Source organism: Daucus carota, chromosome 1 (assembly GCF_001625215.2).
Source record: "Daucus carota subsp. sativus chromosome 1, DH1 v3.0, whole genome shotgun sequence".
Lineage (NCBI taxonomy): Eukaryota > Viridiplantae > Streptophyta > Magnoliopsida > Apiales > Apiaceae > Daucus > Daucus carota.
In genome coordinates this window covers 1,527,988-1,599,134 of record NC_030381.2, presented here as the reverse complement: position 1 = coordinate 1,599,134, position 71,147 = coordinate 1,527,988, and the positions used below count along the sequence as shown (strand labels likewise).

The 71,147-nt window shown below is 33.3% G+C and overlaps 8 protein-coding genes across 42 annotated transcripts in view; 5 read left to right on the top strand and 3 right to left on the bottom strand.

Annotated features, from left to right (window-relative positions):
• Positions 1–4,222, bottom strand: part of LOC108193572 (uncharacterized) — a 6,587-nt gene extending 2,365 nt beyond the window's left edge. For 2 of the 19 annotated variants that reach the window (XR_010290130.1, XM_064089526.1), the window contains exons 1-4: positions 4,094–4,222; positions 3,430–3,560; positions 1,691–1,748; positions 505–701 (exon numbers count right to left, since the gene is read on the bottom strand). Coding sequence is in view for 3 of the 19 variants with exons in the window: in XM_064089566.1 (XP_063945636.1) it covers positions 1,716–1,748; positions 3,430–3,560; positions 3,883–3,947; positions 4,022–4,065 (273 nt within the window). In the remaining 16 variants the exon portion in view is untranslated. The other 17 variants (XR_010290123.1, XR_010290120.1, XR_010290118.1 and 14 more) reach the window with 17 other exon arrangements.
• A 10,720-nt stretch (positions 4,223–14,942) lies between these two features.
• Positions 14,943–24,510, top strand: LOC108193565 (uncharacterized). Of its 16 annotated transcripts, none has more exons than XM_064089500.1 (15): positions 14,943–15,171; positions 15,584–17,088; positions 17,837–18,658; positions 18,831–19,519; positions 20,249–20,441; positions 20,524–20,566; positions 20,797–20,893; positions 21,038–21,099; positions 21,892–21,940; positions 22,103–22,250; positions 22,402–22,480; positions 22,586–23,391; positions 23,493–23,745; positions 23,873–23,986; positions 24,170–24,510. In XM_064089500.1, exons 2-3 carry the CDS (start codon positions 15,587–15,589, stop codon positions 17,892–17,894), a joined length of 1,560 nt encoding a protein of 519 aa, XP_063945570.1. In that variant the 5' UTR covers positions 14,943–15,171; positions 15,584–15,586; the 3' UTR covers positions 17,895–18,658; positions 18,831–19,519; positions 20,249–20,441; positions 20,524–20,566; positions 20,797–20,893; positions 21,038–21,099; positions 21,892–21,940; positions 22,103–22,250; positions 22,402–22,480; positions 22,586–23,391; positions 23,493–23,745; positions 23,873–23,986; positions 24,170–24,510. The 16 variants fall into 16 exon arrangements, with proteins under 16 accessions (XP_063945570.1, XP_063945566.1, XP_063945572.1 ...); XM_064089496.1 differs by having other exon boundaries at positions 20,781–20,893; XM_064089502.1 differs by lacking the exon at positions 20,524–20,566.
• Positions 24,511–38,132: 13,622 nt separating this feature from the next.
• Positions 38,133–44,446, bottom strand: LOC108208280 (phenylacetaldehyde synthase). 2 transcript variants are annotated; one of them, XM_017378801.2, is made up of 13 exons: positions 44,298–44,446; positions 44,018–44,138; positions 43,211–43,283; positions 42,856–43,086; positions 42,328–42,491; positions 41,880–42,020; positions 41,498–41,557; positions 40,637–40,801; positions 40,103–40,159; positions 39,297–39,361; positions 38,755–38,878; positions 38,542–38,682; positions 38,133–38,461 (listed from the first exon to the last, which is right to left on the bottom strand). In XM_017378801.2, coding segments are annotated over exons 1-13 (1,494 nt in total). In that variant the 5' UTR covers positions 44,300–44,446; the 3' UTR covers positions 38,133–38,311. The 2 variants fall into 2 exon arrangements, with proteins under 2 accessions (XP_017234290.1, XP_063945531.1); XM_064089461.1 differs by lacking the exon at positions 44,298–44,446 and having other exon boundaries at positions 44,018–44,146.
• A 2,298-nt stretch (positions 44,447–46,744) lies between these two features.
• LOC108192556 (ABC transporter C family member 5) lies at positions 46,745–54,568 on the top strand. The gene is made up of 11 exons (XM_017372806.2): positions 46,745–49,266; positions 49,365–49,685; positions 49,767–49,853; positions 50,513–51,208; positions 51,379–51,543; positions 51,710–52,004; positions 52,388–52,602; positions 52,871–53,176; positions 53,423–53,486; positions 53,649–53,888; positions 54,073–54,568. Exons 1-11 carry the CDS (start codon positions 47,077–47,079, stop codon positions 54,183–54,185), a joined length of 4,692 nt encoding a protein of 1,563 aa, XP_017228295.2. The 5' UTR covers positions 46,745–47,076; the 3' UTR covers positions 54,186–54,568.
• Positions 54,569–58,016: 3,448 nt separating this feature from the next.
• Positions 58,017–60,732, top strand: LOC108204267 (xyloglucan galactosyltransferase MUR3). The gene is made up of 2 exons (XM_017373620.2): positions 58,017–58,182; positions 58,468–60,732. The coding sequence occupies exon 2, from the start codon at positions 58,540–58,542 to the stop codon at positions 60,532–60,534; it is 1,995 nt and encodes a 664-aa protein (XP_017229109.1). The 5' UTR covers positions 58,017–58,182; positions 58,468–58,539; the 3' UTR covers positions 60,535–60,732.
• Positions 60,733–60,880: 148 nt separating this feature from the next.
• LOC108204266 (subtilisin-like protease SBT1.2) lies at positions 60,881–64,731 on the top strand. Its single transcript, XM_017373618.2, has one exon. The coding sequence runs from the start codon at positions 62,226–62,228 to the stop codon at positions 64,536–64,538; it is 2,313 nt and encodes a 770-aa protein (XP_017229107.1). The 5' UTR covers positions 60,881–62,225; the 3' UTR covers positions 64,539–64,731.
• Positions 64,732–64,785: 54 nt separating this feature from the next.
• On the bottom strand, positions 64,786–66,423 carry LOC108204268 (photosystem II reaction center PSB28 protein, chloroplastic). Its single transcript, XM_017373621.2, has 2 exons — positions 66,217–66,423; positions 64,786–65,389 (listed from the first exon to the last, which is right to left on the bottom strand). Exons 1-2 carry the CDS (start codon positions 66,287–66,289, stop codon positions 64,923–64,925), a joined length of 540 nt encoding a protein of 179 aa, XP_017229110.1. The 5' UTR covers positions 66,290–66,423; the 3' UTR covers positions 64,786–64,922.
• A 998-nt stretch (positions 66,424–67,421) lies between these two features.
• LOC108193652 (mitochondrial import receptor subunit TOM9-2) lies at positions 67,422–68,022 on the top strand. The gene has a single exon (XM_017360405.2). The coding sequence runs from the start codon at positions 67,470–67,472 to the stop codon at positions 67,740–67,742; it is 273 nt and encodes a 90-aa protein (XP_017215894.1). The 5' UTR covers positions 67,422–67,469; the 3' UTR covers positions 67,743–68,022.
• Positions 68,023–71,147: the final 3,125 nt, after the last annotated feature.

The window sequence follows — 71,147 nt, the reverse complement described above, 5'->3', positions numbered from 1 at the left end:
TCATAAGAGTTTAGTGTTGATGTTCAGTACTCTTTTATACTTAACAGAATTCATAAGCGTTTAGTGTTTGATAATAGGACATAACCTCAATTAGCGAGACAAATGGGTTCAGGTTTGTTATCTCTTATATCTACCATTTTCGAGTTTGTAAGATGAATATATATAATGATGACACTTATGTCATTTTTTCCGGTTCTTCAGTACAGTTTAGCACATTCCTAAGAAAGCTTTAAACTTTACTTCTTCAAAGATTTGATGTTCTTTAATAATTAAGTATACACTATACACACGAGATCAAGATGCACTACAAAGGATACATGATGTCCACCATGACATGCCATACCCAGATCAGTTTCAAATTGCAGTAACGCATCACAGATAACAATAAACAGTTTACATGAACAATTTCACCTACTTGACAGCCATACCCAGATCAGTTTCAAATCAAAAACCTAAAAGATAATAACTAAATACTATGAACATCACGGTCAACACAAGACTAACCTTAGTTTGTGAAAGAGCAGGAGTACTTGCTGGCAAACTGGCAAACAGTCGTTAGCTTTTAGCTTTTGTCATCGTCTCCATACAGTTTGGCATGGTATAAAATGGGAAGATCAACAGATTATGATTGAGCATAGATTGCATGTTTGGATTGGAACCACTTTGCCTCGTTTTGTCAGCCTGTGCAGTCCCAACCATCACTGAAAAATTCAAAACGACCAATAATAGATAAAATGAATGATTAAGAACACATGCAATTTCAACTAATAAATAGGAAGATAACAGAATTTTTCCAAACACAAAAAGTCAAAAAAAAAACAATTGATAAAACATATCAGAAAAAACTTAATTGAAGTGGGGAGAGGAAGGCTGACGCAAACCACTGGTTGGATGTATTATTCCATCTCAAAACCTGAAATTTTTGCCAGGGTGCTATAGAGTGTGACTTTCAGTGATAACTGTACTTGCATTTACTTTGGCCAGGGTTGTCTAGCACATATCTCGTTGTTTTATTGAAACTGGTTAAAGTCTCTTGGTCTGGGTTGTCTAGCACATCATTTTCTATTTCTGAACTTGCTTAAACTCTCTTGTAATTTAATCTGACAAATTTGGCAAGAGACGGTATTTTGCTCCAAACACACAAAAAGAACAACTATCGGGGTCTATTTACAGCATAAATTTATATGAGATTAGACTGAATACCGGTCAGATTATTTTATATAATTCTATACAAGTAATCAACTCTTTTGAGCAAAGAATTTCAAGGACAAAAGCTTTAATCTTTTCTTCTTGAAAGCTCAAATCTTCTGGTTGAAAGCTTTATAAGGAACACAAAGAATTTCAACAGCATAAAGGGCATACACAGAATGATTTTCAACTGAAATTTTACAAATATAATTACAAGTAAAAAACCAAAAGTAAAGTTAAACTACAATCTGTGAAAAGGAAAGAATACTGTACTTGCTAGCAAATTGAGCATGAATATCAGATTTAGCCCAAGTTACTGTGTCCATTAAATCAGCTTTATGTAGCAATTAAAATCTTTGCTCATCTTCATATGCGATCATATAAATACATAATTTTAACTATACATACCACTAGACGAAGAACACCCGAATCATTTTTTTTAGTATAAAACCCTGAGAAAGCAGAAAGTTAACCTTGGTTTTTGAAAAGGAAGAGTGCTTACTAGCAGATTGGGCGCAAATCTCCTCTCAGAAATCCTGGAATTCTTTCAGTGAACTCTCCTGTGACAGCATAAAAAATATGATTAGACACACACGCAAACACAGAAGTGTATGTGTGTGTGTGTGTGTGTGTGGTGTGTGTGTGTATGAGGACTGAGAATAAGATCAAACACAAACATGTAATCATATACATGACAACAGACATGATAGTAATAAAATGAGGACTAAAAAGGATATAAACAAATTCGACTACAAGACTAGCATGGCCAAGAAAAAAACCACAAAACCAACATAATAATTTAACATCTATGCATGAGAAGAGTACCTGCTAACTAATTTAATATTTCGGTTCATTCTTTGTACTTAGATTCAGTTTTAGCCTGTGTTTCTAGTACTTGTATATAATTTGACATGAAATTTAGTCCTGAAAAGACTTTGATTTTTTTCCTTTTCTACATATTAAAAGCTTTGACATGATTCGATCATAAATTAAAGTATGGCTTGAATCTCTTCTTGTTAAAAGCTTTGACCTTTTTCTACTTTCTAATAATGTTTTCATATATCGTTGCAGACCTAGTTAATCCAAGAAACAAATTAAGGAACAGAGTCCAGCCTAACAAAAATTTGAATCTTTTTTTTTTTCTTTTGAATGCTATGATATTTTGTATCGAAAGATTAATTGTTCATCCATTAGAAGCTAGATGTACATAACATATACATACAAACAAGTTTTCAGTAAAAAAATTACTGCATAATCCAGCACAGCACATACAATCCAACAAAAAAACAGAGTACTAGAATGCAGTAATCATATAGAAAATGGAACAAAAGACTCACTGACCACTTGACATCCAGACGACATAAAACAGAGTGATGAATCGAAGCAATTATAAAGGACACAAAGATATTGTAAGAAACATAACCGCTTCTCCAAATTTAAATTTTATCATAAAATAAAAGATTATAATTCATGTGTCTGAAGTCTGAACACATGCATATCTATCGAGTATTTGAGTTACCTCACATGTTTCTAGTTCTTAAATACAATTCAGCATGATTTAATACGAACACAACTTGATCGTTTTCCTTTTCCTGGAAGCTCTGACTTTGTTTCCCTTTTCTGGGGAGCTTGATCTTTTTCTTCTTCCTAAAAGATTCGACGTTTTTCTATGAAAATTCCGTTTTCTTTCTTTTACAGTTACATATATGAGTCAACCAATTAATAAAGATAACAACTTCAACTAAAGGCTTAATATTAAACAGTAAATTGAACAAACATATCTAGGAGGAGAGTTGAACACAAAAGTCAAAAAAACTTAATCTTAAATTTATTTTAAATGCTATGATCCTTTCTTTTCTCTAGAAAGCTCCAAAATTTTTCTTCTTCTTAAAAGCTTAAAACTTTTTCTTCTTATAAGCTTTGATTTTTTTGCCCTTCTTCTAAAAAGCTCTGATCTTTTTCTTCCCTTACAAAGCTTTAATTTTCTTTCTGTTACACTTACATATATGATTCAGCGAAATATCAGAGAATGAAAACTTCAACTAAAGAATTCTGAAATCGTAAATCCAAGAAATAAAACAAGGAACATAATCAAACAACATCAAACACAGAAAAAACGTCCATCATAAAGATGTTCAACTGCAAGACATGCATAACCAAGACAAACCAATAACAAAAGATTGCTTTTATTTTTCTTGAAAGCTTTGACCTTTTGCGTTTTCTTATAAACTTTGAACTTACTCTTAAAAGATCCGATATTTTTCTTCTTCTCGGAAGCTTTGATCTTTTTGTTGTTCTTATAAACTTTGATCTATCTCCAAAAAGCTTTAATCTTTCTCCACAAAGCCTTGACTTGCTTGAAACTTCAACTACTGCCGGAAAAGTGAACCAAATCAAGGAACAGTCAAACAGCAGCAAACCTAGAAAACTTGAAAAAGAAAACTTTCAATCTGGAATGCTATGGTCTTTTTATTACAGGAAATTGATTTTATTATTTACAGTTAGATATACATGTTGATATATACATACAGAGACGCACACGAAAAACAACAAACAAGAAAAAACACAATCGCAAGAAACATAACTGCTTCTCCAAATTCAATGGAAAAGAGATATAGATACACAGATTAAGGCCAAGACACAATTCAAAGAACCAAAACAACATAAGAATTAACACAACAACATAAGAATTACCATCGATCTGCATCAGAGCAAGATCAGTTGATCCATCTTCACAATTAAAAACAATCACATCAAATCTGAATTTAAAACAAACATAAGACACACCATCATAACAATTAACATCGATCTACAACAAGACAAGAACTCTTACAGCACAATTAACATCGGTTTGAACAAGAAATACACATAGCCCATGTCAATAAATATGGATTTGAGTACTTACAATATAATTGAGCGAGATTGGATTCATGGACGGAGACTTGAGATTGTAATTGATACAGCGTGAGGAGCTGCTTAAAAGTCTAGGGTCAAGGGAAACGACTTGGCCTCTTGCCCACCTCTTACTATTATGGTAAAAAAAAAAAAAACAATTACGGATCATCTGTCTAAGCTTAAATAAATGTTCCGATTAAAATTCATGAATATAATAATCTATTATATCATAATTCCTGAACGATGCCCAGTCACAAAGTCCACGTAATTCGTTAAATGACACGTCATAAAGCCACGTATTTTTTAATGCCACATCAGCAGTGCCATCTAATCAACTGATTAATAAATGTTAAGTTTCAAACAGTCCCACAAATCATGCATGAATTCTTACTTTTGATTTTATTTGTCTTAATTATCAAATCAGCGTTGATTGTCAGCTCTGATTATCAGTTTAATTCTCTATTAAAGACATCTTTAATATGACATCTTTTTGAAAATCACCACATCTTTTTGAAAACCACCATATTAATATGTCAGCGTTGACATCACCAGCACCATCTAATCAACTGATTTATATAAGTCAAGTTTTAGACAGTCCCATAAATTATGCAAGCATTCTTGCTTTTAATTTTAATTGTCTTAAATAAAAATCATTCCTTCCTAATTTTTAGCATATTTTTTTAAATGTAGTTATTGACTTCCTCTATCTCTAATTTATGAAGAAAAGACTTTTTAAGTACTCTCCAAGATATGAAACTAATCATCATTAATTATTTCTAAATTCGAAATCAAATCAATTCTTATCATTTATTTTAAAATTTCAAATTCATCTTACCATTTATGGGAAGACTTCCTAAGCACTCTGAAGATTTTATTGTACGATGTTGGATGAAAAATTAAAAATTTAAATATATAATTATCTCTTAAATTGCTGATCGCCTTTTCTTAAAATATTTAAAATTAAAATTTATGTAAAAAAATTTCAAACAATAATTTTCTTATCTTTATACATTTAATTTATTCACAACTACATGTATATTTTGTATATTTAAAAATAAACGTAATTCGTAAAATGACACGTCATAAAACCACATATTTTAATTATGTCACATAAGCAGCGCCATCTAATCAACTGATTTATATAAGTCAAGTTTTAGAAAGTCCCACAAATTATGCATGCATTCTTACTTTTCATTTTAATTGTCTTAAATAAAAATCATTTCCTTCCTAATTTTTAGCATATTTTTTAAATGTAGTTATTGACTTCCTCTATCTCTAATTTATGAATGAAAAGACTTCTCAAATACTCTCCAAGATATGAAACTAATCATCATTAATTATTTCTAAATTCAAAATCAAATCAATTCTTATTATTTATTTTAAAAATTCAAATTCATCTTACCATTTATGGGAAGACTTCTTAAGCGCTCTCAAGACTTTATTGTACGATGTTGCATGAAAAATTAAAAATTTAAAAATATAATTATCTCTCAAATTGCTGATTGCCTTTTCTTAAAATATTTAAAATTAAAATGTATTTAAAAAATTTCAAACAATATTTTTCTTATCTTTATACATTTAATTTATTCACAACTACATGTATATTTTGTATATTAACCTATTTTTAATTGTAATTGTTAGCTTATTATCTATTTCGAATTAAACATGGAAAGACTTCCTAAGCACTTACAAGATTTTTTGTATGATACTGCATTAAAAATTCAATATGTTGGAATAGTGATTACTACCTCTTAAACTGCTAATCGTCTTTTCTTAAAATATTTAAAAATAAAGTAGTGTTAAAATATTTTCATAAGATTATACAAAAAAGAATAAGGTATTGATGCACCATTAAATATGTTATACTTTAAAAAATTATGATACGACTATTGTGTTGTTAAATTCATTTATGTGTTATTGTTTTCTTCATTATTTTATTTTTTTTCAATTTTAATAAAGTAATTCTTATATATAAAAAATTTGAGATACGTCATTATATATGTTTTACTCTCTAATTTTTTATTTTACAATAAATATAAAATTAGTTCAAATTTATATATCAGAGCAGTAACATAGCGTCGTAATGGTAAGGTGTGTGAAGCAGCATTTAGTTGATATTTAAGCATGCTCAATCAGCTGCATAATCGGTGTTTTTTAAATATTTAATTGGTTTGAATTTTTTTAATTTTGTTTGAAGAATAATATCTTTTTTGGATCAGAAATTGTAAGCAATTTAGAAGGCATATGTAGGTCTGCTTGATTATATGCATGATTGGTGCTTCAGAATGGGAAGCGAGTGAATTTCATTTGTTTCTTTCCATTACCATCTAAAAATTTGAATTCAAAGTAAGTATTGCAAAATTGAAATCATATTGGTTGTCTCTCTTCAATTTGATATTCAAATTTCCTTGATTATAGTTTTCGTTGAACAATAGTATGACAAGATTCAAAACAATGATTTTATTTATGGTAATTTGTTTGATTGATTTCATATCTATTTATATGTATATGTCTATATATCTATATATTTGGTAGAGAGTGGGTATATATATAACCGTTATCAAGACTACATGTTTATATCTTTGATTGTTTGTATTCATCTTTCTTTTCCTTTTCCTTTTTCTTTTTTGACTTTATAGTTTGAGATTTTCATTCTTTTTTCTATATCTGTAAGCAATTCTTTTAAAATTTCAAACATGTTTTTAATTTACAAGATATATGGATGTGAATGTTAATGGAATCTCTTTTTACAATTTGTAGCTATCAAAGGCCGAGGAAACTACATTACAATGAAGAAAGCATGGCTGAGACAAGTTGTGGGACTCAAATAACCTAAAGGCATCGTATTTCCTACTACATTCAACTGATTTTTGGTGTTATCATATGTTTTACTGGCGTGATTATCATATTTATCATTTAATTGACACTAATTATTAATTTTTGTGTATGTGTATATAAAATACTTAAATGACCATTTGTCTGGCCGCTCAGTTCCTCTGATTAGCAACACACCAATCTGGCTATACAGATTCATCTGATACAAATTTTAGCGTTGTCAATAAAAGGAGAATGATATATTGTTGTCTCACTTGGTAAATTGAATCTCAGCCTTTTCTGTGCAAGTTTGTGAAAAATTTTATTAATACTTATTTAGATTGATTATATAACAAATGAAATCATTTATTGGAATTTAATATCAATCATTAGAATTTACATATGTATGTATAACTTATGTGTATGTATGATACAATTGCTTAGATAGTTGTCAGTTGTCTACAAGCATCTAGAAAGGAATTACGAAAGTTTGGGTGCTCTTTTAACAATCTCAAAGTCCTTTGAAACAACTAATTATTGATTTGAGCAGCAGATATTCAAAGGAGTTGACGCGGAGACTATTTGGTGTGTGAAACTTTGGTAAAGCTCATCAGCCAGATTCTCAATACAAAGGAAGTAGTAAAGGGATCTGAAATGGTCAGACGGGAGTGAGAAATGTAGACGATGAGGCTAGCAATGCAGTTAACATTGAGGAAGTATCACGTGAGATGGGGAAGTCTAACAAAATGATGTCAATGTAATTGTCTCCCTATTTACATTGGTGTAGTCTTTGTTTAATATCTTGAGAATATATAATTTCGCAAGTTAGTACTTTTAGTCACTCAAGTTCATTGAGAAGTAGTTGTTTTAGTCATAAATTTTATATTGCAAGTTCTCATTTGGCTCATGCATTGTCTCGGGAGTAAGTTATAGTTTTGATCACATGATCTATTTAAATTAACCATTGACGGGTTTTTAGATTTTTTATCTATTGTTTTTGAAAGAGATAATAAAATTTTCATAATTTGTATTTTATAATATTTTTATAAAAACTTATAAGAACATAAAGGACTTGAGTACAAATACAATGACAATAATGAAAAGAATATGTGTTTCCATGTAAATTTAAGTATAACGTATCCCTTAGATTTAGGAAACATTTTAAGTATAGTGTATCCGTTGCAAATTTCAAATTTCAATGCAGATGGAAATATCATTATAATCCGTGATTTTAATTTATTGATTTAATCTCTTATTCATTGAGGTAACATATATAAGCAACAATGATGTAATTAGTTTACTTCTCTGTTAAAGACGTCTTTATTTTATTTAACTCTTAATCAAATGAAGTGTATAAACGAAATCTAGATATATTTATAATAAAAGACATATATATTATATATTTTCTTAGAAAGATTATATTTAAGTCAAGTGAAGTGAATCAATTATATATCTATGTTGACTATCCCTTAATTTATGCATACATTATGGCATTTATATTTAATTGACATACTCTGGTGTTATTTAATTGTCATCTCTGAATGCTTGATGAAATACAAACCCTGTATTCTGACTAATACATGGAACAACAGACCTAAAATCGATCTTAAGGATCTGAATTGCTAGCTTCTTTATGTATTATTTATTTATTTATTTGTGATAAAATAAAGTGTATAAAAATAATATATATTTAAAATAATTCATTTTTAAAATATTTAAATTTAGTTAAATAATTCATTAATATTCCCAAAACGATATAATTCATTCGTATGTCAAAATATTATAATTTAGTTAAATAACTCATTTTAAAATATTATAAGTTAGTTAAATTTTTTAATTAAATATTTTCTAGAAAATCGATGTCTTAATGCATTACTCTGCCAAAATATATCACATAAATTACAATACATTATTATGCCAAAAAATTGTAACAAAAAATATCTATTATAAATACATTTTAGACATTAATAATTATGTAAAATAAATTCTATCGGTTACAAAATTTGAATTTCAATACTCATCAAACATCTTAATACAAAATCTCATTCTCAATTTTACTCGCTAAATTAAATCGGTTACTAACATTAACTACATAATTCAAAAACTCTTATTCATTTACTTTCTTTTTTGTTAAAATATTGTCTTTATATTTGTTGCAAATCTCTAATCTCACTGTAAATCATAATATCATAAAAAAAATTCGCATCTGCTATTATGCTTCCTTAATTTATTCGATTTTTAAGTTGGATGGAATAATTAACAAGTATGATTAATCAATTTCTTTTGGTAATATTAAAATATATAGTTACTCATTCAATGCTAAACAACTAAAATGTATCATGTAAATTTAGGTATAGCGTATCCCCTAGATTTAGGAAACATTCAGATTCAGTTAAGTACATGACAGTCGTTGCAAATTTTAAATTTCAATACGGTTTAAAATATCAGTATGTAAATTATAATCCATGATTTTAATTTATTAATTTGATCTCTTATCATTTAGGTAACATATATAAGTAGCAACAATATAATTAGTATACTTCTCTATTAAAGACGTCTTTATTTTATTTAATTGTTAATCAAATGAAGTGTAGAAACGAAATCTATTTATATTTTTTATAAAAGACGTATATATTATATTTTTTTTAGAAAGATTGTATTTATGTCAAGTGAAGTGAATCAATTATATATGTAGGTTGACTATCTCTGAATTTCTGTATACATTATAGCATTTGTATTTAATTGACATAACTAATTGGTGTTATTTGATTGTTATCTCTGAATGCTCGATGAAATACAAATCATGTATTCTGACTAATACATGGAACATCAGACCTAAATTTTATGGATGATACTCGATCTGAAGGATCTGAATTGCTAGCTTGCTAACGTATTTTTTTTTTATCAATTTATTAATTTGTGATAAAATAAAGTGTATAAAAATAATATATATATATATATATCTTTCAGAATATTTAAATTTAGTTAAATAATTCATTACTATTCCCAAAACGATACAATTCATTGGTATGCCAAAATATCATAGTTTAGTTAAATAATTCATTATAAAAATATTATCATATAGTTAAAATTTTTAGTTAAATATTTTATAAAAAATCAATGTCTTAATTCAGTACAATGCCAAAAAATATTACGTAATTTAAATACATTACTATGCCAAAAAACTGTAACAGAAAAAATATCTATTTTAAATGCATTTTAGTCATTGATAATTCTGAAAAATAAATTCTATCTATTATAGATTTTGAATTTGAATACTCATCAAATATTATAATACAAAATCTCATTCACTATTTTACTCGCTAAATTAAATCTGCTACTAACATAAACTACATAATCAAAAACTCTTATATATTTAGTTTCTTTTTTATTGAAATGTTGTTTTTGTATATATTGCAGATCTCTATTCTCACAAAAAAAAACTGCACATCTGCTATTATAAAATACCTACGTCAATTCCAACTCTAAAATTGCATATGCTACAGTAACAACATATATACAAAGATTTTTGTCGCTACGTTTAATAAATATATAAATTTACAGTTATACTTTTTTAGTATAATAATGTATTGTAATGGGAGGTAAAATGATAAATAGATATACTATAAAATATTAATTGAGAAATATTTCATACTTTAACTTATTACATGCATGTATAGGTATGTAGGGAGTCAATCATTGTTGACTTGAGTGGAGAACTCGCAGAATATTTGATTCATATTTATCAAGACGATTTAGAAACGGCGGTGATCTTGGTTCTAGCAAGTATGAAGGTTCAAATGTGTGAAGGTTGGATCATAATTTGCATTCGTCACAATCATATACACATCTAAATATATTTAATTCTGAAACATGTTTGGTGACAATCTATACAACTACAAGAAATATCAGTTTTATCAACACAGCGATATCAAAAGTTGATGTTAATTTAAATTTGAGTGCGGTATATAGCATGAGACATAGTTATTTATTTAATTTGCTCATTTATTCACACAGAATCGTATAATTATATATTTCATATCAAAATAATATGAGAATAATTTATAAATTTTTTATATTGTTCCAGGCTTGATCGTGATGGATATGTATAGCTTCCAGATCTCGGATTATAACATCTCCAAGAATGCTGAATAATCGTACTACAATATTTAGATTTTTGTGAAATAATAATATAATAAGTATTTGAAATTATGCTCAAATTCTTTATAGATTATGAGGTTATCATCCGGACTATGTTTATTTTGGATTATATATATATTTTTTAATTTTATTCTTCATTTGGGATTATTTGATAGTTTAATTTTCTATTCTTAATCACAAAAATTATTTTACTACGCCACAAAAAACCAACTACAATATCAAGACACCCGTGCGCGGAGCGCGGGCAAGAAAAGCTAGTATAATATAATTGTAAAAATATTTTCTGTTTTCGCCAATGTGTATTTGCTATTATAAATTTATAATTTCTGCTAAGTTTACTTAATATTAAAATAAATTGCGGTTAGATAATTTTGTTAGTGATAATTTAAAAAATATTTTAAATTATTATTATTTGATGTGACTTTGAACTTGATAATATAATTTAGTGTTATTTGCATAAATATAGCTAATTGACATCATTTTTAAATAATAAAACTATGTCCATAAATTTAAGAACTATCATAATAGCTTCCTCTCTCATCTTTTGAATTAGTAATTTTGAAATATGATAAATAATCTCTTTGGACATAAATTTTTACTAGAATTTGATCAAATACATATTTTTACTTGATTTTTCCGTCAGCTAGACCTTAATTAATGAAATGAGCTAGTTCGTTTGAACAAAATCGTACTTGGCTTTTTCTTTAACCAAGTTCTACTTACATTTTTTTATTTTCTTGATATTTCTTTAAGTTATTATATATATATATTTATTAAAGATTTTAGCAACACATTGGTATACCTTACATATTAAAAATTATTTGAAAATAAAATGATTAGATCCCATCCAACTGAAAAAGAGTAACTCATATTCACGTTGAAAAATACATTAAATTTTAGTGCTACGTATAATTATGGCTCTAAATAATAATGTAAATTTTTTATATCTCATAAAATTTTTGTTTTTTTATGATTTAGTAGTAACATGTTAATAATTTAGTGGTTTATTTTTAAAATTAAATATAGAACATTTACACAAAAGTGAAATTCCAAAAATTTAAAAAGAAAAGTTAAAGGAAAAATAGAATTAAAAACTTGTGTATAAGCACATATAAACTATTTAAAATAAAATTTGAAAATGTTGTTTGTTTTTGTGAACGTTTGTATTAGTTACGGACTAGTTATGTTTGTCAGTAAAAGCTTTACCTGAACCAGAATAGTAAGATTCGGAGTTTAGAGGGGAAGTGGTCCCCATTTGCCAGTCCAATGAGGTCACCGCTGGAAGCTAGTCAGAATGCTGGGACCGACACACGTGTGGCTACCTAAGCCGTGATAGATGCACCTTTTTATTTATTCCTACATATTTTTAAGAGGTAATTGCATATCGCACCCCCTAAGTATCGTTCAAAAACGATAGAGTACCGATACTTTAAGAAACTCAACTCGCACCCCTTATCTTTACTTCTCAAAACCGAGATGCACCCCCTACCGTTAACTTCCGTTAACTCAGTGCACTCCGTTAAGTCAGTATATATATAATTGCAATTCGGACCCCCTAACTTACGTTCAAAAACGATATGGTATCCATATTTTTGAAAACTCGAATCGCACCACCTATTTTTACATCTCAGGAACGATACGCACCCCCTCCGTTAAATTCCGCTACCTTCGTTAAAATTCTCCCCCGTCTCAATTCACATGTCCCTTTTGCTTTTTGAGGAGTTAAATTGACTAATTTTTTACTAACTATTTGAAAATATGTATTTATTATTTTAGAAAATAGAAAGTTACATATTAAAATAGACTAGATTTAATTTTTGATGATATTTTTTTGATCAATTTTTCCAAACAAAATAATTAAAATTTATATATTTTAATCAATAGATAAATTTATGTAATATTTATAATAAATATCACATGATATTTATTTTTTATATTTAAAATAGTGTATATTAAATACCTAATACACATGTCACTAAAAATTTAAAATCATTCAATATGTAAAATCATTTTGACTTGGGGATAACTTAATTAAACAAAAATTTTAAAAAAAATATCATCAAAAAGTAAATCTAGTCTATTTGTTTTCGCAAATAATAGAGGGTCCGAATTTCACAAATAATAGAGATAATTGCAATTCGGACCCCCTACTATTTACCTCTATTAAAATAGGCTAGATTTACTTTTTGATTAAACGACAAGAGGCTTATATAAAAAGCACATTATACCTAACTTACGTTCAAAAACGATATTATACCTGTACTTTTGGAAACCCAAATCTCACCACCTATCTTTACAACGATACGCACCTCCTCCGTTGAATTCCGTTACCTTGCGTTAAAATACATATTTTCAAATAGTTGGTAAAAAATTAGTCAATTTAACTCCTCAAAAAGCAAAAGGGACATGTAAATTGAGACGGGGGAGAATTTTAACGGAAGGTAGCGGAATTTAACGGAGGGGTTGCGTATCGTTCCTGAGATGTAAAAATAGGTGGTGCGATTCGAGTTTTCAAAAATATGGATACAATATCGTTTTTGAACGTAAGTTAGGGGGTCCGAATTGCAATTATATATATACTGACTTAACGGAGTGCACTGAGTTAACGGAAGTTAACGGCAGGGGGTGCATATCGGTTTTGAGAAGTAAAGATAAGGGATGCGAGTTGAGTTTCTTAAAGTATCAGTACTCTATCGTTTTTGAACGATACTTAGGGGGTGCGATATGCAATTACCTCTATTTTTAATATCTTTCTTGCTAATTAATTCCTACATATTTCGATTTTATATCTTAGATCAAATTATTTGTGTTTCATTGTCCAATTAATAGTGCGATAAATATGCATAAACAAAATTAGGAATAATATATTAGTGAACGTATAGAATCTAGAAGGACGGAAGGAGTACATATTATTTTTAAAATGTGAACATTAAATATTAAAATAGATTAAATATACTTTCAAATGATATAATTTTATTTTATTTTTAATTATATGATACATACTCCCTCTGTCCCATTTAATTGTATACGTTTCTTTTCAACTGCTCGACACGCATTTCAATGCTCTTATAAAATATAGTTCCGTAACTTATTTTTGAGATTTTCTTTTTCTGAATAAAAATATAACATCCAAACTTTAATTCAGAAAAAGAAAATTTTAAAAATAAATTACACAACTACACTTTACAGGAGCATTAAAGTCCGTGCCGCGTCCCCGTCCCCCAATGTATACAACTCAGGGGGACGGAGGGAGTATAAATTTCAGTTATAGTATAGTCGATTTTCGATCATATAGTATAATCAATTTGGTTGGTTAGAGCACATCAGACTAATATTAGTACCGGTTACAAGGGCACTCATTTTTGCAAAACTTTACAACCGATACTGGCTAATTGATATAATTTCAAACACTTTTTAAAGTGACACGCGTTTAATTGATAGAATACTGGGACACGCGTGTGGCAGTCAAAATCGTGATAGATGCCCCTCTTTATTTTATTCCTACATATTTCGATTTTATTTTAGATCAAATTATTTGTAAGTTTTCTTTGTCCAATTAATTTCGGATTAAATACGCAAAAACAAAATTAGAAATAAATTAGCTCAAAATAACATTAAGTTGTTTATAATAAATATTACATAGATTATTATGCAGAACACTTATATTGATGATTATATTTGATTCAACTAAAATTTGTTATTTAATCATTAAAGTGTAGTAATAATTTATTAATATTATCATATGTAACATAATTATCATAAAATCAAAATAATTATTATATAAAAATTTGTTAATTTTTTGAAATCATCGATATAAATAAATGTTTCTGACTTATAAATTCAGAATCGAATATTATAATCTGTCGGCAAAACACCACGTAAGACTAATGGATTACTAGTCAGATTAGTGTTCGGATTTTTATCTTTTCGTCGTACATATGTTTTGATAGAGTCGAGGAAATTTGTTTTCAGAGATAAGAGAGAGATCAGGAAGAGAAAGAGATTTTTTGGTGGCTAGTACGGTAGTACCTCCTTCATCGATCGTTGAACTTAAGGTGTTAGTGTGGATACCTGCAGAGATTTAAATCGTAAGAACGGATTTTCTACTAAAAGGTAAATCATCTCTCTCAGTAAATTCTCTTATGTTTTTCCACGGATCTCAAACAAGATTCTGTTTAGATATTTTATGTTTTTTGGATTAATCGGACTTCTTTATTATTTGTGCAAAGCTTTTGTATGGTTGGTGATTGTTTAAGTTATGTTTGCAATTTATATACTCCTAATTTAGATGTTGTTATTGGAGCTCTCCTTGGTGATTGTGACTCTGAATCTAACAAAGACTAATAGTCATGTTGTCTAAAAACAAGGCAGTGGAGATGATAACATTCTTGATATTATTGCGGGGAAATTATCTTTCAGTTCAGAATTAATATTGTTATATTCTTGATACCTCTTTTTAGTCTTTACTCACACTTTACTTGCGACTTAAAAAAACTGATTTTTTTTTTATATATGTATGTGACAGGATATGGATCAAGGTTGTAGCTTTATTGCGCAAAGCTTTCTTTTGCTTGGTGATTGTTTACCTAGTGACGTTGTACAAAAAGAAGATTATGGTGACGATTATGATTATTGGAGTAATCTTCCCCCTGATATTCTTGAGGTTATAGTGGGGAAGTTTAGTTATCTCCGTGACTATTACAGATTCATTGCTGTCTGCAGATCATGGAGGGATTCACTTAGTAACTTCAAGAAGCCATGTCTGCCTCTCACCGAATATCCGTTCCTTCTTCTTGCGGAAGATGTTGCTCCAGGAGCTATGCTTGAATATGACCCTAGTCAAGATTATAGTGAAGTAGAAGATAATAATGATGAGGACAATGATAGTGGTGATGATGAAGGCGACAATGATGTTAGTGGTGGTGATGATGAAGAAGAAGATAGCAGTGATGATGAGGATGGTAGTGACAATGGTGATGAGAATCACGAAGAAGACAATAGTGGTGATGATGAAGACAATGACAAGATAGATTATACGAAGGCATTTAAATATGATCATAATAAAATTTCAGTCGGTAGTCGTCGTGGTTTCTACAGTCTTTTGACGGGAAAAACATACTATATTGATTTGCCGGAAGCTGCTGGAAGACTAATAGTGGGGACCAATAAAGGGTGGCTAGTAACTCTAGGCAGGGATCTGCAAATGAACCTTTTGCATCCTCTCTTAAACTACCAAATCTTGCTTCCACCCATGCTTACCTTTCCTCTGCAAATGCCCTACGATGAAGACTACGGGCCTGAAAATTACTCCGACATGTTTATTTCAAAAGTTGTTGTATATTCCAGTGTACTCAACGTAAATTCAGCTTTCGGATTATATCCTCGCCATGCTTGCCCTTCACCATATGTAATGGCTATATATGGGGACTATTATAAATTAGGGTTTGCTAGATTGGGAGACAAAGTTTGGACAGATGTGTGCGTTCCAGCGTTCAACTTCAGTGATATTGTTTACCACAAAGGAAATGTTTATGCAGTAAACTGCCATGGGAATATATTTGTGTGTGGTTGTGATGGTGATGAAGAGGGACGACACATCAGGGGAAGAGAAATTGCATGGCTTGAAAGTAAAGATTGGGAAAAGAAGTACTTAGTTGAACCAACATCAGGATCTGGTCTTCTGCTACTTGTGCGCTACCGTAAGGAATTGCGGCTCAAGTACCGCACTACTCATTTCTCCGTGTGGAGGTTGGATTTGAAATATTCTGATTCTCTTAAAGATATTACATGTTCTTTGAAACAAGAGAAAGAATTGGGAAAGGAGTCAATATTTGTTGGCAATGCTTCATCCACGGCTGTATCATCGTCAGAAATCATGAAGCCAAACTGTATCTATTTTACGGACGACAACAAGGAACCCTACTACCATGAAGGAGGCGGGCATGATATGGGGATTTTCAGCATGGAACATCACACAATTGAACCTCATTTTCAAGGAAAATCATACCATCCTGTCTCCCCTCCTCTTTGGTACATCTGACAGACACTTGTTTAGTAAATCTGCAATTTGCGTAGTGAGGCGGAATACTATATCGTCTTTCATTCTATATAATAGTTGTTATTTTAATTAATTAATTTATTTATTTTCATTTGTCACACTAAATAGTTTCTTGGGAAGGATATGGCTGTTCTTCATACATTAAGTTTTAATATTGTAGTTTCACAAATTCTCTTGATTGTTGTTCTTAACTTATGCTAAAAAGACTCAGCTTCAGCCCTGACATCAAATTCGATACAAATTATAAATGCACATAACTGATTCTTTATAGTGCCTTATAACATCAGAAGCAAAATGTTGAATTTTATATAAACTTTAATTATATTAATGGGACTGTAAACTAGATTATTACTGCAGACGGGAGAAAGTGATCTGTGTTTTAGTTGACAAGACTTGGATGTCTGTTTTCATGAATCTTGTTGATTCTGAATTCATTGAACATGATAACCAGATTAAAAAAATCACTGAACATACTGAAAAAAGTTTGTTGATATGATATATTCTTCGCTGATGGATCTATTTTGCTGCTGTGACTTGTCATGCTTCTGTTTGCAGCTATAGATGGTACTGCTTATTATACATAGTGCTTGTGGGGATGATGTTGCAACTGTGGTGTAAAGCAGTTATTTTGAGCTAGATATAAATATTAACCGATTCAATTTTTCTATTTTTGCTGTTCATATTGGGTTACCATATTAGGGGTATTTATGTCCTTTGCAGGTTGTGCCTATCAGAACCTTTAACAGTCAGTGTTCATCAGACCTCCAAGGGCAGGTAGCTGCAGCCACAAAAGCTGAATTTAATGAGATCGGTGAAATCGTGAACAAATATATACACATCTGCAATAGATGTTCATCTGGTCAGGCAAATTGGTGCTCTAGTTGAAATGATGTGTTGATACTGAGATGATTGCCAAGTGGCAAGTACAAGGATGAATTTGCCGAGTTGCTGACATTCAGGGGTGTATTTAATGGGGATTTTTTTTTCATTTATGAATTCCGAGGGTATTCAATTTGAATTTTGTAGAATTGTGTGGCGCCTGCGAAGAAGCTTCACGCGCTTATTGTGGCAGAGGCTGTTGTGGGTATAGTTGGTAAGGAATGTTCTTTTGGTCCAATGAATTTGCCTGGTGTGGAAGAGGCTGTTGTGCCGGGGGATAGGTGTGTGTTGCTTGTTTTGGAGTCGTCTAGGATTGAGATTGCTGTTCTTCTTAATGACTTGGCTTATTTGAAGTTTGAAGCTTCAGAGAGTTCTTTGGCTGACAATAATGTTGTTTCGAAGGAAAGGAATCTTTGTGTCGTGTTTTCATTGGTGGAAATTATTGTCAAAATGATTGCAGGTGTTGCTGAAGATGAAGGTAATGTTATTAACGAAAGTACTTTCATTAAAATTATAAATGGGCTTAATGAGACGACTGGGGTCATCCTTGAGTATATACAAGATGCGAAGGTTTATGGACAAAGAAAACGAGATGATCTCCTTGCTTCAGTGCGGGTTATTGGGAGTTATCTTGCAGAAACCCCTGATGCATGCAAGGATAAGGTAACATCACTTTTGGATTTTATGCTTTCGATTTTATGCTTCAGTGCGGGTTATTGGGAGTTATCTTGAATCTTGATGATGCTTTTGGATCAATCTTTTATCGCTTTGAATTGAATGTCTAGTTTATTACCTTTTTCATACACTTTAATTGACATTTTTTTGTGCATGGCAGGCCACTACAATTGTGAATAGCCAGTAGGGGTCCTGGTCCCTGGCCTACATATGTCAGGGACCTGTTAACCAACACATAACTTTTTGGCCGTTGGATGAATATCCAGCGGCTAGGATTGTAACAAAAGTTTAATAAGTTCAGCGCTTTTTAATCGCTGGACATGCCTAGAGTTTCGGAAAATGTAAGGGACTCAAGAATGCCTAATTCATCTAAGGCAGGCATTTCTTTTAGGAGTCAGCCATGTTGTAATTTTAGAACTCGGGGTTGTGGTTATGGGACTAGTTGTCGTTATTCTCATGAGTTTCGCGGAATAGACCAAGGTGAACTGGTGGTAAAGGAGATAGGACTTGGCTACAATAATGTGTGCAAGTGGTATTCCAGTGGGAAACCTGCCCGTATGGCAATAGGTCGTTTTCCTCATGAAGATGCTAAGAATGGTGTGGACGAGTTTAGGAAGAGTCATGCCATTAGCATTGCTGGTTATAATCGCTCGAGTTTGAAGCAAGACAATAGATTTGGGGGATCAAGTTTTGGGGCTAAACAGGATAATAGGCCTGTGGATGTAAGCTTGAGGGCAAACCAAGCACATCAACGACAAATGTCTTGGAAGACGAGGCTGTGCAACAAGTGGGAAACAGTAAATGAGTGTCTATATGGCTCAAAATGATTCTTTGCTCATGGATTGGAAGGTACTCATGCACCTGTAATTACTAGTCTTGCGTTTATGTTTTAGACTGTGTAGTCTGGCCAGCTGATTTTTTTTAATAATTATGATACAATGGGTCTACTTGGGAAAGTAATGTATCGAACACTAGTTTATATGCTAGCACTTTTTGTTTGTTTCTCATTGAGAGTTGGTAGTCCTGTGGTGGGATTGCTTGGGGACACTGTTGCACTCTCTTTTCTGTAAAAAAAACGTAGATTATTTAAACAACATACTCTCAGATGCTATTAATATGAAATGGTTAGAGGCTTATGTACTATGCTATCTTGGGTAGTCTCCAGGTTAATAAATGTCAGCATTCAGCTTCATATATGTTTCTATGGACTGTAGCAATTTGTATAAAAAATGTCAGACTTATGGTTTGATTAAGATACTTCTCCTGGTCTAAAATCCTTTAGAATGCTGCTTGAAGTTGGCATATCTCTATATAATCTTCATCTGGGGTCAATTATATGATTTTGCTCTTCAGAAAACATCTTTTTTTATTGGATGTTAGATCTGGAGATTAGAAATAGGGAAATAAGCTACTTGAAATGTTTTCTTCTTCCTGAATCGGAAGCATATGTGAAATGTACATAGCTTACACAACGTAAACAATACCAGGCATTCACTAGGTACGAAAATTGAAGTAGCTATATTGGCTCAATAAACTTAGCATGTAATTAGGTGCCTCACATCAGTTATTTGATGGCAGAACTTCTTCCTGGACCAAGTGCAAGAAATAGGAATCTATCTTTAAGATCTGTTGCTGGTCTTGCTAAGGATGAAAAGAACGGGGTTGCTTAAGTGGAAGGTAAGGAAAAATGCTCCATCAGGTGGAAGACAGTAAATAAGCTCGTGGGCATCTATGCTGATTGGATTGAGGACGTGCCTTCTCAGCCTGATATGTGATTACCTATCATTTTTTCGCTTTTTGGTGTCTCCTATGCCCTCTACAACTACCCTGATGAAACATTGGCTTATTTTCAGCTTGCTCATGGATATTACTATCTGGGCATTAATATTAGATATGGTAGATGTTAATAGAAAATCTCTCTACTTTATAAATCCTACTACCTTTTTTCCTACGAAATGTGTACTTTGTCCCTCTACAAATTTTGTATTTACGTTTATACGGCCATTGGCCACGTGGCTTCCTCCTTACCACTTATCCTCTCTTAATTTCAAACTCATGTTGCGTGTACTCTCTCCTCTCCCGTAAACACTCAAATTCAAACTCGCTGCAGTGTGCTCTTTTTCTAGGGTTTCAAGCGCGGCATCACCGCTGGAAAATCAACTCTCCGATTCAATCTTTCTCTCTCGCCGGACTCCGATTCAATCTTTCTCTCTCTCTGGACCTGTAATCTCTCTACCCTCTCCCCGTTTCTTAATTCGATTTACTTTAATCACGTCTATTTAGGGTTTTATAAATGCTTATTGTCAGATTTAATACTCTTTTGATCCTATCTGTGCTTCTTTTTCTGTTGCGTGCCCCATTTTCTAGGGTTTCAAGGCGCCGCTCCGAAATCAATTCTCCGATTAAATCTATCTCTCTCGCCGAAGATGGTAATCACTCTACCCCTCTCCGTTTCTTAATTTGATTTACTTAATTATATTTAAATTTTAATGCAAATTTGTTACTATTTTGCTCGAATATATGTATTTTTTTTGTTTTTTTTCTTTTCAGTTTCATAGCATGACATAGATATTTGATATGGCGAATTTGTTTTTGAGATGATGTTTGTGTTTTATTTGTGCCACCCAACAGTTATCCTGTGTGTGTTTTTCATGATTTAACTGTCTCTAGGATTTTTCTCTGTGTGTGTGTTAGCTTTAAAAAGTTGGAAACTTTAATACCTGAATTGGTGTGTATATTTTTGTTTCTTTATATTTTTCTTTATATTGTTCTTAGATTGTATCATTGTTGTTAGACTAATTTATTCTTAGTTTGGTTCCAGCTAATGTTTGCAGATTTGTGTAATATGCAGTTTAATATAAATATATGCATACCATATGTTTGTTTATATTCTTGAGAGAGTTTTGAATTGTTTTTTTTGAATTTGGTATAATAGAAAATATGCCTTATGTTATTCTGTGTAAAAGAGAATAAAGATTATTTAATATAGATCTTACAAGTGATTTTCTTTTTGTAGATTAACTGTTCGAGAAAATTCTATTAGAATTTTGGAGTTACTGTTCTTTGAGAAGTTTGTTTTTAAATTTTTTGTTGTAAATTCAGTTGTGGTTTTTAGATTATATGTTTCGGATTGAAGTAATAAGTAGGTCTGTCAATATAGATTTATTTAATAGATTAGTTATGATTGTTATTTTATATTACACTGCACTGGTGCTTTCCAGGTTGTAGTAATGGAGCCACAATAAGTGATAAGTGGAGGGATTCATCAAGGCAAGTTTTTTGATATATTGTAATGCATCTCATTATTAGTGTGATGATTGCAAGCCTTTCCTAAACTTTCAATTGAAATATTAGCTTATAGCCAGCAAACAGTGCTGCTCCATTATTTTATCTGAAGTGTCTAATTTTTTATTTTTGGTTATGGACTTGCAGACATATAATTCATGACAATATCTTTGTAAATGGTGCTCTACGCCCTTTGGTTTCAATATCCATTCTAATTTGCATGTGACATGATCGCCATGTGATCGCGTTCAAGGAAAATTCAAGGTCTTTTGCAAATTTGCACCTTTAAATCAAGGTAGTCCAAAAAAAAATTCTTCCTATATCATTCTGATTAGGTTGTCTATTTAAAACTATTTAAATGTAGAAAGTGATTATGTCTAAAAACAGACCTCTGATAGTGGAATTAAGCTGTATTCTTATGCAAAATTGTGATGGTTTGTTGTTAGGTGGCCTATTTAGAACGAAGCGCAGCCGCAGATCCTCTCTCAGTCCTATACAGCCCGATGGATGCTTCATCGAACCGAAGTAAGATGCTAATTTTAATATTAATATCGGAATTCCTTACTAAAGTTCAATCATCTTTGTTTTACTGTTAGTCACCATTGGATTTTAATCCCTTTTATGTTTCAGGCCCTCTTTTCAATATCTCCCCCAAGTCTTATGATGGTTGATTAGGTGGTTAGTTAACATTTTATCAAATTTTTTTAAACAGGATGTTATTTGTCCCCATTCTAATAATGTTATAAGTACCTATTTTGAAACTGATATGTGATTGTTTGCTGTTAGATACCGTGTTCCAAAGGAATCACCAATCTTTTCTCAGTCCTAATCGTCCTCACACTGATTCATCAAATAACAGTATAAAGCTCCATCCTTCACATCTTCCACATGTGGTTCTGATTAAGGTTGATAGGATTCTGGTGGCTTCGATTGTGAGTCAAGTTAGTTTTTCTGATAAGTTGTCTGCCGGTTGTGCAGCCTATATCAGCTTCAGAATTAGCTATGAAGGATTTGAAGTTGGGGGCTAAAGTTGTTATTTCACCTGTATCAGTGATGGATTTTAACAATACTGAAGAACTTGAACAATATGTGTTTGCGATATTTGTCTGGATGACAATCTATAGTTTAAAGTGTTTACAGTATGATAACTATATAATTTAAACCGAAAGCTACTGATGTTGCAATCTCTTGAAGGTTCTCCTTTATGGCTAATGTTATGCCAAAATTAATCATCTACGTTACACTTTAGTCCTGCAAGAAGATAGCACTTAATGTATGTCCTAAATGTAATTGGAAGTCGTCTAGAGTTCCTTAAAAAGCTCTACGTGCTGGCTACAGGTTCTCTACCATTGAAGCAGGTGACAGGAACTCTGCGGAAACAATTGCTATGTGCTCACATCAATTCCTTTTGCAGTTCTCGGATACAAAGCCCCAAGGTATGGTTTACTATATTGCGGCATTATTGTCACATGTTGTACACACTCTGTATATTGGTTGGATACTTGGATGCGATTTTCATCACTCCCTTATTTGATAGGATGTAGAAAAGATCTGAACTGTAAGCTTTATGCTCATTCATTGATTGGAGTAGGAGTTGCTTCAAGTTTGTACTTCAAGAGGCAGATTTCTTTTCACATTTGAGATGGGCTGACTATGCAATATTTTGTTTACATTGGAGATCTATTCTTACCATTCAAGTGTATTGTCTCAGTAGATTTTCATCGATCAAGATAATTTGTTAAGACTTATAGAACATCATAATGCTAGGCACTACTGTTAAACCAACACGGGTAATTCTCTGTCCTGGCTATAGTTATGGTTTTATGGTTCTGCAGTCAGATGTTCCTTCTAAAGATTGAATTGTTTGAAATATATAGAACTTGAGAAGATGTCATAAACAAGTTATTTTTGATCCAGTGTCTATCAAGGGCTCTCCGGGATGAAAACCCAAAGCTTTTAATGGTAGCATCGGCTTTGATTTTACCTATCCAGCCTCTAAAGGTGTCAGCTGTTCACACGGGAACGATGGAGGTATATTTCTTTAGCTGTTCCTTGACAGACTATCATACTTTTTTCTTAATTTGTTATGCATCAGTTTTTCTCAAATTTCTGTACTTCTAACAGATGATCTGCAAAAGAGGGTGTAAATGTGTAATTATTTGATATTCCATTATGAGTAGTTTGTAGACTGTTGCTTTTGTTTATTTATTTCAGCTTGCATTTGCGAAAAGAGCCCTTAAAGATTCCAAAACTCAAGATGGCATACAATGTACATAAGATGTCATCACTACTAGGCTGCGCAGATGATGCCTTCCCTCAGACTCCCTTCATGCTGCCTGGCACCTGCAACAAGCTTTTAGAGTAGTAGTTGAATTAATGTGTTGCAAGGGTTAATCCTTACTGGGAGACTTTGTTATTGTTGTGCTTGAAGAGAAAGATAGCCGGTAGAGGAAATAACACTTAAATATTTAACATAATAAAATAACATTTAAACATGTGAAATTCATGTTTTATTAATATATTGTTAATCAGTTTTTGTTAAAAAAATTTAAAAACTAATCAATTGTCCAAATTTTAATAAAAATAGCTTCTATTATAATTATTAAAAAAAAAAATTTCACTAATATAATCAAATAAAACATATTATTATACCCCCAATTTAGCAGGGTTTAGACCATAAGTCCCCTCGGGCTTATTGGTACATGAACAATAATCATGTAATAATTTAAAACAAATATAAATTTAAATCTCTAATATCAAAACTCCGATTTGATTATATTTTTTCTCAAATATATCAATAATTTAGTGAGAATGATCATTTTAAGAAAATGTGAGGGGACGTTGAAGGACATCTTTCATGAAATTAATTATTTTATTAAATATTCAAGTTAGTGTTCTAAAATTTCTTGATTTATTAAAAAATTCTTAAATTAATTCCCGATTATCTTAAAAATATTCATATGAATCTTGAATCGATAGAGTCAACTAATTAGTTTCGATTTTTACATTTATGTTTAAAACACATTATCTTCAAAAAAAATGTTTAAAACACATAAATATGATATTTTTTGTAGAAATATGCCAATATCTGGATTCTACTAAATTATTTGTGTCCATATTGCGAATCAACGAAAGAAAAAAAAAAGAAGAAAACATATATTGAACTTTGGACTAATTTCTTTTTGTTGAAAAAATTTATAAAAATCATATTTCTCTTAAGTCATAAAATTTTGACACTAACAATACAACATGAGACTGCATTCTTAAAAAAATGACATTTGAGAAGAGATTCATACTCACTCACGGTCGCTTCTTCTGCCTGAAGTGAACTATATTAGAATATTTGATTTCTCTGAGGTCATTTCTTATTACAAAGATATTGAAATAACGAGACCCATTGAACTCGAGAAGTAGCCTCCTTTCAAATTGAAATCGTAAATATTGAAAAAAGCCCATAAACAGTTCCTGTGTCTTCGTTAAAAACAACGGGTATTTCATACCCGTTACAAAATTTTAAAAGGAAAGATGGTTGAATCTTTGACCCATATTTCCTCAAAATCTCCGTAGGAATTTTCTGAAAAAAAAATTACAAATCAAGACTTATTAAATTTATCAGATGCAAAAAACGTACTCACCATCTTATCTTCTTAGTATCATCAGCAGTAAGAAAATTCATGAATTTCTCAACAATCACAGCTTTGCATTCCATGACTGCATACAACAACTGAAATAATTGTGAAATTTTACTTGCATGCAAACAAGAAATTGGTAGAGAAAGACATAGAGATAGACCAGAGAAATAGGAGTTCTGCTTAAAATTAGGTGAGGGTTAAAGCATTAAGTGATGGACAATCAATAAGTAAACATAGGATGTAATGATGAACAGTAGTTCTGTGTAGAATTGAACTGCAAAAGAGAAATTAAATTTCTGTAACAAAATACGCATAACTTATCAAAAATAAAAAAAAGGAATAGTAGTTTGCAAATGAAAAAACAATTTCATAAAAAATAACAAACAATATTTTACAAAATATGAAAATTAGTCTATTTAGTAACATTTATATAAAAATTAATTTCAAATAAACGCTTTATGATGATTTCTCATTTAATATACACAAAAATATTTTTTCTACAATTTCTTCAAATAACATTAAATTTATATAAATATTTTTTATTAGAAACATTTTGCTTGCCCTTGCGAAGCGGGCACACATACTAGTGTATGTAAATCCTCTAATTGATGATGAACAACTCATATTCGGATGAATGTTCTAATGGAAGAAAATGTTTTAGAGCCACTTACGGGAATCCAGAATAGAGATATATTTACAGTTGTATATATTAACTAAAAGCACCAATTAATCTAGAAGAAATTGCTGTTTGAAAATCTGAATGTTGCCGAAGCAACAATTATGTCAACAAAAGTCATGGCGGGTCATTTCTGACAGAAGACAAATTAATCTACTTGATAGCAAAAGAAAAAAAAGAGAGCTAGAAATGAAAATTTGCCCAGAAACAAACTAGCAATACCTCATTGTGAAGTTTGTCCTGATTTAATGCCTGTCAACAAAGTTGTGCTGGTGGAAAGAACACCGATCCGCAGAGGACTTCCAGCTTCAAGTGGCCTCAGATTTGCTTCCTTGAGCTCCCTGGCAAGACATTCATCCATATGAAGCACTGGAACAGAACATCCCTTCGAAACCTCATCATGCCAGAAATGTGATATATGAATATGACAAGGTATCGCAATGCAGCAAGCTTCAGAATGTTCAAGGAAAACCCTATTCAAATTTTCCACAATGGGCATGTGATCTAACTTCAAATCTTCTGTCCTAGAAAAAGAACTTCTTTGGTGATGCAAACAACTCCTTGTTCAACATGGGTCTGAACACAAAACAAAAGGAAGGCCAGCTCCCGCATCATCTGAACTCAATGTCACGAGTTTCCTCACAAAACTGAGAGTAGAGTCAACGGATACACCTCCAATAATTCCCACCCCTTTTTGCTGTTTTAGCAAGAAACCACCTCCAATTGATAAAGCATATATATAAACCAGAACTCCTTTGTAGAGTTGGGTAAACTCTCGTTCTGGTCGGTTTCCAAAACTAAAGACAAAGGCAGTGCAACTCGAACAGGAATTATTATATTTCAAGACAAACTACTATGTTTTCTGAAATTGGATAAAACATGTGACGGATAGTTTAATGCACGGAAAGGCATTTCCCAGCACTTTTAAGTAATGTACATGTTCCAGAAACTAAAGAACAACAAGATGCTGCTTTTCTCTCACCCTTGTGAGTTGTGTAGCCTTTTGAAACAATTATATGTGTTAAATAAGTAGTGAATCCTAAAACAATTATCGAATTCTACTTTTTAGGACAAGGACAAGGACAAGAGGAAGAATGGATGATGATCAAATCTGAGTTCATCTCAACTCTGGTGCAATGATGTTTATACCACATGAGTACTTGTTAGGCGAACTCACTTAAGAGCAACTCCAACATGAGTTTTCAAGAGGTTGTCAACATGTGACATGACACTCTTGCCTATTGAAGCTTCATGATTGCTAAGAGGTTGGCTCTTAAGTTTGTCAAAAGTTCACAACTTCCTCATATAATAAAAAATAAACTATTATCTAAAAACTATATTTCAGCTTATCCATTTATGTAATTGAAATAAGTATACAATGTATATTTTGTAAGGGATGCCATTAACAATTTTTATAGTTGCCAACTATTGCCATGTATTTTTTGAAAAAGATGGTCAAAACCCACCCTTATTGGAGACTCTAATAGGTTACCATGCAATAACAGATTCTTCGAGAAAAGTCACTTGTTAAAATAATACTCCATCCGTCCCACAATACAGGTCTGTTTTGAAAAAATTACGCATATTAAGAAAGTGTTAATTATATATTATTTTCTCACTTGTACCCTTAATAAATACATGAATGTAAACTCATATCCAACCCTCATTAATTGTTATACAACCTTCAAAAAGAGTAATGGAAACTAAAAGTGGACAAGTATTATGGGAAAAAAATTCTTCCAAAAGAGACGACTATTTTTTCATTGGAAATGGATATTCCGAATATGTACTTTTCATGTAACATGCACAATTTGGAAGCCTTTGTCAATCAGAAGTTGAATATTTATTACTACAATCTATCACAAAGTTAACAAAAAGAAGGAAACAGACTACTATAACCATCATTTTGCTAGTTCATAGTACATGTAATATGTTTTGAGCCGCTATTTTAAAAGTAATTAATTGTAAATTTTTTGTAACCCACTCAGTATTCTCTACCGCCATGTAAATGAATTTGATTAGAAATGTTTGGACCGAAGGTCCGGGTCACTGGCATATATAAACAAAAGTTTAATACATTTGCGTTTTTTAATCATTAGACGCAATTATTTAATCTCGTCCAGCAGTTAAAAAAAACTGAACAATACTCGTCCAACGCTTTTTAATCAAGCGTTAGACATATGATATAATTTTGACTGTTGGATATCCAATATGCATCATATTAATTTGGAAAGATTATTAAGGAGTATAGTAGACATCCTCAAAAATTAAACAATTTACCGATGTATTTGATTAAAGGGTATGCCAATATGACTGTCTATGTGCTTGCTAGGGCGTTATATTGTTATCTTGATCGTGTTTTCGATAAGTCTATTCCAATTGAGATAAAAAAAATTATATGATGGGTGATTTGATTTTTTTAATAACATTTTCTACTTTTCATCAAAAATATTTTTATAATGTTTTACTTGTTTTTCTAAAAATCTGTTTTTAGATTATCAAACAATTGTTAACTTATTTTTCAACAAATTTATTAAATAAATTTTGACATTTTTTTATCAAAGTTATTTTATGCAACAATAATATCTTTTTTTGTCTAACAAAAAATGATAAAAAAATAAAAATATTAATTTGTGTTTTTAACAGGATAATGTTGCTTCCTCTATCGGTTTGATTTTCTGACATAAACTCTAAATCTGTTAACATTATCATTACAATCATTATTTTTAAAATTATTATATTAATCATATATTTTTATTCAGAAAAAGATTCTGAAAATTATAACTTCAACCACACAGTCAAATGAATTAGAAGTACGTATCATTTTAAGATATAAACTTTTACTAGTTAAACTATATAAATATCATGATTTTTTTTTAATAATTTTATAAAATAATAAGATACGTTAAATTATTTGGTAGTTATAGATCAGTTAGTAAGCCTAACCATAATAAAACAACAAGATTAATATCTCAAATATTACAAAAGGAGAATGGAATAGTGATTGGAAAAAGATTTTACTGCTATTCTCACAAAAAAGGGGTTAACACTCGAGCAGCATCCAAGAGGAGAAATGCTCATGTCTGCCCAGATTGCATTAGTGTTTGACCCAGAATATTTGATTTGCAAAATCATTTGTTAATATTATAAATTATATAAGTACATATAATAAGTCAACATGAGTATAATTTGTAGTTGTACAAATTTTTGGTTTAGTCATGTTTTTTTTGGTTTAATACTCTTTTTATACAAGTCTACAACATATAAGTATATTACTCTTATTTTATTAGATAATTTCAAATACAAAAAAAAAAACTAATCATGTATTACAAGACAAAACTTTATCATTGTCCTCCTAAATATAATTAGTTGAAAAAAATAAAACTATCATTAATAATATATATTAATACTAAAAATACCTATAAATAGATGTTCCAAATATACTAAAATACTAAAATAGCCTTAAAATTTAACTTATAAATAATAAATTATGAATTATATACTCGCTCGTGCTTCGCACGAGTTAAAGGCTAGTAAATATAAATAAATTAACATATAATCAAAATTGACGTACCAAATCTAATTTTACCGATGCGATTACAGAAGTATACTCGTGCATTATCGGCTCCATACTAGCACATTATACCTATGAATTTATGTATGAAAATTTATCATTTGAAATAATAATTATTAACAAATAGGGTGCATACTCATGTGACTTACCAAATAACTTTACAAAACTAATATAAAATGAACATTGAATTAATCTCAATTGGATTGGGATCTAATTATTCAGAACAACACGGTGTCATAGAAAGAAATAAATATTTTATACAGTTAATGACACTTACTGATGCGTTTTTCATTACCGATGCACTGTGAAAATAAGTATTGTAAACATAACAGTACTATTATTTTTCTTTTAAGCATAATATCATAAATTATATAACTGCGTATAAATCCAAATGACATATTAGATATTCGAGAGACAAGAAAAAAGAAACGAAAGAGAAACAACAACCGGTTTGCATGACTTGATGTGTTGTTGCAAATGAGCGGCAGTTGGCCAAATACTATAGCAATGTGAGCAGATATGAGTAGTCCTCGGAGTTAAGATTTTCTTGTGACACTTCTGATTGTGTTTCTCTGTTGTTGCTGTTTGAGTGGTGAAAACTTTATTTTAAACATAAGATCCTTTTCTTTCACCATCATGTAGTAATTTGTAAATGTACATAGATCTGAATGAACAACAATGAACACAGAATATGCGGTTACAATTATCTTATCGAAATTAAAAATTTATCGGATATTATTGTTGTGCTGCTAGGCCCAAATAACTATTTTACCTATAAAAAGACGGATGGAAATAATTTTTCATCACCAGTTTACTACAAAAACAAGTGTTGTGAATATAGCACTAGTATTTTGTTCATTTCATTATCTCTTGCGCATAAATTTATGTCATAAATTATATAAGTACATAAAAATTTAACTAACAAGTAGCCGTACATTTAATTACTTACAGAAATATTTTTATAAAACTAATGACACATTTGATATGTTCTTGCATATCAGTTAAGGTTGGCGAAACGCGTAACCAGTGTGAGCAGATGTGGGTAATCTTTTGAGTCAAAATATATTTTGGTAACAAATCTGATGTGTTTTTCATTACTGAATTATTGCGAATATAATTATTGTAAACATCCTTTATTATAATATATAGGTCTACCACACCATGCAGGAAATAGAAATTTTATAATGGCAATTCTAATGTGATGTTTTGTTATGAATGCCCTGTGAAAACAAGTATTGTGAACATAACAACAATATCTTTTCAAGTATTGTGAACATAACAACAATATCTTTTCATTTCACTATCTCTTGCGGCATAAATTGTATAACTACATACAAATTTAAATAATAAGTAGCTGTACATTTAATTACGTTGACTTCAATTCTCATCTAATTATTCTGAATCACATGTTTTATAGAAACTATAATTCTTTTTACACAGTTAATGACACATAGTGACTAGATATTTTTTGCATATCGTTTCAGTTTACAAAATACCTGATTAATGTGGACGGATATTGATAGTCTCCTAAGTCAAAAATTTTATGTCGCAGTTATGAATATGATTTGTCAAAGACAATTATTGTGAAAATAGCAGTAGTATTTTTTTCTTTTTATCTTCTGTTGCATACATTAATATCTTAAATTATAACTGCATATAATTCCAAATAAACTATTAGCAATACATTCAATTACGGTGATCTCATTTGAAAATTGGGATATGATTATCCTAAATTGTGATATAATTATTTTGTGATCTTTTATTATATCAGATGTGTTATATATATTTTATAAACTTATGTCTTATAGCCCGACTAGGTAATAATACTAGTTTCAATTTAATTAGTTTAAGTATGATAAAAAACAAATACCAAATAAATTTAATATCTTTTATTATTTATTAAAAGAAATAAATCTTAACATCTGTTTAGTTTAACTAATAAAAATTTATATCTAAAAATAATATATTAATTAAGGACGATGCTAAATAGTATATTTCATATTAAAACACACATTAAATAAATTTAATAATTTCCATCACCTTTTGCACAACTTTAAATCAATGCACCTTAACATTTTGTGATTGAATCATTCAAAATGTATTAGAAAAGATTGGAATATGGACAACACTAACTTTACTTAATAAAACTAATTATTAATAATACACCACGAATAATATAATAATAATAATAATTTTTTACAAGTCCCAAATATTTATAAATAGTTGGATTGTCTAGAAAGTTAATTCAAGATAGTGGTTTTACTTGTTACCTTTGAACTAGTTTAAATATTAAAAACACATCTAAAATAAATTAATATGGATGTTGGCTTCACTATTATAATTTTAAATAAAATGATCTTAAATACCGGTCATCAAAGCAATGGTCCTTAGCTGTAATCTTACGATCCAAAATGCTAGATCGTTTGGTGTTTATCATCCTTTTCTTCCAAAATGCTAGATCGTTTGGTGTTTATCATCCTTTTCTTCTTAATAGTACACGATCCAGTGTTTTAGAACCCCAGACGCTATTTTATGTAGTGCTTTGCTTCTAAAACACCAAATCATGTTGCATTTTGTAGGATTTTTCAAATCTAAACACAATACGGTTCAATATTATGTTCCAAAAATCATCACTTCAAATTATGAGGTGTTATTAAATGAAATTTGGGTCATTTCTCCAAATTTTAAATTTTAAACATTACATATGAGTTTCATGACATCTAGGCCATTTTTCCGGTTTTTGTAAATATCGCTAGTTTAACTGTTGAAACACATTCGAAACAAGGTACAGGATTCTCACAGACAAATTGAGAAAAAGGTTCGTGTGATGCACATTCAATAATGAAAATTAAGTTCTCAACCTGCATCTCAGTAGCTAAGAAAGAATTAGAAAAAGTTTTCAGTCTAAATATCGTGGAGGTATGGAATTAACATCCACAGGAAATAAGAACCTAGCCCTACACCATTTGTACTCATGACATGAACAAATTATGAACTTATTACTGAAAACAAATTCTGGTCTGAGTTGGCATGAAAAATTAATTACGGCAGGAAAAGTAAATTCAAGAAGCAATTCAAGGAACAAAGTCAAATAAAAGCAAACCTGAAAAGCTTGAAATTTTTTCTTCAATCCAGAATACTATGGTCTTTTTTATAAAGAATTGATTTTATTTTTGCAATGAGATATACACTAGTTTGTAGTTTGTATTCGGAAAATATCGCATATTTGGAAGGAATCTGTCAAGTTAAAATATTGAAGCCGCATCCGTACACACTTCAAATATTTTTTTTTAAGGAAAGCAGCATCTTTCATTACTCAGAAAACAAATCGTACATCATCGAATCCAACACTTGACGTGGAGGAGACATAAAATCCACATAGCAATTTAGCTCACAAGGAAAACGAGCCACTGTATGGGCCACCCTATTAGCTAACCTTCTAACATGATTAAGACTAAGACTACTCCGAGATGTTAAACGCAGACGACATTCATCAAAAATATGACCTAGCTCAAGCTGATATGGAATGCCTCTGTTAATAGCTTGCACCGCTGTGAGGGAGTCTGACTCAATACACACCTTACTATCCGTTCTGTCCATCACCCAGGATAAAGCCTCAAGAATACCTATTGCCTCAGCTTCCAACACCGAAGCCTTCATGTTGATTTTCATTACCCTGCCACCTTTGAAGTCACCAACATGATTTCGAAGAATCCAGCCAACTGAAAATGAAGATGAATCCTGAACTATAGATGCATCGACGTTAAGTTTCAAGCAGTCACCTTGAGGAGCCTTCCACCTCACCCTGACACCATTATTACAAGTTCTGGCCGAGGTTGTTGTCTGCTCACCGGCCCCATTAGCATGCCTCCACTCATTAATCTGATTAGTACCCCAGTCCATAGCAAAATGATGGGTGACAATTTTGTTCTCCCACACTTTCTTATTCCTGAAGAACCAAATGCTCCACAATATCGTAGCAATAGTACACATCCTCTCATGGCTCTCCATACTCAATCTGTCCAACAGCCAAACAGATGCATCCTCCACCTCCCACATATTGTAGGATAATCCCATTTTCTGCCAACATTGTGAGGCAAACTCACAATCAAAGAAAACGTGTAACAGATGCTCCACATCATTGTCACACATAGGGCAATGTAAAGGAATTGCATTACTTCTACGCTGAGGAACCGCCTGTACAGGGATATTGTTTCTGCGGAATCTCCAGAGGAAAAATTTTACTTTGGGAGGAATATTTAAATGCCACAGTTTCCGCCATCCTGTAGATTAAACATTATGATTCGACTGTATGTTCCTCTCCTGCCATTTATGATATCCAGACTTCACAGAATAGAACCCTTCCTTTGTGTGAACCCACGCAACTCTATCATTAGCTACATGTTGAGGAATTCTAACATTCAGAATAGCTTGCACATCTATCTCCTCAAAAGTCTTCCTGATCTTGCTCACATCCCACTTCTTTGTATTACGACTCCAATAAACTGGCAACCTTGGTACTTGAGTGCATGTTATACGTTCCTTGTTCCACCATAAAATTCTGCTTACTATTTAACCATGGATCTGTAAACACATTTATCTGTCTTCCATCTCCCACCACCCAGCGAAAGTCTTTTTTGAACTTTTCTTTTGCAGCCCATAATCCTGACCAAATAAAACTCGATCCACCTGTCCGCTGAGAATTTAATAAATCACCAGATGGATAATATCTTCCTTTGAACACACGAGCTACAAGAGAGTCTGGATTTTTCAGAAAGTTCCATATCTACTTCCCCAACATTGCAAGATTAAAACCATATAAATTTCTAAACCCCAAGCCTCCCCTCATTTTAGACAAACTCATCTTATCCCATGACAGCCACCTAATACTTTTAGAGTTTTCAGAATTTGATTTCCACCAAAAACCATTGAGTAGCCGTTCAATATCCTGACACAGAGACTTTGGGAGGAGAAAACATGACATAGTATAAGTGGGAATTGTCTGCGCAACATTCTTGTTTAGGACAGCTTTGCCTGCTCGTGAAAGAAGACGATTGTTTCATTGATTTAATTTCTTAAGGACCTTCTCCTTTACATAATTGAACACAGACTTCTTCGATCTTCCAATTAAAGAAGGCAATCCAAGGTACCTGCTCTTAGTAAGATCATTCCAAACACCTAGAATACCGGAAATTTCACTTTGCTTTTCCTGGTGCACATTAGAACTATAAAAGATACCTGATTTTTGAAAATTCACTGCCTAGCCTGAGTTGTTCTCATATGTATTCAGAATATCTTTAATTCTTTGCGCTTCATCAGTACTAGCACGAAAGAAAAAAAACTGTCATCTGCAAAAAGCAGATGCGTAATTGTTGGAGCAGATTGGCTAATGCTAATCTTACAGCCCTGAAGACCTCCATTTCTCTCTGCCCTCTTCAAAGCACTAGACAAACCTTCCACACATAGCAAAAAGAGATATGGCGATAGGGGATCGCCCTGTCTTAAACCGCGCTTTGGAGTTACTGGACCCAATTGAACCCCGTTGAAACAGACTTTATAATGAACAGTAGTAACACACAGCAAGATCCATTTTATCCAACCCTCACAAAAACCCATTTGGATCATTCTTTTCCTCAAATAGCTCCAATCAACACGATCATAAGCTTTGCTAATGTCCAGCTTAAGAGCCACTACTCCATCATTACCACTTTGTTTCCTTTTCATATAATGGAGAGCCTCAAAAGCAACTAAAACATTATCAGAAATATTACTACCTGGGACAAAAGCAGATTGATTTTCAGAAATAAGTCCTGGAAGAATAATCTTCAATCTATTCGCCAAACATTTAGCAATAATCTTATACAACACATTACATAGAGCTATTGGTCTCAAGTCTCTCATATACTCAGCATTATCCTTCTTAGGAATAAGAACAATGTTCGACTCATTTAAATCTGCACAGAACGTACCTTGACTCAGCTAGTCCTTACAACAGAGAAACACTTCCTTTCCCAACGTCGGCCAAAAATTTTGAAAGAACGCCGGGTTTAACCCGTCCGGGCCTGATGCTTTATCGGGGTGCATCTGTTTAACAGCCTTTGTAAATTCCTCAAAGGTGATATCCGCCATTAAAGCCCGATTTTGATCCTCTGTAACTGAAGTCTCGTCCCTCTCAAAATTATCAGTGCCGATATTCTCCTGGCCAGCAAAAATCTTGTTGAAATAATTGATACCACTTCATGCATTCCTTCCTTATCTGTGATAAGATCCCCCTCATCAGAACGCAAGTGATCAATGAAATTTGATTTCTTTCTAGCCGAGGCATATGCATGAAAAAATTTAGTGTTCGAATCCCCCTCCGTTATGCTTCCAAGTTCCAATATACTTCCTCATTTAACAGGAGAACATTAAGCTTGTCCCTCTCCAGAAAGTACCGCTTGACACCATCTTCATCAACTTTATCCACCAGCACATTTAAAACCTCTTTTTGTTTACAGATTTTCTCCCTGAATTTGTGAAAGAAATTCCTCCCCCATTTGGCCATGAATGAGGAAATAGAAATAAGCTTAGGAAGCAAACTACTTCTTGGCAGACTCTCCCAATGCTCCTTTACTTCATTATGAAACTCGGGCTCACGAAGCCACGTATTCTCAAATTTAAATCTAAATTGCTTTTTTGTTACTTGCACATTACATAAGTCCAGAACAATAGGCTCATGATCTGAACAGATAGTATGGTGCACAGTCAGCTTACACAGAGGAAAAAGATGCCACCAGTCATCATTAGCAAAAGCACGATCAAGACGTTCTCTAACCCAATTGCTCGTACCTTTACCTTTCTCCCATGTAAATTTTCCCCCCGTCAGCGGAACTTCAACAAGGTTTGTATCTTCAATAGCCAGACTGAAGCCATTCATAAGATATTGAGGATGATCACACTTCCCATCTTTGTCAGTTGCATAAAGCATGTCATTAAAATCCCCTATGATACACCAGGGAATTTGAGACCTGCCTGCAAGATATCTAATGAAATCCCACGCTTCTCTTCTCCTACTTCTTTCAGGAAAGCCATAATAACAAGTAAGCTGCCAATCAGGCATAGAGTTCTTTAACATGATAACATCTATGTGATTCTGAGAATGGTTGTCCACCCTGCAGGACACAGTTGGCTTCCACATAATAGCCAGACCCCCGCTCTACCAATGCAGTCAACAGCAAAATAACTAGCAAATCCCAGATTCAAACTGAGCTCTTTTATTGTATTATTCAAAACAAAAGTTTCAGACAAATATAAAAAATCAGGCTTACGATCCTTAACCAGATCGCTCAACACACGAACTGCTCGAGAATTTCCCAATCCCCGGCAGTTCTAACTTAAGTGATTCATTGTGGCCGGCTAGCTTGCCGAGCAAGCGTAGCCAAAACATATGAGGGAAATGAAGTACAATCCATTTCAGAAAGTACAGCATGTGTTTGAAAACTCACCAGTAGGATTAGATACTTGGGCCTGCAACTCTCCTCTACGTCTTTTCCTTTCTAAAATAGTAAGCCCATCTAATTCTTCCTCACCCGGCCCATTACAGATATTAAGCCACTTACTAATCTATACTATATTATAATAAGTGGTATAATTTGTAGTCGTACAAATTTTTGATTTGGTAATGTTCTTTTGATTTAGTACTCTCTGGTCTGGTAATGTTCTTTTAAATTAGTACTCTCTGTATATAACTAGAAGTCAACGGCGTATGAAGGTCTATTACTCTTCTTTTATTGAACAATTTCAAATACTAAAAACACTCATCATGTGTTACAAGACAAAATTTTTATCATTATCCTCTTAAATATAATTTATAATTAGTTGAAAAAAAATGAAACTACTGTTAATAACATATATTAATACTAAAAATACTTATAAATAGATTTTGCAATTCATTAATACTAAAATATTAAGATAATTTTATAATTTAAATTATAAATAATAAATTATGAATTATATACGCGCCCGTGCTTCGCACGGGTTAAACTCTAGTATATAATAAAAGGTTAAAAGGGACATTAAGCCATTTTAGTAACGTGTACAAAATATTAAAATTATTTGGTGTGCGTTCTTGCTAGTCAAACTAGCTGGTATCATCTCCCATTAGCTTTTTTATTTTTCTATAGTTTTTAGACGAACCAATTATACAGATAAAAAAACAATAAAAAATAATGACTTTAATTCGTGGAAACTAATCGAAATGCTAGTCCTAGTAGTAAAGCTAGTAAATCTGTCATCTATAGAGAAAGACATGGAAGATTATGGATATACAAATTTTATTTGATGCTGACAATTTATAAGAAGATGCAATTGCTCATTTATTTATACTTGTTTCCATTTTCAGTAAGTTTCTTCTCAGGTATCAAGAATGTTATGGAAACTGGAAATTCAGCTTCCACATTAATCGGTGACGGTGTAGATAATGAGACAAGCTTCATCTAGTTCAAAGGCCTTGTGTGATTCATCTTAAGAGATTTTAGCAAAACAGTGGCAACTTCTTGGAAAATCTTCCATGCTTCAATTATATGGCTCTCTTCAGTTAATGGAGCTCCTATTGCAAATCGAACTACATATCTTCCTGAAAGAGCCTGCATACAAGTTTTTGTATCAATATAGCGTTGTATTCGAATTCTCATCCCTTGAATCCTTATTGTACAAGAAAGCATACCGTATGAGAAACAAAGGCTTTTCCGGTGGCATTCACTGCATCCAATAGGTCACGGTTCAGTTGGTTAGAACAATCCTCATCTTTATGTGAGGGAGGCAGAAGACGAAAACAAACTAGTGCAAACTTCCGAGGGGCAACGACCTGCAAAACTAAATGTCTTAGCACGTTCTAGGTAAGGACTTACTAGTATAGTCATTTACAAGCTTGATTAACCTCGAATCTTGGATCTTCAGTGACAAAACTTTCAAATGTTGCAGCTAGCTGAATGTGGTTTCTGATGTAAGATTGAAGGTTTTCCAGGCCATATAGTCTTAGTACCATCCACAATTTCAGCGACCTAAAACAGGATCATTCCAAAACTCACAACTAATGATTTTCTCATTCTAATATAAATTATTTACAAAGTAAAACTGTAAAAGTTGTTTTATCATGAAATGTGAATTTTCTGCACATCCATGGAATCACAAATAGAATGATCAACCAAGACTATCTTTTATGACTTGCAATTGCAAGAACACAACGATATTGTTCAGAACCTTTCTGCCATTCATATGGTAAAGCCGCAGGTCCTGGCCTTATAATTTATCCAAGGTCAAGAATTGTGTTACCTTTGTTTTAGAGACTTTTTTGCCTATCGATTTCAGTTGCATTTTGCATGCTTACTAAAATTGCATTGCTTGAAGTAACCATCATTTAGTGGTATGTATTATGTAAGGATATAATTTAATGGTATTTTAAACAGGAGGGGTGCCAACCTGAATCGTCGTCCAAGAGGAATTTGCCAATCTTTGTAATCCACAACCAGGTTTTCTTGTGAAGCCTGACATGTCATTAATATTAGTACACTGTAAATATTCAAGAAGCCACTAATCTCACAGTGATCATCATATACTAAAGCTAATGAAAGGATCAGAAAAATGAATTGTTTTTTTTTTTTTGCAAAAATATAGAGAAATAAAAGGAAAAAAAAATTAAAAATAAAGGTCTAGAGTAGACCGTAGCACCTATCACTATCGTCTTGGGGGCCTTTCTGTTCAGTCTTTGCGAATATGAACTAAGGACGGGTCCTATCTGTACCACTACAGCCCCATGTATGGCAGATAACATGATACTAAAATACCATAAATTGCTTATATAACTGATCATGGATGATTTATTATCACATATTTAGTCAGCTAGTTGCTTTTTGATAATAATACTTCCTTTATAAAGTCTATTGGACCCAAAACTCAACAATTTTGCACGACTTGATTCAGCTAAGAAGTACTCGGCAATAATGACATATAATAAGTTACAAGTAGATTCTTAAATCTTAAACAATGATAATATTAACATATCCATGATATATCAAGGACTGACGTCAAAAAGCATAACCATACTATCAGTATACTAAAGAAATTTCTAAACTCTATTTCAATCATTGTGTAGCACGAGCCAAATGAAAGCTACTTAAAAATTAAACCACTGACATTATAGCATGACTGAGCAGTATCTAAAATTCTCCTTACGATATTGCTTGAATATCGACAGCAATTACAATCAGTTCCATAAATTTACTTACTTTGTTCTTAAGAAACTCGGGATTCGTTGACAATGAATGAATCAGCGCACTGCGATCCTGTTGACAAAAATATACCCATGACCAAAATATATGAATTCCAAAAGTACAGGAAAGATGGGAAATGAATTACTACATTCTGTATAACAAATTAATTTGCCAGTTGGCAGTTTCAATACACCTGAATACCATATTAGGTCTTTCAAGTGAATGACAAGAAAAGTGAATGATACTTTACAGCCAAATCAAAAGTGAATGATACTTTACAGCCGGATTTGATATAGTAGAATATGATGGATTGCTACAAAAATATAAAGCACCGTGGGGCGTGGACGACCATATAAAATAACAATTAGCTAGTGAAATACCACAAAGGAAAAAAAATTAGCTACTGAAATACCACAAAGAAAACGATTGCTCCGTGACAGAAAGATAATGGAATAAATCTGTATTGGCATGAAACACGGATAACATGTAACACTGACTATGCCAAAACGTGATTATTAATAAAAAAATAATTAAAAAAATATAACACACCTTAACCCACAAGGCTGAACAGTCAAAGTTTGTTAAAAACCATTTATGTGCATTCATGTTAAACGAGTCAGCTTCTTCAACTCCATCAATGTAATGACGAAACTCTGGACACACGCAAGCACTTCCAGCATATGCAGCATCCACATGCAACCATATTCCTTTCATCTGTGAAAGGTCATACACCAAACAAATTTACATCACCTTTATGTTGCAGGAGCCAACTGGATTCACAATTTTTTTTTGTAAGCATTTGTACTATCAAAAATTCAAAAGGTTCTATGAATACTGGCTGATTATTTTTTGGAGTAATGTATTTGAAACCAAAATCTTACAGCTTGGGTTCCAAGGAGTACACAGACCAGAGTTGATATATCACATATTGCAGCTTTGTTTTGTTAGACCAATGTTTCATGATCTTACTTAGGCCATGTAGCTTTTTGCACGGATCTTACCTCTTACAGGAACTAACAAAAACTTGGAATACTGGTTCACAAAGATATGGATATGCAACGTGTGCCCTATTGCATGTTGTTATTTAAATCAAAAAGAATGAATCATTGTTGATCTCATGTCAAAAGGAGCTGGACAATAATAATGGTAAGCAAATTACTCTAATTGTTAATTCATTATCTAACATCGATTGTTTTTCCAGAGTACTAAAATTATAATGATGATTTGGTCATTAACATCTTAAATGACCAACTATAGGATCATCATTTTTTTCCTGTAGTTCAGCAATGCATGAGAAAATTATGGAAAAAAAGTACAACGAAGTCCAAAAATAGGCATCCAAGTATTTTATCTTCAGTAATTTTAGGACTATCTTACTTTTCTTTTTGATAATTTAAACAAATTTGTCACCTTGGTAATTTTTCCTAGTTCAAGCAAAGGATCCACAGCTGTTGATGAAGTAGTACCAACCTGCATGTGAGCATGTATGCAAAACTTCTTTAGTACAACATAATGCTTAAATTTTGTATGGAAACTGTTTAATTTTAAATAAAGACAGAAGACTGTGACTTTCAATTATTTTTAGCTGAAGAAAGTATAGAACCAAATGTACTCATGAGTCATGACCACAATTTCCGGTCATTCGAAGTTGATAGAGCATGAATATTAGAGTTCTATAAATAATACATCTGAACGCTGTCATGTCTTAAACAACTCGGTTGCTTTGCTGAAACTATCATCTTGGACACTGGAAACGGATTCCTTCTATTGTAAATATACATTTGTTTCTTACCGTGGCACATAATAACAAGGGAATCAACCCAGAGGCAACATCAGTTGAGATAGCTTGTTCAAATGTTTCAGGTGAGAGGGAATAATCATTGCATGACTCGGTTTTTAGCACCCGACAGTTCCCAGGATGTATTCCCGCTATCTGCCACACGAGAAAAAATTGTTAACTACAGCTTGATGAAATTTTGCATAGTTCAAACATATAACTAAGCAGCAGTACTGATAAACCAATTTAAGCAAATGTGAATCCCAGAAAAATAATAGCAGAATGCCAGAATATCTAAACTATACATGTTGATTGCAGAACCATCATTGCACTTATATATGTCTCATATTGTTTAAAAAAGTAAAATGACACTAAATTTATTAAAATCCCTAGTGTGGCATCAAAGCATATTGTTCAAAAACTGAAGAGACCGCATACGGCACTGTCAAATGTGTATATGTACCTGACAGGCCTTCTGTAAAGCAGAATGAGTTTGATCTGAACAATACACCACAAGCTTTCCAAGGGCATCTTTTCCAGTTATTCTTAAAACTTTGTCACGGGCAGCCAGAAGTACAACTAGAACAGCTTCACTAGCAGTGCCTTGTATTACTCCACCACCCTGTCCTGCTTGGGAAATGGCCAGACATGATGAAATATTGCATACAGTCTGATCTGATTAAATTTCCATTAAACGAAGAAAAGATTCGGGATGCATAGATTAATATGATATTACCCATCCTCTAAGTCAAGTATTAGCAAGTACAATTGATAATTAGTTGTCTAGGTACCAATTCTTAACATATAGCTCCGTAATGGTATAACATAATACCAATATCTCTATCTGTAGCACTTAAATCCACATCATAAATTCTAATTATAGTAAATTATGCTAATAATCTTACCTGTAATATAACCTCTAGTACCTGAAGAATATATGACTTTTTCAAATTAAAAAATTATATGAAATTTAAAAGAAAGAAATATTTGCCTGTGGAGAGGAAATGGTCTGGAAGCTTGAGTAGTTTGGCAAGCCAATCTAGAACAATCATTTCAAGTTCTGTGGCCGCGGGAGAGGTTATCCAACTAAACCCCACCATATTAATACCAGCACTCAACATCTCTCCAAGAAAACCCGCCACACTGCTATTAGATGGGAAATAAGCAAAATAGTTTGGGCTTTGCCAGTGGGTAACCCCTGGTAATATTTTTGCCTGAATATCTGCAACGAAAAAAACAAATAATATGGCACATGAATTTGATTTTTTGATAGAAATAATAACTTCCTTGTAAGTTCTTATGCACATCTGGTCAATATATACTAGCTAATAGTTGAGAAACATCACCATCAAGAATATTTTGCAAAGATTCAGGCTGATCAGGTGCAGAATGAGGAAGTAGGTCACGCAAGTACCCAGGCTGCATAGCATCATCATCACTATTATTCAAAATTGGACAGAGAGTATGCACATATAGGTAACATTCATGAAATTTAATAGTCCTCTAACCGCATGACTATTTTGGCCACTAGAATCACTATATATGTCACTATGTTAAATTCTGAAAAATTATTTACAGAAAACTTAATGGAATCCTAATCAGAAGATGATGTGTGAGCCACGTGGATCACAAAAAATTAACTAGAACCGAAGATTACAAAGAAATATAAAAAGATTGTAGCAAACAAATCATCTATTTATTAACTTTTTCAAGATTTAGTGGAGTGATATATAGTAATTATAGTGGCTTAAATGAGTCCCATGGAGATTGCTTGATAATTTTTTGATGATAATAGTGGGCAATTTGATATAATAGTAATACCCCTTTATCTAGTTGCAACCGAATGAAGTTTATATACATGCACTATTGATTATTGAATAAAGAGCAACGCTAGGGACCCAAATTTGTTCCCAAATGCCAAGTACCGTGATTTAATTCGTGCTATTGGCGTGTATACACGGGGACCCTCCTTAATTTCAAGATACATATCCAATCAAATTTTGCCAATTAAGTATTGAAGAACAATTGCGGGAACTATTTTGGGATACCTAGCATTTCTAAAAGGCTATAAATCATAACTGCATGAAAAATACTACAAAAGCTTGATATATACAACACATATAAATTTAGAGAACACTAGAAGAGCAGCATACCTCAACTTGGCTAAGCACAGGGAAAGTTTCAATATTTTTGTAGTAATCAGCAATGAAATCTACCATCTTATGTGCATTCTCTCTCAGCTGTTCAGCATCCATAGGTTTCAAAACACCATCCCTGCCCATTTCAAGAAACCAAATAATCAAACACCTTCCAATACACACACATTAATTCACTTCAAGATTGCATTTTTATCAAATACACACACATCAATTCACTTCAAGATTGCATTTTTATCAAATTTAGAAATGTGGGTCATGATAAAAAGTGACTTACATCTTCAAACTGGGGTTTTTCTTGAACAAGAAAGTACTAAAAGCCCAGAGTGAAAGAATTTAAAGAGAAAGTTATGATTTTTTTTTTGTTAAAAAGCAGCAAGAGAGACAAAACTTAGTGGCAGAGGCAGGAGATATGCTGATGTGGGCATATAATAGTTTGCAGGTATTGGATATATGTGGACTGGCTTGTTGGCGCACTGGACAGTGTGATAGCCACAATTTAGTTTTTGGTATTAATTTAGTCACGACACAAACTGGGAGAAAAAATAATTGAGAAGATAGTTTTCGAAGGCGTTGGATAACAAATTCGATTAACGAGATTGATATTGCAAATATTTGTGTGATATTCGGATTAATTAATTTGAAATATGGAATAGAAGTCCGGTCTTATACGGAGGTTAATCACTTTTTACAATTTTTTATATTTGTTTGCATAAGTTCAATCAAGTTGTTAGAAAAATATTTCGAATGAATTTTAATTTATATTTCAATTTTCTCCTCACTCGAAATTCTTTTTCTTTTAAAGAAAACAAGAGGATCATGAGTCACCTCCATCATGTTTAAAATCAATTTATCTAAAATTTTAAACTGTTAGAGGAACATTCAAAAGAATTTTATATTATATTTTAACAACAAGAATAAACAAATGCGATCATATACACAGTTATTTATGATTAAGATGCGAGTAAATTTTTTATTTCCTATTACGATTTTATTTAGGTTCACATTAATATTATCAGATTGATATATATTTTTAAGAGAGGAGAGACGCTCCTAAATTCCTAAAAAATTTCTAAGAATCTATTGAAGCACTAATTCTAAACTTATTCTCTAAATTCAGAGGTCAGAACTTGTTTCAAATAATACTAAAATTGTTATTAATGATTAAATAACTAGTTAAGAAACCGCGCGTTGCGGCGGCCTATAAAAATTATATTAATAATTCAATATTAATATTTGTAGAATGCAATAATTTTATGGCTGTCAATAAAAAATATATTAATGATTCATAATTAATATTTGTAGGATAAAATAAATTTTATATTATAAAATCTTGATGTAATACAAATAATAATATATAAATTTGTAAACTTGGACTATAATTCATGGTGGAAAAATGAAAATAAATTTTTATACATAATTAACAATTTAAAGCACGACAAATCTTAATTTTATTTGTGTTTTTTTTGAAAAGTAATCATGTTCTTACATTGTCACCTTCCTCCAATGTTTTTGAATTGATTGTGCACAAAAACATATAACTTAAATCCACGATATAGCGATTTATAACTACCCTCGCTTCTAACAGCTTTTATTTTTTAATACTGTATAAACAGCCGTTACTTAAAAGTTGCTTGAACGGAGCAAACAGATAATGCATAAATAATATTTTCCTCTATACAAAGTAAATCCTATAAAAAATTAATAACAACAAACATGTCCGATTAACAAAACAAATATTATAAAAGAATAACCAACAAAAATACATCACTAATAGTTAATTTATTGATATCATCCATCAATATCATGTGAAGATTATATTCTTCTCCCATGTTTAGATTTGTCGACTCCCACATAGCGGTCTATAACTACCTTTGCTTGAAACAACCTTTATTTTTTTTTAATACCGTATAAACAACATCATTTATCGTTGCAGAAGAACTATCACCAGAGAGAGGTAGGGTTGTGGTATTGAGAGAGAGGAGGTTGTGCTTAGATGATTCAAAACTCGACAACTTAGAGGGGTATTTATAGGTGCAGAGAGACTTTTGTGCTACTCTTTCTCATAATTAAATAATCTGAAACAAAATCAGATTAAAATTTTCAAGCTACTATATTCCATAAATAATCGGAAACAAAATCAGATTCCGAAACTCCACGTACACGCCCCTCGCTTCGCTTCTCCTTTATACATAAACAAAATCAGATTAAAACATTCAAGCTACTATATTCCATAAATAATCCGAAACAAAATCAGATGCTAAAACTTACTTTTAATATATCCGAAACTAAAAAATGTAATTCTAATTTTTGATATTTTTTATCCAAAAATTCCAGAAAATTAGAAAAATAGAACGGAGCAATGTGAGAGGCGACACCTAGACGCCCCACGCTTCTCCTTTATATAAGTATATTGATTATATAGATCTCGACTGTACAAAATTTAGCATTCGAACCGGATCAATGTATACAGTATACTATCTAGATTCGAGCCTATAAAAATCAAAATATTATGTCCAAAATGTTAGTCGAAACATTTCACTAGACACGTGTCACTCATTCTTAGTTGTGCGTGTTATGGCCGTGCCTCCGTCTTTACTCTCCAGAGTTCAGTCAGATGATAGTAATTTAGCTTCACTCTTATGTGCACACAGCCACATTATTTTACCGAACTAAATCTCGATAAAAGAATATTTTCTAATTCGAAGAAAAATTATTCATTTGACGAGATTATCCGGTTACAGAAGCGTCTTCTAATTCTCTTGCTCAATACAGGACTAGTAGATAACTACTCTATATGCATGCAACCCAACCCAGATCATCTTTTTGGATTTTCTCTAATGGGTATGACTCAAAATTTAATCTTACGCATTACATTTGACTCCTTGTGTTCTTGTTAGATATATATGAGAAAAAGAGAAGGAAGAGACATACAGGAGGTTTTATTTTTTTGTCTTGGTGTTTCCTTGTGGAGTTTGATGTTAAAAAGCTACTTGTTCTAGTTTTCATTTGCATTTGGTTTTGCTATTTATAGATACTTCTCTTTATTTGGTACAATGCTCTTGATAAAGATATATGATTCTTGCTTAAAGTTAAAGAACATTAATTTTGGGAAGCGAGTTATTATTTTTAATCATTTGTTGATCATTAAGGGGGTATCTGTTATGGGAATCAGCAATTTTCGATATCTGGTTGCTGAAAACTACCTGTTGGGGAGTGTTTATAGTTTGCCTACTTTGGAACTAATATCGATTTGCTTTAACTTGATTTTGTGTGTTGTATTTCTCCTTAGTAGGCAGATATCTGTGTACATTAATAGGATTCGAATTAATAAAGAGGATACTGATGAAATTTCGGGTCCGACAAGAAGGAATGTTGATGCTGAAATTCAAAGTGTTGAAATTGGTAAGTGGTACAAAGCTTCAGCATTTTGTTGCTTCTATATTTTGGTTGTGCAAGTTTTGTTGATAGGCTTTGATTGTGTGAAATTAATAAGGGGGTCTTCCGGTGGGAGGGGTTCGGATTGGATCCTGTTGCTGTTTCCTGCAGTACAGGGTTTAGCTTGGTTTGGGCAAAGCTTTTGGGTACTGTATTGTAAGATTAAGCCCACTGAGAAGTTACCATTGCTGTTGAGGGTATGGTGGGCTGTGTCCTTCGCTTTTTGTTCGTGCACTATTTATGCTGATGGGAAAGCATTAGTGACTGAAGGGGCAAAGCACTGGAATTCTCATGTTTTATCAAATTTTGCCACAACCCCTGCGATTTCTTTCCTCAGTATTGTTGCGGCTAGGGGTGTTAGTGGTATAAAAATAAGTAGAGCCTCTGATCTTCAAGAACCACTGCTTGAAGAAGAAGAGGATGCGGGATGTCTTAAGGTCACTCCTTATAAGGATGCTGGTATTTTTAGCTTGATCACAATTTCATGGCTGAATCCAATTCTTTCATTGGGTGCAAAAAGACCCCTTGAGTTGCGTGACATCCCACTTCTTGCACCAAAAGACCGCTCCAAGACCAATTATAAAATTTTGAATTCGAACTGGGAGAAGTTAAAGGCTACAAATCCATCAAACCAGCCATCTTTGGCTTGGGCTATCCTGAAATCGTTCTGGAAAGAGGCAGCCTGTAATGGAATTTTCGCAGGGGTTGCTACTATTGTTTCATATGTAGGTCCATACATGATTAGCGACTTTGTCGATTACTTGGGAGGAATAGAAACTTATCCTCATGAGGGGTATATTCTTGCCGGAACGTTTTTCATAGCTAAGCTGCTGGAGACTTTAATAACCCGTCAGTGGTATATTGGGGTTGACATTTTGGGTATGCATGTGAAATCTGCTCTAACAGCAATGGTTTACCGAAAGGGGCTCAGAATCTCTAGCTTAGCCAAACAAAGTCATTCTAGTGGTGAGATTGTTAACTACATGGCAGTTGATGTTCAAAGAGTAGGAGACTATTGTTGGTATCTGCATGACATATGGATGCTTCCATTGCAGATCATACTTGCTCTTTGTATTTTGTATAAAAATGTTGGCCTTGCTTCTATTGCAACATTGATATCCACCATTATCTCCATAGTTGCAACTATTCCTTTGGCCAGGATACAGGAAGATTACCAAGACAAACTAATGGCTTCCAAAGATGAGAGAATGAGAAAGACATCTGAATGTCTCAGAAACATGAGGATCCTGAAGCTGCAAGCGTGGGAGGATAGGTACCGTCTTATGCTAGAGGAAATGCGTAATGTTGAGTTTAAATGGCTGCGTAAAGCTCTATATTCGCAAGCATTTATTACATTCATTTTCTGGAGCTCCCCAATCTTTGTTTCGGCTGTCACTTTTGCAACATCGATATTGTTGGGGGGTGAGCTTACAGCAGGGAGGGTGCTATCTGCTCTGGCTACCTTCAGGATTCTACAGGAACCTTTAAGAAATTTCCCTGACTTGGTGTCCATGATGGCTCAGACTAAAGTGTCTCTTGATCGTCTTAGTGGCTTTCTGCTGGAAGAAGAACTGCAAGAAGATGCTACTGTATCTCTACCACGAGGATTCACTGATGTGGCAGTAGAAATAATAGATGGCGAGTTCTGCTGGGACCCTTCCTCCTCTTCATCTTCAAGGCCAACATTGTCAGATATACATTTGAAGGTGGAGAAGGGGATGCGTGTGGCTGTCTGTGGTATGGTTGGTTCTGGGAAATCCAGTTTCCTTTCTTGTATTCTTGGTGAGATTCCTAAAACCTCTGGTGAAGTAAGTCAAAACTCTGAACTATATGCCATGTCTCTTCCATTAGTAAACTATTCTTTTATTGGTTTTGATTCAAATATTATCTACTTATTTCTGTTTAGGTTAGAATATGTGGATCTTCTGCCTACGTCTCTCAGTCAGCTTGGATACAATCTGGAAATATAGAAGAAAATATTCTCTTCGGTAGCCCAATGGATAAGGCAAAATATAAGAGCGTAATAAATGCTTGTTCACTAAAAAAGGATTTGGAACTTTTTTCACATGGAGATCAGACAATTATTGGTGACCGAGGCATAAATTTAAGTGGAGGGCAGAAGCAACGTATGCAACTTGCAAGGGCACTGTATCAGGACGCAGACATTTATTTACTTGATGATCCTTTCAGTGCCGTTGATGCACACACAGGTTCAGAATTGTTTAAGGTTAGACTTTGTCCTTGTATCATCAGTATTGATGCTGTATATTGTATGGTGCTCTGCTAAATGTATTATATTGAAATGCAGGAATACATAATGTCAGCGTTGGCTACTAAGACTGTTATTTTTGTGACCCATCAAGTTGAATTTTTACAAGCCACTGACTTAATTCTGGTATGATCGTTTATATATGTCATATTCTTGTTTTGTATATTATGGTTTCTAATTTAGAAGGTCACAGTCTTATTTACATAAAATATTGAGATTATGAATACTTCATTTCCTGTACAATATACTGATCTGCTTTATCACAGTAGTTTCAATATTAACCTTGCTGGTAACGCCACACAGTTTACTTGAAATCTACACCTGTAAATTATAGAAAAAAATTATACAAAAGTTAGCATGTGGGGGATCTTTGCTTTTTCTTACATGTTTTATTTTTTACCTGTTTCAAGAGACTAAACATTTTTTCTTGTTGATTCTGCAAAATTGTGGAAAGATGATACTGTATTGGCTTTATGGAGATTATAATATCTTTCGAATGTAGAAAAGAAATAAGGCCAGATTTACTCAAAGAGTCATTAAACATAAAATTGATACAAAGAAAATGGAAACTCGTGATATGATTGAGGAGATCATTACTAGTCTATGAACTCGGTAAACCATACCACAAGTAGTAGAGTTTTGTTAATATAATAATGTTTTCTGTACTATGAAAGTAAGGTAATAGTAAACCGGAAAAACAAATGTTAAGTGTGCAATGAACAGGGAATGAGAACTGCAGTCTTTGACTAGAATTGCTCGGTCAATATTAATTTTCCATAGTGCAGGTTATAAAGGAAGGTCGCATCACTCAAGCTGGAAAGTATGATGAACTTCTGCAAGCAGGAACAGATTTTGATGCTCTGGTTTCAGCTCATCATGAAGCAATCGAAGCCTTAGATATCCCCGTTCAGTCATCTGCAGATTCCAGTGAATTTCATAGTCTTGACGAAGAGATCCAGCTGAGTGATAAATGTGAATCAATTATAGGTAATGCGCAGATTTCAGCGAAGGAAGTACAGGAGATTGGAACATCCTCAGATCAAAAGCTAATCAAAGAAAAAAAGAAAGCAAAGCGTTCAAGGAAAAAGCAGCTTGTTCAAGAAGAGGAAAGGGAGAGAGGCCGAATTAGCATGAGAGTGTACTTGTCATATATGACTGCAGCATATAAGGGCTTATTGATTCCTCTGATCATTCTAGCTCAAACATTATTTCAGGTTCTTCAAATAGCTAGTAATTGGTGGATGGCTTGGGCAAACCCCCAAACGGCAGGTGGCCAACCTAAAACAAGTAATATTGTCCTTATAGTCGTCTATATGGCCCTTGCTTTTGGGAGTTCTTGTTTTATATTTGCTAGGGCTGTACTAGTGGCTACATTTGGTCTAGCAGCTGGGCAAAAATTGTTCCTAAAAATGCTTACTAATGTGTTTCGTGCACCAATGTCTTTCTTTGACTCCACCCCAGCTGGACGGATCTTAAATCGCGTAAGTGCTACATCATAACCACAGAAACAATCTCATTATATGTTGCAGTTAGGTTTTTATAAAATGAATTAACTTTATTCCACGTCTCTATGTTCTTCCTTTTCTTATCCTTACCCATTGAGCCGCAGTCTCACAGAAATTTCTCTGATAGATTGGTTTTAATTTTCCAGGTATCAGTTGACCAAAGTGTTGTTGACCTCGATATTCCCTTTAGACTTGGTGGTTTTGCATCAACAACAATCCAGCTCCTTGGTATTGTTGGTGTAATGACTCAAGTCACTTGGCAGGTTGTGCTTCTTGTCATTCCAATGGCAATTGCTTGTTTGTGGATGCAGGTAAACAATAATACTCACACAATGTAAAGTTACATATAAGTGAGAAGTACTTCAGGGCTTGGTAGTTGGCTTTATTTAGTGAATTAGATAAGCATCTTTGCATATCCTTCATTCTTCATTTACTTTATTCAAGAAGAACAGGTTAAGTTAATGCTGCATCATACAGAAATACTACATGGCGTCTTCAAGAGAATTGGTTCGCATTGTTAGCATCCAAAAATCACCAATCATCCATCTTTTTTCTGAATCGATTTCTGGAGCAGCAACGATAAGAGGATTTGGGCAAGAAAAGCGATTCATGAAAAGGAACCTATATCTTCTTGATTGTTTTGCTCGCCCGTTCTTTTGCAGTCTTGCAGCTATCGAGTGGCTCTGTCTGCGGATGGAGTTATTATCAACATTCGTATTCGCTTTCTGTATGATATTACTTGTGAGCTTCCCTCATGGGAGTATTGATCCAAGTACGGTGATCCTATCATTTTAACCCTAATCTTCTTAAAATCTCAATTGATCTATCTACAAGTCATCCATTTGAAAGGTTATTTTTATTCATTATAAGCATTTGTCATTATTACTCGCATACTGTTCGAATGTCTCCAACATATGCTTTGGTCAACAGTTTTTTTTCCCCTAGTTTTATCTGTTATTTCTTTTAATATATTCAATTGCTATGCTGATTGATTAGGAATATCTTGATGCTCAAGTTATTTTAAATTAAAACTACTGATGATTTTTTTTATAACAATTTGCATCACAATGATTGCAGATACGAGCTACAAATATGTAGATTTATAGATTATTTATAATCTTGACATTCTGAGGCATGTTCTTTCTTCCCTATTAGGCATGGCAGGCCTTGCTGTGACATATGGCCTCAATCTAAATGCACGGCTATCACGGTGGATTCTTAGTTTTTGCAAGCTTGAAAATAAAATAATTTCCATAGAAAGAATTCATCAGTACTGCCACATCCCCAGTGAAGCTCCACAAGTTATTGAGGATTCTCAACCTCCACCTTCATGGCCAGAGGAAGGAACAATTGAATTGAATGACTTGAAGGTATGATATTGATCAGCATGATTGGCCTTTTCATGTCGAGCCAACAAATATCAAGTTAATTTCTACAGTTTATCTCTACTGTGCTTATTAAAAATTTATAATTCAGGATTTATCTAGAATCTGTTTTATGTTGATGTGTATTCATACCAGACGAAATAGTGATGGATTTGATACCTGTATCTACTATCTATTAAAGAGTTCAGCTACAGCTAATTATAATTAACTAAAAAGGAAAAACCCATACTGATGCAAATTCTGTCTTTTATAGGTTCGATACAAGGAGAATCTTCCACTGGTGCTCCATGGTGTAAGCTGCACATTTCCTGGAAGAATGAAGATTGGAATTGTTGGACGTACTGGAAGTGGTAAATCAACTTTGATTCAGGCACTCTTTCGAATGATTGAACCTGAAGGTGGCAGAATCGTTATAGATGATATCGATATATCAAGAATTGGTCTCCATGATCTTCGCAGCCGTCTGTGCATAATACCTCAGGACCCAACATTATTTGAAGGGACCATTAGAGGCAACCTCGATCCTCTAGAAAAACATACTGACTCGGAAATTTGGCAGGTTGCCTGCAACTTCTGGACTTGCCATTGTATTTTGGGTTCACAGATGTTAAAAAGAGTTTCTAATACAATATTCTCCCAGATAAAGATCTTTAAAATTGTGATGCTTAATGAACCTCAAAAATGGTGTACTATATGTATATATTTTTTAATCTATCAAGAAAACTTAATTGTGTAGTAACATCAGATACCTTTATTGCCATGCTTACTATTGCTCCCTATTAACTATATCCTTCTCTTATAATAGGCACTTGATAAATCTCAGCTTGGAGAGATTGTTCGGCTTAAAGAGCAGAAGCTTGAATCACCAGGTATGTATGCTGAATAGTAGTTTCCTTCATTATAGGGCTGATAATAATAGATGGAAATATATTTACTCTCTAACTATAAAAGAATTGATTGTTCGCCCGTAGGACTCTCGTTAGTTTTGTGTGATTAACACAGATGTTCCATTGTATTTACATGGTTGGCAGTTCTTGAAAACGGAGATAATTGGAGCGTAGGACAGCGTCAGCTTGTTTCCTTGGGTCGAGCCTTGCTCAAACAGGCTAGAATCCTGGTGCTTGATGAAGCAACAGCCTCAGTTGATTCAGCAACAGATAATCTTATCCAGAAGATTATCAGGACAGAGTTTAGGGATAGCACAGTTTGTACCATCGCTCATCGTATCCCTACTGTTATTGACAGTGATTTGGTACTGGTGCTCAGTGATGGTGTGTATTGTGATTCCCTATGCATTCCCTTAACATGATAAATTCTATATAGGAAGGTCAATATATTTTTCTAGAACCAATATGAGTATAACCAAATCGGAATGAATGGAAATTGCACTTTGCAATTGTTTCTGTATACACCAGTGAGAGAGTAAATCGCTGACTAGCTTTTTTGTTATTGTAGGCCGGGTTGCAGAGTTTGATACTCCAGCACAACTATTAGACGACAAGTCTTCCATGTTTTTCAAGTTGGTAACTGAGTACTCAACAAGATCCAGCGGAATTCCAGATTTTTGACATAAGAGGCCAATGCTGAGGACTATCTGGAAAATAGGTTCAAAATGAGAAGGATATAGGTGCGCGGCACATGATTGCCCGAGTAATTTTATATTGTACAAGAGGCTTTCACTTTGTTAATGTAGGTTTTTTTTATCACAAGGGACTTTGTCCTATGCTGCATACATTGTAGATAATTGATTCCGGTGGATGAAGGTCATAAGAAACACAAGACAAAGTATGAATCAGTTTGTATGTATGTTACGAAATAAATCAGGTCTTTGTAGTGATTATGTACGGGGAATTTTAGCAACTTTGTTATGCTGTAGGCAAGCAGATGATTCTGCATAACTACATGGTGTGTGCCTTTTACTGCTGAAATTTCTTACAAGGTCTTTCTTTCATACTTGTGTACATAATCTCGGATATCTTTTTTGCATTGCATAAATTAGTTTGGTTTGTATATTTGCTCTCTTTAGTTTCCTTTTAGCCCAAATGCTGTATGTGAACTGGGACATGCTTTAGATCTGTAGTCTTTACACTTTAGAATATATATGTGTGTGTGTATATAGAAAGAGTGGCACACAAGTGATTCTGGGAGAAAGATTTGTTACTTGTGGTTGTGGAAAGGTATTTCCAGTTCACTAAATAAGCAAGCAGTCAGTATTTTCAGGTTCAGAAACTTAGACATGAAGAGCCAGTGCTGCGGAAATCAAGAAAAACCTACTGCGATTGATCTGTCAGCTCTGCTTAATCTCATGTCCCCAGGAACCAGTCTAGGTGTGTTTGGAGACATGAATCTGGAAGGCAGGAGCAATGGAGCCGTGATGAACGCCAGACACAGCTCCTCTGGTAAGTCAAGCGATAGCTGTGGCATAAATGTTTATATAAACAACAATGTTCAGGGTGTTTCCAATTCGATATTGGTTGGCAGTGAGGTTACTATGGGAGATTCTGGTGTTTGGCTGTCCTTGAAACCTCCGAAACCTGGTAAAATCTTCCCGGGATTGATATGGGGTCTGATAACTGTGTTTGCAGCATTCCTCTGGTTTGTACTGTTATATTAGCACCTAAAGTAAAGGTATATAATCCGACAATGAAGTTTCCACCAAGATTTGAATGGTAAACAAGTCTGTGTTTTGAGAATGTTTACTCTCATAACTCATTCATGCAACGCTTTGTAAATGGATGCGCTACTGTCAGTATAACAGTTATGATATGCTTTTTTAGAGTATGTTTATGATCACTCTTCTACTGTTTCAATTGCAAAGATTGTTATAATTTCAGTTTAGCATCTTAAAATTAGAATGTGATTGTCTAGGTGGTTAAGAATTTATCGTGTTCACTAATTTTCGATTTTGATACCGAATTTCGTATTTTGTTATAATTGAATACACTTCGAGAATTTCTGAAAATAAGTATTTAATTGTAAGGTTATATTGACTTAGTCAAATTAAAACAAGATTATTATTTTGAAGTGAAAGGAGTAATTTTTGATTTCAGATATCAAGTTCTTATTTTATTATATACTAGTTGATGACCCGTGCCAAGCACGGGTTTAAATAAAATTTTAAATTTTATTATTTATTGGAAAAATAATGTTTTTTAAAATTATATTATCATATTTTTATTATATCTTGATATCAAATTTTTTGATAGATATCTTGCGTTTCGATTCTTTTATTATATGTTGCAATATGGACAATGGCTTCATTCTTTTCGAGTTTCTGTTTGTCAAAGTCAGTGTTACCACCGCCCTATTCATCTTTATCGCAATCTTCTGAAGAGCACGGAATGAATTAAAGTTTATATTAATAATTTGTAATCGTCTTAGATTTATAATAGGTATGTGTAACGTTATTTAATTTGTAATTGTTTTAGACTTATAATAGGTATGTGTACTGTTGGTTGGTTGGAGTTCTTGCACATCTAGGAGTGACAGTTATTTGTATGACAAATTAATATAGAAGTCGAAAGAAATTTTTAAGTTAAATAACTTAAATATGTTTTATAGATAAAATTCGTAATAAATAATGAAATAACAATAAAACAAAATAAAATAGAGTTTTTCAACCTATTTTTTATTTTATGTTCTCAATCCACACTAAAATTCTGCCGACTCCTTATATTTATTTGATATGAAGTTTATTACGACAAATGTCTTGTGTTTAGATTCTTTTATTTTATGTTGCAATATGGACAATGGCTTCATTCTCTTCGAGTTTCTGTTTGTCAAGTCAGTGTTACCACCGCCTTATTCATCTTTATCGCAGTGTTACCACCGCCTTATTCATCTTTATCGCAATCTTCTGAAGAGCACGAAATGAATTAAAATTTATATTAATAATTTGTAATTGTTTTAGATTTATAATAGGTATATGTAATGCTATTTAATTTGTAATTATTTTAGACTTATAATAGGTATGTGCAATGTTGGTTGGTTGGAATTCTTGCACATCCAGTTGTTTGTATGACAAATTAATATGGATGTCGAAAGAAATTTTAAGTTAAATAACTCAAATATGTTTTATAGATAATAGAGTTTCTTAGCCAATTTTTAATTTTATGTTCTCATATCCAGACCAAAACTCTGCGGACTCCTTATATTTATTTGATATGAATTTTATTGAGTTGATTCATATTTAATTGATAGAAATTTTATACAGTTAATTCTATGTTAAATTGTTCGATAAAATATAATTTGTAATTAATTTAGAGTTATAATAGATATATGTCACATATATTTAATCCGTAATTATTTTAGAGTTACAATAGATATTTCTAATGTTGGTTGGAGTTCTTTTTGACGCAGGAGTAGTAGTTGTAATAGATAAAATATAATTTGTAACTAATTTAGAGTTATAATAGATATGTGTCACATATATTTAATCCGTAATTATTTTAGAGTTACAATAGATATTTCTAATGTGGGTTGGAGTTCTTTTAGACGCAGGAGTAGTAGTTGTTTGTATGACAAACTAATATAGAAGCCTGAGGGAATTTTTAAGTTAAATAACTTAAATATGTTGTATAAATAAAATTTGTCATTTAAATATTTAATTTATTTTATGTTCTCAGATCCGCACAAAAGTTCTGCCGACTCCCTATATTTATTTCATAGAAATTTTATAGAGAATTCATGTTTATGTGATAAGGATTTTATAGAGTTAATTTCTAAGTTAAATTGTTTCAGTTTTAAAAATTAAAATATTTAGTTATATTGGGATAGAATTCTATATCATGAATAATCGTTATGTAAAAAAGTCTTGATCAATATATATGTCTTATATCTTTTAATAGGAGTATAATACTTTCAATAGGAGTTTAATAATGATATAATAATAATAATTAATTATAATATATGATGACCAAATTTTGGTACTTTGGTACCGATGTTCCACCGAAACGTGGTTTCGCTTATTAATAAAGGATATTGATGAATAATAAATACATCAAAATTCTCATTTTATTTTCGACAAGATTCGAACCAACTTCCGGAGTTGCTTGCATTTTGGCAGTTTTGAAGAAGAGTAAGAGAAGCGTGCAGGCACGAAGTGAATTAGTGGTTGATCATCTATATTAGTCTGAACTCCTCACATGTGACACAAACATAAAGCTATTAAATGCACAATATAATTTTGCCATTAAGTAATGTTAAGTAAAGTTAATTTGAATCTGAGTGAGTTCTGTATCGAAGTCTAAAAACCCCACCGACAAAAAATGTTGTATTTCAATTCTATGTTAAATACTCCATAGTCTCCATGTTATAATATGGATCTAATTTTTTTTTGAGAAATATAATATGGATCTAATTAATCTTACTAAAAATTATTGTCACTTTCCAATTAATAAATTTACAATGATTATTACATAAACAAAATATAATAAAGATGCACCAGAATATACACTGATATAAGTAGAACCCTATTAAAAATCACAGTGATTATAGAGACATACACTATACTTACAACTTTGTATTCAATACTCATTGCATCTTCTTCTCCAGGGAGTCTCCGGAGTAAGTACCCAGTTGATTCCACTTAGTTTGCTTAATTTATCATTATACAATACTTTGATCTGCTCAATTTGTTGATTTTATATTTAGCATAAATCTGTGTATGCTCATATAATGTTGGATGGTTTATGAATTGGTGTTGGAAGTTGAGTTTTTGTAACAATTTTGTATCTGGGTTTAGGGTTTTGTTAGAGTTGATGATGATCTTGTGATCAAGATTGGATTTTTATTGAAAATTTGTTAGTGTTGATGATGATTTTGTGATCAAGATTGGATTTTTATAATTAGGGAAAGGAAAGATTGGTGTTTTATATTGTTTATGGGAGTTTTCTTGGAAATTTGTTGGGTGGTTGGAATCTGATGAGAAGGAGGTCTCAGCATTCCTCTTTGTTGTGTCCGATGGAGAAGCGGGCTGGGAAGAATCAACAGTCTAGACTTTGTTTGTTGGCTACGCTGGCTGCTTTCTTGTGGGTTTGTCTGTTGTACTTTCATTTTGTTGTCTTGGGAGGGAGTTCGGTTAATGAATCTGTAGAGCTAGATCGTGTTTCTGCAGTTTCGATGAGTAGAGAAGCAGGGGTTATTAGGCATTCGGTTACAGATAGAAGTCCTCCTATCAATGTACCTCGTGAATCTAGCGATTCTGGTGATGTGAATAATTTTAGTACTCAGCCTAAGCATATTAGTCAGCCAAATGACGACGATGCACGACAAGAGATTTTTCAAGATACTCCTTATGTCAAAGAAATTTCGGATGATTCCGGGTCAAGTGTTGCTGAGTTGGTTGATGGTCAAAAAAGTGATGATACTTCTGAACAAGAATTTCCTGATGGTTCTCATTCAAGTTTGCCGCAGTTAATTGATGCTCAAAAAGAGCAGGCTAATCATGCAGAAGTTGATGTCGGTGAAGCAAGAGAAAATTTTCCATTTATGCGGGCGATGAGGACTACTGAGAACAAGAGCGACCCATGTGGCGGGAGGTATATTTATGTGCATGACCTTCCTTCGAGGTTTAATGAGGATATGCTTAAGCAATGTAGGAGTCTCAGCTTATGGACGAATATGTGTAAATTTACTACTAATGCCGGTCTTGGTCCTCCACTTGAGAATGTTGAAGAGGGGGTGTTCTCAAATACAGGATGGTATGCTACAAATCAGTTTGCTGTCGATGTTATCTTTAATAACCGGATGAAGCAGTATGATTGCTTGACTCGTGATTCCTCAATTGCAGCAGCTGTTTTTGTTCCCTTTTATGCAGGGTTTGATATTGCCAGATATTTATGGGGGTACAATATATCAACGCGAGATGCTGCTTCTCTTGATTTAGTTGATTGGCTTACGAAGAGACCAGAGTGGGGAATAATGGGTGGAAAAGATCATTTCCTAGTTGCTGGTAGAATAACATGGGATTTCAGAAGACTAAGTGAGGAAGAAACTGACTGGGGTAACAAGCTTCTGTTCTTACCTGCTGCGAAAAATATGTCGATGCTTGTCGTAGAATCAAGCCCATGGAATGCAAATGATTTTGGCATCCCATACCCCACCTACTTTCACCCAGCAAAGGATGCTGATGTGTTCGCATGGCAGGACAGGATGAGGAAATTGGACCGGAACTGGTTATTCTGTTTTGCTGGCGCACCTCGTCCAGACAACCCTAAATCAATTAGGGGGAAGCTCATTGATGAGTGCAAGAGATCTAAGGTGGGAAAATTGTTGGAATGTGATTTTGGGGAGAGCAAGTGCCATTCTCCAAGCAGTATAATGCAAATGTTTCAAAGCTCTGTTTTCTGCCTACAACCTCAAGGTGATTCGTACACAAGGAGATCAGCTTTTGATTCAATGTTGGCAGGCTGTATTCCTGTTTTCTTCCATCCTGGTTCTGCATACACACAATACACGTGGCATCTCCCGAAAAACTATTCCAGATACTCGGTTTTTATTCCTGAGGATGAAATTCGCACAAAGAATGTCAGCATAGAACAAAGACTCAGTGAAATCCCACCTGAACAGGTGCTGATGATGAGGGAGGAAGTTATAAATCTTATCCCAAGACTAATATATGCAGATCCTCGCTCTAAACTGGAAACTCTTAAAGATGCTTTTGATGTAGCAGTGCAAGCAGTGATCAACAAAGTTTCCAAGTTGAGGAAAGACATAATTGAGGGTCGTTCGAATGATAATTTCATTGAGGAGATCAGCTGGAAGTATGATTTGTTGGAAGAAGGGGAGGAGGTGGGTTATCATGAATGGGATCCATTTTTCTCAAAGCCGAAGAAAGATGGTAATGCTGCTTCTGATGGTTCATCAGCTGAGGCAGCTAAAAATTCTTGGAAGAACGAGCAAAGACAACACTCATAGTGCTAGTCCGTATCAATGCTTTTATTGAGAAGGTGGTTTCATGTCCATGCATGGGCTGGCTAACTCGACACGTTTGTTTGTGAATCACTATAGCAGCTGACAGTAAAAGTTTCTCAGTTCTGAGAACTTGTTATTGAAACTTGTAGTTTTCATTGTCCGCACAGAAATTTAAATGGCAACAAAGAGTTTACAATCTTATTATTGGTTTATATACATAGAAGTTTACACGACGGGCTGGTTGACTGTATCAAAGGTGACATATTCGTTGTCCATCACTCCAACAGCTGACAGTAGAAGCCCTTCTGAGGCCTTGTTAATGAAACTGGTATATTTCCCTTATCTGCCCAGAAATTTTGAAATTACAAAAATAGTATTACATTGTTGTTTCTTAATATACGTTGGTGTTTCACGTGCAAATTAATCGCAGTTCTTCTTGTTTAATCTCAGTTCCAATTCATATAGATCTTAAATGATCTTATAGCTGATCTCCAATGTCGTCTTTTATATTCGTACTAATGACAACACATTTTCGATCTTTAGTATTCACAATGTACTAGTGTAGTGTTGCAAGTAGGGAACCCTGGTTTTCAATGCTGTTCTCATGTTTTTCTTCACTTCTCAGTTCTCATTACTTCCCCTTCTACTTGTGAAAACTTGTTTCAGATTTTTATGCCCCGTTTCCCAGTACTGCCTTTAGATTTATCCACATTGCGAGTCAGTCATAATGTAGTTATGTAGGGCTAGGCCAGTGATGTTCAGATTAGGCTACATCCCTTTGATCATCCCATAGTCCTGTAGAAAAGAAACTGTTATCGGCTTATCGTTATCGGATAAAAATAAATAGGAACACAAAATGTCTCACCTAATTCACCGTCTTCTTTGTTAGTATGTTACCCTGGTAAGTTGGATCCGGTAAGAGGCACCATTAAATTTCTCAGTTCTCACCTCATGCAGGGTACTAATGGTGGCCAAAATATTAAATGAAGCAAATATATCCACACACACAAATTTAACACATAGTGGTAACTGGTAATGCAGCAGGGACATAGAGCATTGAATTTGACCATAAGATACATGGTGGGATACTGGGATTTACTGACCACTGACCAGACAAGAGCGTACGTGTGTATAAATGCTCTGCTGCTGCGTGACACTGAATTAATCTAATATTTCTCCATTTTTCTTGTATTTCACCCATAACAACCATGGTCTCGCAGATCTCGATATAGTTATATACAGTTAAATCTTTTTAAAATAATTATCTTGGAATTACGAGAAAAAATTATTTTATCAATTTTATTTTTTCTGTCGAGAGTATAGACTGTCTGTTATGTTGGGACTGGAAAAAAAAAATATTATAGTAGTGAGATTATTATTTATCGAGATTTGAGGTTTGATGGACCATATGGTATTAAAACCGACCAAAAAAAATCTCGTGAGAATGTATGCGCTCTGCAGAAGCCCTTGAGCTCCTCAGAAAGACATGCCCTTTGTGTCTGTCTTTCTCTCTCTGTTGAACAAAAGATACTCGTGATGAAGAGCCCTTAAGTTTCACGAGTTTCTCTGTGAAGCAGCTCCTGAGATTAAGATTACTAGGTACTACATTTTCTTTTGCCTTCAAATACCCCCAGAAGTCTTGCTCAGAACCATGCAGCAGAACTCACTAGCATAATTAGTGTTTTTATTCTCTGATGGAGTTCGAAAAAGCTACCCTTTTCGCCATTCTTTTAGTCTACGTTGTTTCTGTTGGTAGTCATGGTCTGCAAACCTACATAATTCAGCTACATCCGCAAGGGATAACCAGGTCTCTGTTTGCCTCGAAGCTGCATTGGCACTTGTCGTTTCTTGAGAAGAGCATTTCTGCAGAAGAAAGCCCGTCTTCACGCCTTCTCTACTCTTACCATTCTGCCATGGAGGGGTTTGCAGCTCAGCTTTTGGAGTCTGAGGTTGATGCTATACGTGAACTGCATGATGTCGTGGCAATAAGACCTGACAGGCGACATGAAGTTCACACAACTTACTCGTACAAGTTCTTGGGGTTAAGTCCTGCTAAAGAAGGTGCCTGGGTGGACTCAAATTATGGCAGAGGCGCGATTATTGGTGTGCTGGACACTGGAGTCTGGCCTGAGAGTCCGAGCTTTAGTGATCACGGGATGCCTCCAGTTCCCAAGAAATGGAAAGGGATATGTCAATTAGGAGAACAGTTCAATTCTTCGAATTGTAACAGGAAAATAATTGGCGCTAGGTACTTCAGTAAGGGCCATCGCGTGGCTTCACCAACTTCATCACCAGATGTTGTTGTGGAATATTTGTCAGTGCGTGATTCGCATGGCCATGGGACACACACTGCATCGACTGCTGCTGGTGCTGCAGTTCCTATGGCAAATGTACTGGGGAATGGGGCAGGTGTGGCTCGAGGAATGGCCCCGGGTGCCCACATTGCTGTATATAAAGTTTGCTGGTTCAGTGGTTGCTACAGCTCAGATATACTAGCTGCGATGGATGTTGCGATAAGAGATGGAGTTGATGTACTTTCGCTTTCCCTAGGAGGCTTTCCAATACCACTTTACGAGGACAGTATAGCTATTGGAAGTTTTCGAGCAATGGAGCATGGTATTTCTGTCATATGTGCAGCTGGAAACAATGGACCAATCCCCAATTCAGTTGCCAACGAGGCTCCTTGGATTGCTACTGTCGGTGCGAGTACACTTGACAGGAGATTCCCAGCCATAGTTCGTCTCAGCAATGGAAAATTCCTTTATGGGGAATCCATGTACCCAGGGAAGAATAGTGCAAGTGCTGCAAAAGAGCTTGAGCTTGTTTATCATGCTGACAATCTACATGGAGGTGAATACTGCATGAAGGATTCTCTTCCACGAGCAAAAGTTCAAGGGAAGATGGTGGTTTGTGATCGAGGTATCAATGGGAGGGCGGAGAAAGGTCAGATTGTGAAGGAAGCAGGTGGTGCAGCTATGATTCTGGCAAATACAGAGATAAATCAAGAGGAAGATTCTGTCGATGCTCATGTGCTGCCAGCAACTTTAATAGGGTACACAGAATCAGTTCAGTTGAAGAAATATATTAATTCTACAAGAAAGCCTAAAGCTCAAATCATTTTTGGAGGAACCAGCATTGGCAAATCAAGAGCACCAGCTGTTGCTCAGTTTTCATCGAGGGGTCCAAGTTTTATGGACCCTTCCATTCTCAAACCAGATATGATTGCTCCAGGGGTCAACATTATCGCGGCTTGGCCTCAAAACCTGGGTCCTGCCGGAATTCCAGATGATTCTAGAAGAGTGAACTTTACTGTCATGTCTGGTACTTCCATGGCTTGCCCTCATGTAGGTGGAATCGCAGCTCTGATCCACTCAGCTCATCCAAAATGGACACCAGCTGCAATCAAATCTGCACTGATGACAACTGCATATATAACCGACCATTCAGGAAAACAGATCATGGATGGAGATAAACCTGCAGGTCTTTTTGCTACTGGAGCTGGACATGTAAATCCAGTAAAGGCCATCAGTCCCGGACTGATATACGATATAAGCCCTGATGACTATGTCACTCATTTATGCACACTTAAATACACAAAATCAGATATTTTTACAATTACACACAGGAATGTGAGCTGCCAGGATATTATACGGAAGAACAGGGATTTCAGCCTCAATTATCCATCAATTTCTGTCGTTTTCAGGCCTGGGATGAAGAGCAAGATGATTAAAAAGCGTCTGACAAATGTGGGGAGTCCTAATTCCATTTACTCTTTAGAAGTTAAGCCACCTAATGGAATCAAAGTAAGGGTCAGACCACGAAGACTGATATTCACAGACATAAACCAGAGTTTGAGTTACAGAATCTGGTTTATATCGAGGAACAGGACAGCTTTAGAGAGGTTGAGCAACAGTCAAGGGTATCTTTCATGGGTGAACTCACAAGATATCTACCAAAGGATCAGAAGTCCTATATCAGTCACATGGTCATCGAAGAAGGAAAGATAACTGCAGATGTTGCTGTTATCACCTTCTTAACTCTTGATTATTATGATTAAAGCTTATTATCATATGATTACGATGGTAGATTTCAACACACACATCATAGATGTTTAGAAGATTTATCATTTGCTCATAAAGAACTGAAAATATGACAACACATTTTTATCATCATATGTCAACTACTACATATTTAACTTCAGTTCCTTCGGTGATGTAGATGTCACAAAAATTATCAGAACATTAAAATTGAGGATGAACAATTAATACTCACACCAGATATAATTACGCAACAAAAAGCTTTTACAAGTGTACACTTACTTGATCTAATATCAAAGATCAACGTAAATTTCACAGAAATCCGAAGGGTGTAAGGGAGAGATATATGTCTCCTCAACTCTTTACAAACTGCAAGCTGTTTGCATTAGCATATCGCTCCATAAATCTCATGAACCTGTCCCAATCTCGTGGAGTACGCATGACATACTTGGCTTCAATCCCTGCAGGCTTTCCGTTTACAAACCTGGCGTTTACATCAACTGATTGAAGAGTCCCTTCCTCATCAATCATGTAGAAGCCAGTGATCTCGCCAACCTCACCAGATGAGTCAAAAACTGATGGCTCGTCAAACCTAAATATAGCCATACCATTTGTTCCATCCCTAGATTTAGTTAGCTTCACATCTGGAACAGTCTGCTCATCAGTCCCTTGGATAAATTGAATCGTTGGTTTAACCATCATTACACATAATCTTGACATCTGAATTTTTCTTCGTTGAGGGGCATATTGTGAAGAGGACAGGTGCAATGTTTGTCCGCTGAATGAGGAGCCTGCACTACGGATGGCCCCTGATGTCACGCCTGCACAACATAATATCTTCATTAAGATTGCAAATCTTTTCTTGCAAACTTCAAATACATTCTCTCTTTGCAAAATACAATGCACATAACGATGTTAATGGTTAACCAATAGTTTTCTCATCATAAAAGGTTCCAACTTCAAGATATTATGAGGGAAGAGGCAATTCAACCTGATCCTCTGTCTGTTACACTTTACAAATATTAATGATGAAGACTAAGTTACTGCACATAAACCAGAATTTCATCACCTTGAGTGGAAAATAATATTTGTTTTGAGTGGATGGTACGTGGGAATGGGAATAGGAAATGAGAATGAGGGGTATGGGAACGGATATCTCGAGGAATGTGTAGGTAATGATTTATCCACCAAGTGATATGAAGTACCCATTACATATCATAAAATTGCTAATCCAAACACACATGAGTTTGAGTTTCCGATTCTCGTTAACCGGACTCATTAACCATAAACCAAACGCCCCCAAAGTCTTTTCTCTATCATTACGATTAGTTTATTTCTTACTAGATAAAAATTGGCAACACTTACATGAAGTCATGAACTAATGAAACTCTAAAAAATCTCAACTGCTTAAAACAAAGAAAGAGCTGCATTGTGTTTTTATATGGAGCACACAACAAAGAATTTCAACTTTCTCAAGGCAAATTTAAAGATTGAGCTATAACTCTACTGTAAGCATGCAAAACTTCAAAACATTAGATTACCTATAGAATGCAACTCTACTGAAAACATGTAAAGTTCAAGACTTTAGTTCCTTTCAGCAAATATGACAATATTTAAGACAAAGAAGAGAAAAAGGGAAAGAGGGTACCTGCAAAAGAGGGAACTTGATGAGAATGCTTTGAAACAGGAGAAGCAAATGCAAGAGATTGTAGAGTTGCCATTGTAATTGCAGCTGCAAGAACAAGAACAACAAGTTAGAAAGAGATAAATGAGAAATATAAGGGATTTGTTACAGGTGGCTGTTGTAGAGAGTGGTGTGTAATATTTTCAGCCATTCAGTTGGCTTTGCAAATGGATTGCATGAGAGAGATGAATGGATAATATAGTATGCACAAACTTATTTGCAAATTTTTGGAAATTAAATTTTAGTAGCCTAGAAATAAGAAAAATGTTATGGAAGTGAGAGAAGAAAGAAAGAATTTTTTACTTATAATTTGAGCTTAAAATTTTGAGTTAGGAATTTAATTTTGCAGATAAAATATTAAAAATTAAGAGGGGTGTATTGGATTGGGATTTTAAAGCATTTTTTTGCATTCATGAAATCCGAGGGTATTCGATTGGGATTGTTTGAAATCCTTTAAAATCTTTAGGTATTCAATTGAGATTTTAAACTATGCTACAAAATCTAGTGGTATTCAATTGGGATTTTAAATTATGCTTTAAAATCCGATGGTATTCAATTGGGATTGTTTAAAATCCATTAAAATCTGATGGTATTCAAATGCTGATGGATTTTTTTTCATTTCATAAAATGATGGATTTTGTGGCATTCTTCAGTGTATTTTAAGTTTTTTGAAATCCCACCAAATTCAATGGGATTTTGAAACATTGTACCTAAATCCTATCAACTCTGCGACATTTCATCAAGAATCCGCAAAAAATCAAAATCCCATACAATCCATTAAAATCCATAGACTAAAAATAATGCATTAAAATCCCAATCGAATACACCCCTGTAAGTGAGTATTTGATTTTATTGAGATATGAGTTATACGTAATATTTTTATAACACTTTTAATTTTTAAATATGTTTATTTCTGAACACGTATTTTGATTTGGAATAAACTGTCTTTTATAATTTTATATGATCAGAATATTAAAATTTTAGTTTTATATTTTTAATTTAAATTTTCATATATTTTTATGATATCAAAAATATATTATATTATGAATAAAATGGCTTTGGAAAAAATGAGCATGAAAATTAAGATCTAATTAATTAAATCTAATTAACTTTTCTAATTAAAAACATCTAAACAAAATAAGAAAAGGTAAAGAAACCCCAAATCCCACTGCTTATAAACAAAACACCCCTTCCTTTGCCCCCAAATTCCAATTCTAATGGCGGCTAACAAAAGCATAATATCTAGGGTTTCATCCTCCGTCTCCGACTCTCCGATCGTCTACCGCGGCAAAAAAGCCGCCGCCGACACCGGCTTCGTCGTCAAAAAGCTCCTCTTATCCACCGGAAAAGCTGCCTGGATCGCCAGCACTCTCTTCCTCGTCCTTGCCGTGCCGCTCATCATCGAGATGGATCGCGAGCAGCAGCTCAACGAGCTGGAGCTTCAGCAGGCGAGTCTCCTCGGGACTCCCACCGTCTCGGCCCCGAAATAATCGGTGCGGTGTTTTTCTCGCTTTTGCATTGTTAGCAATCGATTTTGCGAGGTTTTTTTTTTGTTTTGTTGCGGTAGAGATGAATTTATTGATAATTATGATGAGAACTTGTGTTTTAACTGATAAAGATTGTGTCTTTAATAATTTGTTGGTGGGAGTGTGATTATAGGTAATGTAGCCTTATGATTTGGTGCGTATTGTTACTTTTTTGTTTAGATGTTGAAGATTAGACATGAATTGGTTGATGATTGTGATAATAATATATTTTTAGTTTGATAAAGATTGTGTCTTCTTATTGTTTAGCGGAAGTATGATGATTTGTTGATGGGAGTTTGATGTATGTAATGTTAGCATGATGATTCGTGAGTATTGTTACTGTTTTGTAAGGATGATGAAGATTAGAGATGAAATTGTTGATAATTGTGATTATAATTATATAGAGTAGTTAGATAAAGATTGCGTCTTTTCATTTTATTGTTTATCAGACGTTTGATGATGTCTTTGTGGGAGTTTAATATTACGTAATGTTAGCGTGATGGTTTGTGAGTATTGTTGCTGGTCTGTTGAGATGTTGAAGATTATAGATGAATTGGTTGATGATTGTGATAATAACTGACGTTTAATATGATAAAGATTGTGTCATTGTATGATTTATGAGAAGAGTAATGATGTTTCGGTGGCAGATTGTTTTAAGTAATGTTAGGGTTGTGATTTTGCGAGTATTGTTATTATGTGGTTGGGAATGTGAAGATTATGAGAATTGGTGATTGATTTTTGTTACAGAACTCTATGATTAGAGATTAGAGATGAATTGGTTCATAATTATGATGGAAACTTATGTTAAATTGATAAAGATTGTGTTTCCTTCGTTTAACGGAAGTTTGATAATGTGTTGGTATAAGTTTGATACATTTTTAACTAAGGATCGGTTCCCATGTTTAAACACTTCACACTCATTTGAGATCTCTAATTGAGTGTGAACGCAGAAGTAAATCTGTAAATCTTTTTAAAATTTACTAAATTGCCATTGGTACTTCCTGCCGCTAAAATAGCTGGAAGACGGTTTCAGTTCAAAACCCAATTCACTAAAACACTTCACACTCTTTAGCTTATAAGTTATAACCACCAAACGTAAGGCGGCTGTGGGCGATTTAGAAGCGACTGTAACTTGATTCTGTCCCCTTCGATTCCACGGCTGTTTCATCACTAATGAACAACCAACAGCTTGAATTGTTAGTGCTTATATGTGGCTGTGTTTTGCATTTATATGTTGAATATTGCATACTCCAAGCTGATGATATAACTGCCTCTGCACTTCAATTTCCATCTGTGCTGCTTCACTTATGAAGTATAACTGTTAATGTACTTAGAATTTAAAATTCTAACTATTACTGAAGCTGTTGATTTGAGATGTTGTACTACCTCATGCATGCAGCCCCGTTAATAAATAAAGTTCCAGTTTCATGTCACCATATTAAAACTTACTATGAGGAGACTAAATTAACCAGGAGTAAATTCTGGTAGTTTCTTGGTAATAGTTGCATATCAGGCTGATTCTTGTTAAGAGTAACTGTCAATATAAACTAACCGAAAACTTTTCAAAAAATTTCCATTAAAATTCAAAAAATTCCTCCCAGCTACAATTTGGAGCTGGAAGACAGGCTATCGGCCTAAAAAAAATAGCTGGTACTGTGTCTTCCAGTTGTAAATAGTCGCCGGTAGGTGGGAGCAAAATGTTTAGTCTCAGCCATGGATCGATGATCGAACAGCCAGGAAGTAGATGTTTGTGTAGAACCACTCTGGCCATATGGCCAGGGCAGCTCCCATGTCTAAGTTGATAAGATTGTGTCTCTTTCTTTAAATTGAATATGTATGGTGATTTGTGGTTTGTCAAGCTATAAAATTTGAGTAATTAGTATGATTTGATTTTGATCATATTTTTTTGCCTTTTGCTAGGAAGGAGCTTGTCTTAGTTTTAATTGATATTTAGTGCTCTCTTCGCTTTATAGCTTTAGAGTCTACATCTTGTATGTCGTAGATAATACAAGTTTAAGCGGTTGACTCCTATATCCAGGAATGAGAAGAATATGACCTACTTTTGATAACATGGGTTAACAAATGAGTAAGATTGTTGTATGTCTTCTTTCCTAGACTAATGACGTCATGTGCAAAATAGTTTTATGTTGAACGCGATTTGCAAATTAGTTCTACCTTGGTATATTATTTGTAGTAGGCTGGAGTATTGATTCATATGTGTATCATTGTAAAGAGGTTGACATGTCAAGCACCTCAAATGGGCAGGAGCAAGCTTCTGATGATTGAGTGTGTTGATTAACCAAGTACTGCAACTGGTAATAAGAGAGTCACAAGACTCTCAAGTCTCACTTAGGCCTGACATGAAATGGTCATGGAGTCTGAAGACAGCTTCTGAATGCAGATCTTAACATTGACATATCAGTTAGTAGTTATTTGGTGGAGTAGATAAGTACGTCTACTGTACAAGTAACGTATCTTTTTAACTTTTGTCTGCAGAATGTTTTCTCATACTCCCTCCGTCCATATGTCCATTTTGCATTTCGAGTAGTCAAATTGACCAATTTTTGACTAAATATAACAAATTATCTACTCATTATTTTTAAAATCTGAAAGTTGCATATTAAACTACACTAAATATACTTTCTATTGATATAATTTTTATTATTTTTCTCAATTATCTGATACATGTAAAATTCAGTCAAACTAAAATCAATTTGATTGGTCAAAAGTCAAAATGGACATGTAAAAAGAGAGTCAAAAAGTCAAAAATAGACGTATAACAATAATTGTTGTATGTTTTGAAATCTGGTTAGTTTTTCAGCCTTTACCAAGTCAACTTCTTTTAATGCGATCAATTAAAAATGATGATGTTATGTTTCCTGAGGAAATAAATTTGGAAGGAGTAAGAGTGAAATTTGACTATTCCTGAACAATTTCCTCCATCCCTTTTCTTATCCATATCCCATCAAACTCTCAATTTGATAAAGAATCAGTTCTTCTGTATTTATCTTCTTTTCAAATTTGATTATAATAATTTAATATTTAAATTACGCTTTTTTCCAAAACTTGAATCCTACCACAATATAATTAAGTCATTTCATCTCATATCCTTTGACCAAAAATAAAAATAAATGTTCTTAAAAACTATATTTTCATTTATAAGTCAAATTAGAACATCCTCAATTTAGTAAAAATAATAACTCACATTTCATTTTTTAATGCATGTCTAATTTATACTCCCTCCGCCTGATTGTTTACGTGCTCTGATTGTGTATAGAACCCGCATTTTGCCATACTGAAGACTTTAATATTAAATATAACTTTAAAATTTTATTCACCATAATATAAATTTGATTTAAAAATTATTAA

What these genes read in the sequence shown, in the direction of transcription:
- LOC108193652 (XM_017360405.2), top strand. Translation starts at nt 67,470, where the DNA reads ATGGCGGCTAACAAAAGCATAATATCTAGGGTTTCATCCTCCGTCTCC.
- LOC108208280 (XM_064089461.1), bottom strand. Translation starts at nt 44,146, where the DNA reads ATGGGCAGGGATGGTGTTTTGAAACCTATGGATGCTGAACAGCTGAGA. An exon ending in TTTGCAAAATATTCTTGATG is followed by an intron (nt 43,087 to 43,210) that starts GTGATGTTTCTC and finishes TTTTCGTTGCAG; the next exon opens with ATATTCAGGCAAAAATATTA. An exon ending in AAGCCTTTGTTTCTCATACG is followed by an intron (nt 38,462 to 38,541) that starts GTATGCTTTCTT and finishes ACTTGTATGCAG; the next exon opens with GCTCTTTCAGGAAGATATGT.
- LOC108193565 (XM_064089502.1), top strand. Translation starts at nt 15,587, where the DNA reads ATGGATCAAGGTTGTAGCTTTATTGCGCAAAGCTTTCTTTTGCTTGGT. An exon ending in CCTGTCTCCCCTCCTCTTTG is followed by an intron (nt 17,089 to 17,836) that starts GTACATCTGACA and finishes TGTCCTTTGCAG; the next exon opens with GTTGTGCCTATCAGAACCTT.
- LOC108204266 (XM_017373618.2), top strand. Translation starts at nt 62,226, where the DNA reads ATGGAGTTCGAAAAAGCTACCCTTTTCGCCATTCTTTTAGTCTACGTT.
- LOC108204267 (XM_017373620.2), top strand. Translation starts at nt 58,540, where the DNA reads ATGAGAAGGAGGTCTCAGCATTCCTCTTTGTTGTGTCCGATGGAGAAG.
- LOC108192556 (XM_017372806.2), top strand. Translation starts at nt 47,077, where the DNA reads ATGCTCTTGATAAAGATATATGATTCTTGCTTAAAGTTAAAGAACATT. An exon ending in TTCCTAAAACCTCTGGTGAA is followed by an intron (nt 49,267 to 49,364) that starts GTAAGTCAAAAC and finishes ATTTCTGTTTAG; the next exon opens with GTTAGAATATGTGGATCTTC. An exon ending in GCAGAAGCTTGAATCACCAG is followed by an intron (nt 53,487 to 53,648) that starts GTATGTATGCTG and finishes CATGGTTGGCAG; the next exon opens with TTCTTGAAAACGGAGATAAT.
- LOC108204268 (XM_017373621.2), bottom strand. Translation starts at nt 66,289, where the DNA reads ATGGCAACTCTACAATCTCTTGCATTTGCTTCTCCTGTTTCAAAGCAT. An exon ending in TCAAGTTCCCTCTTTTGCAG is followed by an intron (nt 65,390 to 66,216) that starts GTACCCTCTTTC and finishes TATGTTGTGCAG; the next exon opens with GCGTGACATCAGGGGCCATC.